General features: G+C 48.9%; 18 protein-coding genes across 18 annotated transcripts in view; 11 read left to right on the forward strand and 7 right to left on the reverse strand.

Moving 5' to 3' along the window:
• Nucleotides 1-797: 797 nt before the first annotated feature.
• Nucleotides 798-4,103, reverse strand: BC939DRAFT_465075 (wings apart-like protein regulation of heterochromatin-domain-containing protein). The gene is made up of 9 exons (XM_051557452.1): nt 3,584-4,103; nt 3,335-3,465; nt 3,133-3,241; nt 2,897-3,064; nt 2,578-2,808; nt 2,300-2,486; nt 1,747-2,223; nt 1,536-1,660; nt 798-1,444 (listed from the first exon to the last, which is right to left on the reverse strand). The coding sequence occupies exons 1-9, from the start codon at nt 3,809-3,811 to the stop codon at nt 1,028-1,030; spliced, it is 2,073 nt and encodes a 690-aa protein (XP_051407774.1). The 5' UTR covers nt 3,812-4,103; the 3' UTR covers nt 798-1,027.
• A 65-nt stretch (nt 4,104-4,168) lies between these two features.
• Nucleotides 4,169-6,513, reverse strand: BC939DRAFT_465077 (uncharacterized protein). The gene is made up of 6 exons (XM_051557453.1): nt 6,023-6,513; nt 5,741-5,900; nt 5,238-5,625; nt 4,821-5,111; nt 4,548-4,745; nt 4,169-4,446 (listed from the first exon to the last, which is right to left on the reverse strand). The coding sequence occupies exons 1-6, from the start codon at nt 6,183-6,185 to the stop codon at nt 4,288-4,290; spliced, it is 1,359 nt and encodes a 452-aa protein (XP_051407775.1). The 5' UTR covers nt 6,186-6,513; the 3' UTR covers nt 4,169-4,287.
• Nucleotides 6,514-13,865: 7,352 nt separating this feature from the next.
• Nucleotides 13,866-16,902, forward strand: BC939DRAFT_465085 (uncharacterized protein). Its single transcript, XM_051557454.1, has 8 exons — nt 13,866-14,293; nt 14,435-14,529; nt 15,423-15,536; nt 15,637-15,728; nt 15,888-15,949; nt 16,049-16,246; nt 16,355-16,440; nt 16,560-16,902. Exons 1-8 carry the CDS (start codon nt 14,092-14,094, stop codon nt 16,821-16,823), a joined length of 1,113 nt encoding a protein of 370 aa, XP_051407776.1. The 5' UTR covers nt 13,866-14,091; the 3' UTR covers nt 16,824-16,902.
• Nucleotides 16,903-17,534: 632 nt separating this feature from the next.
• BC939DRAFT_402301 (uncharacterized protein) lies at nt 17,535-19,241 on the forward strand (the record flags this gene model as incomplete). The annotated part of the gene is made up of 5 exons (XM_051552668.1): nt 17,535-17,663; nt 17,773-17,943; nt 18,059-18,212; nt 18,324-18,764; nt 18,886-19,241. The coding sequence occupies 5 exons, from the start codon at nt 17,535-17,537 to the stop codon at nt 19,239-19,241; spliced, it is 1,251 nt and encodes a 416-aa protein (XP_051407777.1).
• Nucleotides 19,242-20,005: 764 nt separating this feature from the next.
• Nucleotides 20,006-21,217, reverse strand: BC939DRAFT_465091 (uncharacterized protein). Its single transcript, XM_051557455.1, has one exon. The coding sequence runs from the start codon at nt 21,088-21,090 to the stop codon at nt 20,080-20,082; it is 1,011 nt and encodes a 336-aa protein (XP_051407778.1). The 5' UTR covers nt 21,091-21,217; the 3' UTR covers nt 20,006-20,079.
• A 1,901-nt stretch (nt 21,218-23,118) lies between these two features.
• On the forward strand, nt 23,119-23,947 carry BC939DRAFT_465092 (cytochrome oxidase complex assembly protein 1-domain-containing protein). The gene has a single exon (XM_051557456.1). The coding sequence runs from the start codon at nt 23,209-23,211 to the stop codon at nt 23,887-23,889; it is 681 nt and encodes a 226-aa protein (XP_051407779.1). The 5' UTR covers nt 23,119-23,208; the 3' UTR covers nt 23,890-23,947.
• A 278-nt stretch (nt 23,948-24,225) lies between these two features.
• BC939DRAFT_480939 (ATP11 protein-domain-containing protein) lies at nt 24,226-25,580 on the forward strand (the record flags this gene model as incomplete). The annotated part of the gene is made up of 4 exons (XM_051558983.1): nt 24,226-24,422; nt 24,545-24,749; nt 24,930-25,094; nt 25,218-25,580. 4 exons carry the CDS (start codon nt 24,226-24,228, stop codon nt 25,578-25,580), a joined length of 930 nt encoding a protein of 309 aa, XP_051407780.1.
• Nucleotides 25,581-25,638: 58 nt separating this feature from the next.
• Nucleotides 25,639-29,118, reverse strand: BC939DRAFT_465095 (transketolase). The gene is made up of 8 exons (XM_051557457.1): nt 28,993-29,118; nt 28,790-28,869; nt 28,546-28,670; nt 28,047-28,098; nt 27,758-27,930; nt 26,803-27,629; nt 26,604-26,669; nt 25,639-26,479 (listed from the first exon to the last, which is right to left on the reverse strand). The coding sequence occupies exons 1-8, from the start codon at nt 29,081-29,083 to the stop codon at nt 25,848-25,850; spliced, it is 2,046 nt and encodes a 681-aa protein (XP_051407781.1). The 5' UTR covers nt 29,084-29,118; the 3' UTR covers nt 25,639-25,847.
• Nucleotides 29,119-33,286: 4,168 nt separating this feature from the next.
• Nucleotides 33,287-35,800, forward strand: BC939DRAFT_402294 (sulfate transporter family-domain-containing protein; the record flags this gene model as incomplete). The annotated part of the gene is made up of 2 exons (XM_051552667.1): nt 33,287-34,344; nt 34,663-35,800. Coding segments are annotated over 2 exons (2,196 nt in total), but the record flags the coding sequence as incomplete, so codon positions are not given.
• A 248-nt stretch (nt 35,801-36,048) lies between these two features.
• Nucleotides 36,049-37,441, reverse strand: BC939DRAFT_480942 (mitochondrial carrier domain-containing protein; the record flags this gene model as incomplete). The annotated part of the gene is made up of 3 exons (XM_051558984.1): nt 36,049-36,918; nt 37,023-37,210; nt 37,315-37,441. The coding sequence occupies 3 exons, from the start codon at nt 37,439-37,441 to the stop codon at nt 36,049-36,051; spliced, it is 1,185 nt and encodes a 394-aa protein (XP_051407783.1).
• Nucleotides 37,442-39,507: 2,066 nt separating this feature from the next.
• BC939DRAFT_465102 (kinase-like domain-containing protein) lies at nt 39,508-41,339 on the forward strand. Its single transcript, XM_051557458.1, has 5 exons — nt 39,508-39,948; nt 40,045-40,231; nt 40,324-40,449; nt 40,539-40,623; nt 40,727-41,339. Exons 1-5 carry the CDS (start codon nt 39,606-39,608, stop codon nt 41,324-41,326), a joined length of 1,341 nt encoding a protein of 446 aa, XP_051407784.1. The 5' UTR covers nt 39,508-39,605; the 3' UTR covers nt 41,327-41,339.
• Nucleotides 41,340-41,581: 242 nt separating this feature from the next.
• On the forward strand, nt 41,582-46,558 carry BC939DRAFT_465103 (clustered mitochondria-domain-containing protein). Its single transcript, XM_051557459.1, has 8 exons — nt 41,582-41,780; nt 41,976-42,044; nt 42,156-42,235; nt 42,345-42,516; nt 42,626-42,763; nt 42,890-44,565; nt 44,663-46,000; nt 46,113-46,558. The coding sequence occupies exons 2-8, from the start codon at nt 41,978-41,980 to the stop codon at nt 46,476-46,478; spliced, it is 3,837 nt and encodes a 1,278-aa protein (XP_051407785.1). The 5' UTR covers nt 41,582-41,780; nt 41,976-41,977; the 3' UTR covers nt 46,479-46,558.
• A 659-nt stretch (nt 46,559-47,217) lies between these two features.
• On the forward strand, nt 47,218-49,087 carry BC939DRAFT_465106 (iron permease FTR1/Fip1/EfeU). The gene is made up of 3 exons (XM_051557460.1): nt 47,218-47,806; nt 47,966-48,033; nt 48,147-49,087. Exons 1-3 carry the CDS (start codon nt 47,657-47,659, stop codon nt 49,000-49,002), a joined length of 1,074 nt encoding a protein of 357 aa, XP_051407786.1. The 5' UTR covers nt 47,218-47,656; the 3' UTR covers nt 49,003-49,087.
• Nucleotides 49,088-49,585: 498 nt separating this feature from the next.
• Nucleotides 49,586-52,287, reverse strand: BC939DRAFT_496459 (uncharacterized protein). The gene is made up of 3 exons (XM_051559682.1): nt 50,351-52,287; nt 50,179-50,222; nt 49,586-50,075 (listed from the first exon to the last, which is right to left on the reverse strand). The coding sequence occupies exons 1-3, from the start codon at nt 51,874-51,876 to the stop codon at nt 49,960-49,962; spliced, it is 1,686 nt and encodes a 561-aa protein (XP_051407787.1). The 5' UTR covers nt 51,877-52,287; the 3' UTR covers nt 49,586-49,959.
• A 2,218-nt stretch (nt 52,288-54,505) lies between these two features.
• On the reverse strand, nt 54,506-57,528 carry BC939DRAFT_465113 (acyl-CoA dehydrogenase/oxidase). The gene is made up of 6 exons (XM_051557461.1): nt 57,023-57,528; nt 56,777-56,912; nt 56,623-56,641; nt 56,133-56,537; nt 55,942-56,042; nt 54,506-55,848 (listed from the first exon to the last, which is right to left on the reverse strand). Exons 1-6 carry the CDS (start codon nt 57,190-57,192, stop codon nt 54,607-54,609), a joined length of 2,073 nt encoding a protein of 690 aa, XP_051407788.1. The 5' UTR covers nt 57,193-57,528; the 3' UTR covers nt 54,506-54,606.
• Nucleotides 57,529-58,039: 511 nt separating this feature from the next.
• BC939DRAFT_465115 (uncharacterized protein) lies at nt 58,040-59,070 on the forward strand. The gene is made up of 2 exons (XM_051557462.1): nt 58,040-58,315; nt 58,438-59,070. Exons 1-2 carry the CDS (start codon nt 58,146-58,148, stop codon nt 58,976-58,978), a joined length of 711 nt encoding a protein of 236 aa, XP_051407789.1. The 5' UTR covers nt 58,040-58,145; the 3' UTR covers nt 58,979-59,070.
• Nucleotides 59,071-59,561: 491 nt separating this feature from the next.
• BC939DRAFT_402323 (putative endo-1,3(4)-beta-glucanase 2) lies at nt 59,562-62,117 on the forward strand (the record flags this gene model as incomplete). The annotated part of the gene is made up of 4 exons (XM_051552669.1): nt 59,562-60,493; nt 60,602-61,165; nt 61,259-61,731; nt 61,849-62,117. The coding sequence occupies 4 exons, from the start codon at nt 59,562-59,564 to the stop codon at nt 62,115-62,117; spliced, it is 2,238 nt and encodes a 745-aa protein (XP_051407790.1).
• A 760-nt stretch (nt 62,118-62,877) lies between these two features.
• BC939DRAFT_317252 (uncharacterized protein) overlaps nt 62,878-63,852 on the forward strand; it is a 1,430-nt gene continuing 455 nt past the window's right edge. The window contains exon 1 of the mRNA XM_051551502.1: nt 62,878-63,852. This exon is cut by the window's right edge and continues 455 nt beyond it. Coding sequence (XP_051407791.1) covers nt 63,168-63,852 — 685 coding nt within the window. The 5' untranslated portion in view covers nt 62,878-63,167.

Below are 63,852 nucleotides of genomic sequence, written 5' to 3' on the forward strand. Positions count from 1 at the left end.
TCGGAGATTACGTCGCGGTTCACTAACAAAGGATTTTTCGCAAAGGCTTTCGACCAGGACCTCCAGGATGTTGTGGTGGTGGAGGTGGACCCGGTGAAGTAATTTCGGCACCGTTTTGTGCGCTGGACCCCTGGAAACCGAACCAAATTACGACCTTGCCTATCAGACGCTCCGCCCTCAACACTCCCAGCTTGTCATTCAGAGTCGCGCTGGGGACCAAAAAATGCGAACGGGTCAGTGTTACGATCAAAGACGATGTGGGGATCATGGTCCATATCGCAGACGGACAAGGAAGGAGGCCATACATGCGAAACGCCTAGCATATCGGAATTGGAGATCTCGCCACCGTCGTCGTCGTTCGTATGCATGGAAGAACACCGGCACGACCTCTGATAGTTCAGCTATGTTCTACAACCACTTCGTGATTTTTTACGGATCCTGCTCGATGAAAAAAAGCTGTGGGAGCTCAAAAAGGCGAACCGGGCTGAGAAGGATCATGCCGTGCATGGGGCATTGCGAATCGTGGACCGACAAGGCGGGATGCATACTGGGCCAACGAGGCCGGCGATGTTTATATACGGGTCAGGAAAGATCAACACCCATACCATGTTGGCATCGCTACACGAGAGCTTCAAGGGGTATTTTTTCCACAAGGTATGTTGTTATAAACATATTCATTGCAATTTACTTGTTTTCACTCCAGTATCAATATTGATGCCATGTTTCCGCATGCCATTGCACTACATAGGCAAACAGCCTCGGGTACACTGTCGTTTGTACGGATGAATCTCTCGCGTCATCGAAATATCCGAGATGTGTAGGATAAAACAAGGACAAAGCCAGCGAATCGGGCGTCTGTCTGTCTTGAGGATGGGTGCCAGAGATGGCTAGATAGGGACTGCATGGGCTCCCAAAATTTGGCCAATGTTGTATTGGCCTTGAGTGGATCAGTAACTTGTCTCGCCCAAAGCCCCTCCGCCGGCCCCAGCAAGAATAACTGTATTGGCCGTATCAGTTAAAATTTATCCTAGGTGTCTGTCTCTCTTTCCAGATGAGACGATCCAAGGGATAGAGTACGTGTTTCAATTTCCTGCAACACTTGGATGATCTTGAGAAAACTACTGTGGGTCTCTGCAACACTTGCGGATGAAAATGATATTTCTGAAAGGGCCTTCTCATCCCCAGAATGGATCGCATCGAAACCGTCTGTGGATCCATCCGTTAGTTCCTGGCATGATCTTTGGGTCGACATCACTTGATCGCCGTCCTCCTGGGTTGCTTGCACTGTCTGATGAAGGGCCACGAACTCTTTCAGAAGGTCTACTATAGGGACAAGACTGCCGCCATTGATCGACTTGTACAGACGGGCCTCATATTCGCGATTTTCTCCGACGATGCAGCCGATAAGTAACGCCAGGTAGGCTGCCAGGACTTGATTTTCCGTCTGTATGAAAGAAACAAAGGAATCGAAAAAATGATGAGTCTTATTCCCGTTCATAACAGACTGCTGATATGAAATGCCCTAGTTTCCATACCATCTCGCTAATGGTTGCTTCCGTGTTATATATCTCAACCAACCGTTCCAGTGCCTCCATACTCTTTTCACACCTGCACTCCTTATGAAAGCAATCTCCAATCGCCTTGCATTCTAATCCAATAGCTTAGTACCAAACAATATGCAATATAGTTCGCCGTTAACATAAACTCCTCACAAATCCATAATGCAGCCATTGGTTATTATTTTACCTGCGCGTGTTACTTGTTCCCTGCGATCTGGATTGGTTTCCAGCATGTTGACCAGTAGACCGATCGATAGTAGCAGAATATCGTACCATCCATTGGCATCGTTCTCGATTATGGTCTCTCTACGATGCGAAGCATTCAATGTCGCATCGAGCGAAGGCTGAGGAAAATCCAAGTCCAGAGTGCCAGCAGTGACACAGCAGCTTGCAGCATCATCTTGGGGCAGCATCTGGAATGATAGCCCAGAATCCGACCGTGAATCTATCATTGTCCATTGTATTTTGTTCACATCTGCTGATGACAGCGGCTCTGTGTCTTGTCGCTCAGGGTTGTAGTTCCGGCATTGGCTATAAAACTGCACGAAATTTTGGACCAAGATCGCAATTGACCCACTCTGTGCCAGATTGTCGCAGCAAGGCTCGAATCCATTCGTGACATTGATCAGCAGACGCAGGGTGTGTAGCATTAGGCTCAAGGATTCTAAACGAGGTAAAGACGCCGAGATGTTAATTATCCATCATACAGCACTACAGACATTTCAAGCGCTTAAACTCACCAGTGCGTTGAGGATATTGGAAGGCATGCGCGCGACAGAGTGCGATCAATTGTACCAAAAGTGGGAAGAGTCGTATATTGGCCGCAAGCGCCGCGGCCGGCCGTCTGCAGATCAGTGCAAGTCTCTCGAGAATACGGAGACAGTTCTCTATCCGATCAATGTCCAGTACATCGGAGAGAGCGACATCCTAGCATATGCAAAGCCAAGTGTCATATGAATGACAGTGCTCTCCATCATATGCAAAACAATACGCATACAAGAACCCAATAATTACTTACTGGTGTCGATGATGGCTGCTTTATCCATGCAAGATCATCCACTAAGATATTGATAATCGCTTCTATAAAGGCGGAGTCTTGAGTAACAACTGATAGGGTGCCAGCATCCTGCATTGATACGCACCCATTGACGATATACGCTAAAGTCGACAGGATTATGGACATTGTCAAGACTTTTTGTCCTTTTTGAATGATTCCCGCTTGCCGAACTATGTCCTTGAAGTCGTTGTACTATTTGATACAGAGCATCGCTTCCTGTTAATATGTTGAACTGTCCGCATATCCTCCTTGATACTATTCAACGGCTTCCTTCATTTACCATAGATATTTCGTGGCGACCAGTTGGTAATACAGCCATGGGATCTGCGCTCATTTTCAAACCTTCGCATAGAAAATCAACGAGATTGCTGATAGTCATAACATCTCTCCATCCCTTTTCATCCTGCAGAACGATGCCTATCATGAGCACCAGGCAGGAAAATACAATCTGTAGTTCTGTGGTCAGCACTGCCCTGTCATTGCGCCCTCATAGAATTTCAGTCATATAAACCCTACCGGATCCCGGTCAATACATATTGACTCAAAGATTATTGGCATGTAGTGGTGTGCCTTGACTTGCTCAGCAAATTCCTGCCTCAACATGGAGCGCGATAGATCTAAGCAGCTGTATGAGGAAAGTGGAGAGGACTTCATCAAGTCAAATCTTGTTCGTGTTCTTGTATCTTCTGCAGGTTTGGTACCATAACAAGCGACGTACCTGGTCCGGCGAATGTTTAGCTTGTTGTTTGACCTGATACCATGCAAAATATATTCGATCTCATCTTTGAACCGATGGCTTTGCCCTGCCTCCCGTAGTTCATGCGACGCCCTGAGAGCCACATTTGGTTCCTATGCGCATTCATAGATGAATAGCGGACGATAGACGCAGGAAGATGGAGATCAGCTGCGTGAATGCTTGCCTGTGTCTATGTTTCCACCCCACAGTTAAATTGCAGCTACCACCCACATTGTTTCCGCCACTAAGACTTGAAATACCACGCTTTATCGCTGGTAGTGCTCTTAGATTCGAGTTCCCACGTTTCAGCTGTGAGACTGGTCGTGGCTGTGCTGCTTCCTCAAGACCATACTCGCCTTCACGGCGACAAGCGACACCATCCTGACCAAGGAAACTCCGTTGTCGTCCATAGATTCGCCTTGTTTTGGACCCAGTACTCTTGCGCGGTGCAGGAGGCATCTCTTAGCAAGCGTCGATTCGAATGAGGATGCTGAGTTGGATGGGTCGACGGAGGATGCCATGTCAAGGGCCTGTGGTGTCGGCGAAGAAGGCCCTTAAGAGGACAGGACACAGGTTGGGACCCTGCCTTCGCGATGCATTGCAAAGGGGCGTCTCGTATAGCCAAAAACGTCAAGGCGTTGCAGGCTGAGGGTGGTCTTCACCCACCAGAGGACTCCCCCGATTCACCCATAGACACTAGCAAATCAGGCCTCTACAGCTTTTAATAAAATTCATCGTGAATAGCATCCACAATTCATTATCCATTAGGACAATTCAATTCTGTCAATTAAAGCAGTGGTATCTGAACAGTGGAAAGCCCTGGTCCTTATTATTTATTGACTGTCGTTCCCACATTACCGATTACTTGTTCAAGCACTCTGTTTCTTTTTGTCGTGTGCTTTTTTTTTTTTTTTCGTTACATCGCTTTGACTAGATTATTTTTGTGGGAGCACAGGGCGAGTGCCTCTTTTCGGTGCCGGCGGAAGAAATGATGCCTGCGGACGATACGCCAAGCTCTTAGTCATGGTTCGCAGCTGTAGCGATTTGGGCAGGTAGTTGAGTGCTACATTGCGCATGAGTCGCTCGCGGAACGTCTATAAGTCAATATATATTCAACAACATGTCAGACACGTTTGGTTGTAGTTGAATAAACCAAGCATGCAACTCTCTGCAGCGATCGTGAAGCGCATATTACCTGGCCATAGAAGACTTTTGCATTTGTCTTGCTTGCTTCGTATTCATCCTTCACATGAGCATATCGATGGTTCTTGTAATCCCTGAATGCTGTTGTGATATCGTGCTGCTCTAACGATGGCAGGTCGTATATGCAATTTGCCAGTATCACAGCATCTTGCAGTGCATTAACTGCGCCTTGCCCACCACTCGGAAGCAACTGACCCAGAGTGTTAATACTGGCTTTGAACATGAATGTGTCTGCGATTTCTATAATTTATAGTTCATTGATTACCTTATGGCATGCATCGCCAATGAGTACGGTTCTACCGTGGTACCAGGTGTCAAAGACTTTGTCTTCAAGTAGCACACGAGAGATGGCCTCCTTCGGCGTGGCATCAATAAGATCACCGATCGTGCCTCCGATGGGAAGCAGAAAATCCCTGGCCTCTCGGATCATGGCGTCGTTTGAATCAGGCCCCCATTCTGAGTTCCTGAACTTTTCGTCCTCAGCCTGCCTCATCGTCGCAAGTTGAACAATCACGTTCCAGCAAATCTTGTTGTCAGGAACGTTAACTGCGCTCCACTATGTACCGTATCAATGCAGTTTTTGTCAGCTAGCTTTTGTTGCAAATGCATCCACCTATGCCTTCAATCCTTCTTTTTCCGCTTCTTTTTTCTTTCTTTCTTTCTTTTTTTTTGTTTTTCTTACAGAGTACTGAGTGCCAGTTCCAATGACCTGGTACACCTTCGAAACTTTATCATTCAAGACCTCATATTTGTTGGGGTCCAGTTTATCGGCTGTTCCGACTAAACACATGTAGCCTTTGCAGAGTGTTTCGGTGTCGGACGCTGGAAGCTCCTTCGTCTTCTGCATCTGTTTGAACAAGTCCTGGCGAACGCCGGAGTAGGCACCATCGGCGCCCACAAGGATGTCCCCGTGGTAGGTAGTACCGTCGCTGCATCGGATCATCACCCCTTCCTTGCTCTGAGATAAGGACATGACCTTTTTGCCTCGATGGATTCTCCCCGGAGGTATCCGAGAGAGAAAGAGATCGTGAAGGCGAGGTCGAGCGAAGACGCAGAAGTTGTATCCGAACCTATCAACATAAACCACTTGTTAATTGCTACTTGCTGATTTCATGACCATCACGACCATTTCAACAATGCCGCTTGAAGAGCCAAAATAATAAATCCCCTAAAGCGCACACTTACAGCTCTTCTTCATTATCGATGGTTAGGGATGCAATGTTCGTCAGGTCGCTCTTATATATGTTAAAGCCTTTGCTTGGATACGACATCTTCAGAAGCTCCTCATATATCCCAAGCTGTTCAAATACGGGTAGGATGTTCGCATTCAAGCTCATCACAGCGCCTTAGTGGGGTGTCGGATACGTTAGTGTTATAATGGCGGTATGGCGGTACGATGGCTGATACGACTATCTATCTCATATGTCTAGCGCCTCATAGAAGACTAATAAATCACCATCGACTTACCGAGAGGTCGGACTTCGCTACTTCTTTCAAAAATTTCATAGGGAACACCTATATGGTCAAGTAGGATTCCCAAGAACATGCCAGCAAGACCAGCCCCAACAATCATGACATTGGGCTTGCCATCGGTACTGGGAGGAGGAGGTTGCGAGGGATAATGGCTCATCAACGCGCTTCAAGGTCAACAGCGTTTGGGCGAAAAAAGTAGATGGTTGGAATGGGTTGGATGAGAGAATGAGAGAATGAGAAGTCGAATGGACAAGATGGGGATAGCCACCCTCGTCTTTGTTATAGTCCGAGTGCACGACCTCCATGGGAATCTTATCGATCGGGCTCGCTTGCCTGAACCAAGTCTAATTTCGGCTCCAGTAGCACAGCAACAACGTCGTGTAACAATACCACCCCTGATTGTCCTTCATGTTGTCCCTTCCCCAACAGGCAATGTAAGTCCTCAAACTGGGGATAGTGACCCGACCAATAAATCGAGATTTGCGCGCCTATCCGCTTGCTCCTCTTCTCTCTCATGTGGGCAACCATACCATCCACTCAACAAAAGAAGGCGGTGCATTATCGCTCGAACTATCTCTGAGCTTTTACAAGCTTTTACACCAAATGGCATGGAGAGGATCCTGAGTGGACTAAGAACATCCCCTAGAAGAGGGATGACGCGAACGCAAAGCACATGGAGAGCCCCAGTTCAGCTCTGCAAAAAATTAAGCATGGCGCCTTTATGCCAGGATGAGCTGTGCTAATGCGCCAACACGCTAATACATGGCATTCTGAAACTACACAAGGTCCGTTATCTCCATCCTCGTTGCCTAAAGCCATGGCCTTGGCCGAGGAACTTTTTTCTTGAGGAGTATGTTCTTTTGGCTTTTGTAGACCACGTATGGGTATACTGCGGTTCAAGTCAATAGGACCTATTTCCCTGCACCTTCAGGTACTCCATAATCGATCGATCGACCTATTTTGAGTTCGGAAAGCAGAACCGGAGGGAGGTAACACAACATCTGATATTCGTAGTGACCATTTTGTGTCTGTGTCATTATTGACGGGAACGCTGCCCAATGTCCGCGGAGGTATTTACTTTACCAACGCATGGTGCATGGAGCTGACACCCACAGCCGCTTGATTTTTCTGTTTGTTTTTAGGGAAAAGGCTGTAGGAGGGCGCAGCTAAACTTTTTTTTTGCCGCGAGCGTGGACAGGGACCATTATTTGTATGAAGGTCACTGTGATGACCTTTTTTTTTTTTGGTGCAAGTTTGCAATCCGATGCGAGCTCTAATCCAAATTGAGGCCGTCGAGACTAGCATCAGCCGAGGAAAAGGGAGGAAAGAGGAAGCACGACAAAATACTCTGGTAACGGCGAGCGCTTGCTTGCCCTGGATCTGTAGCAGATATACACAGGAGACTCTCAATTGCCAAACGACAGCTGTTGGTCTATCACTCTCTCTCCATATAATTCTCCGGCGCAATGGATGCGCTCGTTCTATTTTCGTGTTCTAACAGCTCTCAAGCTTGAACACAGCGGGCAGGCCTGCACAGCTCTCATTTTGCTTGCACGGCAATAACGTTTTCTGCTTTTAGATCTAGAAGTGCAGCGCTGTCACTATTTTCTTGTTCGACGAGGAGTGTGCGACAAAACTGCTCTCTTACTGTTCTTGGCACTGCGGTTCGAACGGAACTTGAGGAATGTGCGCCCCAGAAAGGTCTGATGATGGTGGGCGAGACATAACTGCAGCCAGAATGATGATTCCTCGTGGTTCATTTCCTCTTTCTGAGATCTAGGCCTGGCTTTGGCCATATCGTTTCACAAGAAAAAAAAATCATTAAAAAGAAAGGAGAATCATACATAAATGTCGTCAGGATCTACTGTCTTTCTGTGCTCGTTCCTGCACCGGCTCGCAAGACCAATGGGTGCCTGAAGAGGTTACAATCGCTGGACAGCAGGGCTTGAAGCAGAGGAGACAAGGAGAATTGATGAGGACGGCGGAAGGTGAAGAGGCCGAGTTCATTCCTCTCGCTGGCTTTGGCAATTTCAACGTTCACCTTTAATGGCCGTTTTGTTGCTTAGAATATCGTCCAAAGCTCAGAACTATTGACCAAGGCATTGCCCTGAACCCAACCGGCATGCTGGCCGTGAGCAATTTGAGTGGGATTACAAAGACGAGCCGAAAGGAGAGAGAAAGTGAGACTCGTGAATGTTCTCCGTAATCATCTGTGCATGCTGAAAAAAGGGTCCTTGATTTGAAGGGGTTGCGATCCTTGGTTCAGGGGATAGGCGTTAGAGATCCAGCAGAGCAGTCAGTATGACAAAGCCAGAGCTTCTGTGCAACTAGTTGATTATATGAAGCAAGGAGCCGCTGCATGGATATATCCTTGCTTGTTGGGCTTCTGAAAGACGGATTTTATGCGCGAATGAATTCCCTTTGCTTTGCACTTTCAATAGTACACATCTGAGCTCCACTTATCTGGTTTCCTGGCAGCAGCAGCGTCGACAACAACTCAGTGTGCACAGTGGGACCATAAGGAAACTTCGGCAATAGTCGACATGGAGAGCTGGGCTGCGGGCACGCAGAAGCGTTCGGACAACAAACACGCCGTTGGGAGCTATGTTGATATCTTTGTCGCTGCGTTTAATTACTATTATTATTATTGTTGTGTTGTTGTTGTTGTCGCGGTTGTTGCGAGTCATCCAAAGGCAAACAATACTATTGGGCTACTGGTAGTTTAATAGAGAGCGTAAGTACTGAGATTGGACAAAAACACATCGAGCAACCCTCAGAGTATATAAAGGTATGCCTAATCTCGAGCCTGCCCTTTCCTCCATCCAACCCATTTCATCACTATTCTCTTTTTAACCGCCCGTTTAGTCATCATCGCCGGCTGCATATCCATTGCACCTCCAGTCCTCCGCTCCTCATCATTGGAACAAAGCAAACAGGACCAGCGTCGCATCACGCAGCTTCTCATCGAACAATCACTATTAGGGCATTCTTCCCAGCAACGTTACACCATCACTCTCCCCTGTAATCCGTGGCGCACAAGAACGAAAACGAAGAAACATGACTCCACAGGTGTCCTCGATCATCAATGTCTGCAAGTCCCAAGAAGAGCTCGATGAGGTTCTTACCCGCAGCAAGAAGGCCGTCGTACTCTACTACAGCTATGCCATGCCGTAAGTTTCCCTATGTTGCTGTGTGCCGCAGTGATCGTTGCACGCTTCCGTTTACTGCGCTCTATTGAGCGTCGAAAGTAGAACAGGAGGGACATTTCATCCGATTCTTCGACCCACCCGTACAATCGCTACCACTAAATATAACTTCACCCTCAATCGGAGCATGGCGGGACAGAAGGATTGTTGTACATGAAAGATGTATGGACGATTGACCCAAGGGTTTGAAGAATGAAAGCAGAGGATTGTGTCACATTCCCTCGCCCGAACCTTAACCACCGAAGAACTGGGGGCGCTTCACATCATGGAATGGACAGCAAAATAGCGAGATGCGCCGTCAACAAATCCTGACCACCCCTTCTTTTCCACAACTCTATCTCACGAATATCGGATGTCCTTTAGTTGGGGAAAAATTGCCGAACACAAGATGCACGTTTGTGCGAGGGCGCTGGAGAGGGGTAACATTACGGACATTCCCTTTGTTCTGGTCAATTATGCGGAATTTTACGAATTTGGTGGCAAAGTCGAAGTTTTACCCTCAACCATGATCAAGTACACAGCCTATGTCAACGGTGTGGAGAAACAGTCGACCGGAAACAGCGCAGAGCTCGACGGACTGGTAACAGGGCTGTTGTGAACAACTGAAGAAACGACACGGTGAGCCAGGATTCGCACCCTTTGACCTCGCAGCGCAACAACGTGGCAACTTTACTTTTTCGCTCAATTGGATTAGAACACTCGAGGCGCCCATCAATTCCTAGACTAGCATGCCAATGTATTTTATTGTCCTCCAACCCAGAGTTGGAATCCAAAAAACTTATCAAACTAAATGCCCCCTACCCTTTGTTTTAGCTGAATTTTTCTTCATTGGACCGGTTAGCAATTGAAGGAGGATGGTTATCTTGAAACGACCCATCCCTATACTTCCCTTCGTTAACCAAGCTCGGTTCAAAAGGCAATATGACGGAGACAAAGATACTTCTAACGGATCACTCAGCAAGCAGAATCCATTTTGGAGATTTGGTTTCTAGTGTCATAAAACCTCAGTGAATTTTGATCATCTCAAAGGACGATTGCTGCACGGCAGAGACGCGAAACACGACTATCCAGAGCTGAAGAATGACGCGAGCAAGCAAGCGCGTCCAGGGATGTACCATCAGTTCCTTCTTCAGTCGTATCCGAGGATATGCTAAGCTAGGCCACTCTTCATTCAATGCGCCTTCTTTTTATCAAAGCGCTGCAAGAACAACCTTCTCGATTGTTCTGCGAATCACTTGTATAGTTCAGGTTTTTGTTTCAGGAATTAGCGATATGGTCAGCAACAAGTCGAGGCACCCTTTCTTCAACAGTTGATTCATTTCACTGGAGCACTGTTTTCCTTTCCCAGAATGTGGACATGGAGCCGTCTACATGGGCGCATCTTTAACACTAAAGAGTAGCTGCCTGATTCATCATAAGTGAGTGTGATTCAGCGAAGGCGACATATGAACTGTATTATTGGCTCTAACAGGCCTCTAGTACAACACAGCAATCGCGGTCAAATGGGCTGTGTCTCCTAAAACAATTTGACACATGCAGCAAAGCAAGGGGGAAAACAAAATAATAGGCTATGCCAAACGCTACGAGTAGACCGTTTTATCTTTGTGAATGCATGATACCTTATGATCAAAAAGAGAGCAAAGAGCGACCCATTTCAAAAGCTTCTTTTTCTTGACACGTCCCAGGGCTCATGTAAGAAGTATGCCTATGTTCTTCATCGCATTGTGCATGCTCGTCGATCAACGCCTTTCCAGATACCGCTACGCCGACGATGCACTGAAAGCGCTTACTTGACAATATACGGACAATGGACGATTGCAGCAATGTGTTCTCATACAGAAGTTGGATGCAAAAGGGCACCGGTCTTTTCGGATACACGTCTTGGGGCGCGCAATCAACCTCGTGGTTGGCTGAGAACGGACAATATCATCAAATAACTAACGTGGCGTTCAACATTGGTTTAACTAAAATACTTACCGTTTTTTAAACTGTCCGCGGACCCACCTACAGGATCCACGCGATAGTACCTCACAGCTATAACTAAAATGCAATGGCCAACTGCGGCTGCCTTATTCACAAAAACTTGCATGGAAACGTAAAAGCCATGAGCATCAGAAGGCATCGACGGGGCAGTTTTCTTCACTGCTGCCTCCCATTCGCCATACCACTTCTTCTGACATCTCCTCATACATTGCATGAGTAGGCTTAAAAGCTGTATCGAACTCCACCATTTTTCTTGCCAACAATGGAAATTCGCCACAGTGAGTTTCAAGACACACCCAAGAACACCATCCTAAGAGCTAAATAATATTTCAGGATGTTCGGTTCCTCAACGTCACTGGAACTAGCTTCATCCTGCGACTCTTCTTCTATAGCGCCCGGCTCTTATTCTCGAAGCTTATTAAATACCACCAGGGCCCTACCAAGTTGCTTGCCTTGTACTGCTCTATCGTTTTCGTTGCATGCGCATTAATATTCTCGGTGAGGATACCAGGATGCTACTATTGGGTTCAGCAATTACCAATCGTCGCTCGAACGGGCATGAGAGTGATATATCTGGAAGCATAAAGCTTGGGAACCTCTATTGACCTACAGAAACAGCATAGCAGTGGTTCACTTTCCTTTCCTACCCATCTTTTAACCCGCACAATTGAGACCGAGTCAACAGTGCGAATCAAATGCCATATTTACATATCTGAGTGGAGACTGTAGATCCATTTTTCACTCGATGCCTACCTGCATAAGTCCGCGTCCGGAGTATTGGGCGTCGGCTGCATTGTTGGCTTCTACTTCGGCGATCTACTGGTGAGTAGTCTGGAGCAGGTAGATCTAATCTCGAGACGGATCTATCATATAGTTTACTCTGCGCTCGCCTATCGGATGGCAGCCTGCAACGAGCACTTGCTCTTTGTGATTTGCGGTGGACCCCCTTGAATTTATGCTAAGAAAAGTCTGCTTTTCCATTCATATCCAAAACACGCAAAAGATCCCTTTTCCGTGGTCTCTCTAATATTCCTTCTTTCTCTCGTGTCAACGTCAATCGTCGAGTAACCCCCTCTCGCCACTAGTTATGTTCTTTCCTCGGTCGCAGTGCGATCTCTGGTCCTCATGGATGTTCATTGTCTCGAGGAAGGATCCTTTACAATCTTTCCTTCTAGCACGAGGTCATCTTCTTTAGCATTCTCTCAGGTGCAGCCACTGTCTATACTCATACTCAGTTCCCGGGTCCAAAAACATTTCAGAGGACGCATGCTACGCGCGCGGAGATATACTTTTAAGGGCAAAAAATGGTGCATAACAGGAATTGACCATGGAAAGGAAGCAGTGGAGTGATGGCAATGCCTTGAGCACCACATCGTCGGGCCATGGAGGTCGATCCAATTACGCGACATTGAGAACATGACGTAAAAAACAGAAGCCCTCGCTATTTCGTTTTGCCGTGCCATACAATGTTGCGCTGGAATAAATATCTATTGTTTCATTCCGTTATCTCATTTCCATCCCTGCGCTCACGACCAGGGACAGTGCTGGTATACATTCTTTCCTCAGGAAAATGTATCCTAATCCAATAACGATGCTGTTATGTCGATTTAGCCGAGACGACGTAAACGATCAACACAACGATTGAAATACGGTCTCCAGCAATGCCTGGTAGGGAATGTTTCATGAGCGTGTGGTTACAAGAAGTTCTTTATTGCATTCCGTTATTCAGGGACAACAACCTAGTATACTAGAGTGTTTCTTTTTTTTTTCTTGGTTCCCATGGTTATTTTCTGCAAGGGTACATGCATACAGCCAATTTCGTGTCCAATCTATGAGGGCAACGTGATTTATTGCAATGGTGCCAGGAATAGAAGATACTCAGGTCTAGTTGAGCGTCAGGAGCCAGGTTCTAATCACGTAATATTATAGACTGATAATACGCACAAGAGCTCAGGATAGAGGACATGACAAAGCCGACTGGTTCCTCTTTATGAAGGAAGGGGGGCGAATAATAAATCTATACCTAAGATTAGACTACCAGCATTTAGATTGCCATGTGCCCAAAAACTCAGCCGAGGTGGATCTGAGCCTGGCTTGGGTACATGGAACCTCAGCCGAGGTGTTCGCAGTATTGGTATGCCCCGGAAGAAATAATGGCTGCGTTGGAGTATATTTGCCCGCAGTGGAGATGGTCAAGTATGTAGACCATGGCATTTTTTGCGTTATGGATGGGTGGATGGGTGGATGGGTGAGTTGCCTATCTTTCCGTGGGGTGACCAGGGCACTAGGGCATGTGTAACCGTCGAGAGGGGAAAGAAGGAATGGTCTCCACTCTCCACAAGAAATAATGTTTACGGGTCTAACAAGTTTATAGGTTTATGTACTGGTTTGCAGTGACGAAAGACTAGATGGCAGATAAACATGTTTGATCGAGCGACGCAGGAACAGGAAAAACAACATGCGTGCATCTCCAGGGACAGACAGGGGCGGCATTGCCAATTGGGGAGTGGGGAGTGGGAAGTGGGCGGACTAGCGTGCATGACGACAACCCTTGCAGCAGAGGGCAGAGGCGGAGGCGAGTTGGGTTGGACAAATTGTTACGGGTGGGTCCTGCATCGTGCAGCATGTCCCCCCTCTTCTCCGCAGGGAAGAAGCTGAGATGCTCAACAGAACACTAAAAGAAGCACCTCCGCCGCGTGCTCGTCTTTACTTCCTTCTCTCCTTTCTTTCCTCCCCCACTCCCAACTCTTCCCAGAACATATCCTGTCTTTGCTGATCAACCCCTCCGACTTCTCATCCCAACTCGCCTCTCATTCCTCTCATTCCTCCACTTTCGTCCATCCCCCCAAGCATATTTTTCACACTAACAATACCATGTCCCCACAACCCACAGTCCTGGTCCTCGGCGGGGTCGGCTTCGTCGGTCGCAACTTTGTCGCCTATCTGGTAGAGAACAACCTCGCTGCCGAGATCAGAGTTATCGACAAGGTCCTCCCCCAGACTGCCTATCTCAACAAGCGGTTCCAGGCTGCCTTTGAGAAGGTCGAATTCATGCAGGGCAATCTCTCCAACACAGGTAAATCCCCTTTGTCAACCTCCCTGCAACGTCTGTCTATTGTTCCCCACCCCCTATTCCCGAATACACTTAATTGCATTCGGCAATTGCTTATCCCTTATGATATTATCTTTTTTTTTTTTTTTTTTTTCATTCGCGCAGCCTCTGTCGAAAAGTGCTTCACCCGCGCCGATGGTTCCTCATTCGATTATGTGGTAAACTTCGCAGCTGAGACCAAATTCTCTCAACCGGAGGAGGTAAGATATTAAGTTGTCGAATTCTAGAACAACTGAATAGAACTCTTCGCCATGCATGCACCCACAAGAACTGGTGGCTGAGAGAGGGAAAAAAAAAAAAAGACAGAGCCTTTTGCGTCGGACTGTGAGAAAATCCGGGTTGCATGTCCCGATGATCTCTTTCTGCTCCTTTCCCTGCTTTTTTCTTTCAAGCTGAGAGCGAAAGAGGAGCCAAACCTTGGGATGCCGTCGGATGTCATAAAAAAATAAGCATACTTGTGGTCTTGATGCCATAAGCCTTGTTACAGAACCTTGAGGATCAAGGGGTAAAAATAGGGAAAGCGAGAGAGAAATAGGTCAAGAGGAGAGGGAAGAGAGGGAGGGAGGGAAGGAGGGGAAATGCGATCCAGATCCTACGGTAGTGCCACGGGCGTCATGGAGATTGTCCAGCCGGAAGTGGGGGGTTTTTTTCCAATGGTAACTGGAAAGGTTTACAACCACGCCATTGGATGGGACGATTCGAGAAGAAAGCGAAACCATAACGGAGCATGTGGCGGACGCAACTTTTTTTCTCTATTCATTACAATTGGGATACAGAATCTCGAGGGCAAACGCCTTTTTCATATCCACAATGCCGATGCTTGTTGGGTGAGCAACGGCCGCCTATTTGTTGGACAGGACATTCCGTGGATGCAAGCGATCTTCCTCTCCTGCCCCTGTTTTTTTGCGCAGGATGCTGGTTCTTTCTTTTTTTCACATTCCCCTGGAAAAAAAGAATCAAAAATTCCGCATAGTCTCATCTCTTGTACCACGCCGAACTCTATTCTCGTCAGTCTGGACTGCCATATCGGCAGTGAACCAGAAAGAAAAAAAGACGGATGCCTGATCAAATCAATCTTTTTTGTTCTCGCTAGATTTATGAGGACCGCATCTACAGGCTGTCGATCAACTGTGCAAAGGAAGCCGTCAAGAGGAATGCCAAGGTCTTTGTCCAGATCTCAACAGGCGATATTTACGAGAGCACCGGGGTAAGTCACTCGGGCACTGTGATTTATTTAGTTTAATCTCCATAATATCTCTGGAGCAGAACCAGATCGCTCATGGATACGTCCTGCATTAACGCTTTAGACCGCAAGCAAGGAAGACTCGAAGACAAAGCCCTGGAACCAGATGGCCCAGTACAAGCTGAAGGTCGATAACGAGCTCCAAAATATGGAAGGGTAGGGGTTGAACCGATCATTAGCCTTTTTATCTCAGTCGATGTACCTGGACCATTGATCGCCACTAGCGGCTGCATGATGTCATGCGGATCATGGACATGGCCAAAAAACAACAACACGCCACGTGCTAACCATTTATTAATTCGCTCCTTGCCGTAGACTGAATTTAATCATCCTTCGCCCTGCAGTCATCTACGGAACCGGCGCCACGGGTGGACTCAGTACGTGGGGCATTGACCGGCCAGAAGATCCCATTATGACTCACCATTCTCGTCTGGATCGCTAATATGCTTTATTTCTCCTGTCAATGTACCAAACAGCTCCCAGACTGATCTGCGGTCGCGTATACCAGCACTTGAAGAAAAAGATGGAGTTCTTGTGGACAAAAGACCTGCGCATCAACACCGTCCATGTCGACGACGTCTCAAGGGCAGTCTGGCACTCTGCCAACTGGTATGTCAGCAACGACAAGCAGGGAACCCCCGTCATCTTCAACCTCGCAGACGATAACGACACTGGTACGTTTAGTTGTGGAACATCGGTCAATCAATGCTGTTCATACCGGAATCAGTTACTGATGAGCGTCTACTGACATGTTTGTGCTTATTTTCTGTTCGTCTACACAGACCAGGAAGCTATCAACACTCACATTCGCGCTATTTTCGGCATTGAGACTGGATTCCAGGGAACAATTGTCTCCCAAATGGTCAAGGTAATCACGGCAATTCTAGCTTCTCCTCCACAATGATGCCGATCTTGAGCATTTTAGCGCAAGAATGTACGAAACAGCCCGGTGCTAACTAACTCTTCCAATGACTACCTACACAACAGCTGGACATGTCGGGAGCAACAGAAGAGATCAACGAGATGCACTTGGCACCATGGTCCGATATCTTGAAAGCATATAACATCAAGACATCGCCTTTGACGCCATACCTGGACCAGGAATTGCTCTACAACAATGCCGTTTCGTTGGACGGCACCAAGATCTGCACAGCCACCGGATTCACATACGAACACCCCAAGTTGACGACGGAGAGTCTTCGTGAGATCATCACAGATTTCCAGGATCTGGGTATCTGGCCACGCGACTAGAGAATGACGACGACGAAAGTGGATTAATTCTAAGTAAATATATAAAACAAATAAAGAACACAAAAGACGAATAGATTGGTCGTATCATGCTAACGATGCATTGGCGACGATTCCGTTTCACGGCTGAAACGACAACGGCGCCTTTTCAGGAAATCAATGCAGTAACCTTATTCGCAAACCGGGCCAATTGCTCCCAGCGCTTTGCAGAAGAATGTGTTTGTTCCCATGGTCCTTTTCCTTGCTCTTCTCCATTCTCTCAACTTCATTCTCTCATTCTCACCCTCATTCTCATTCTGGCTCCTCCACGCAATGTCCTCTGAGAAAACCGGTTCCACCTCTTCGCCTTTATCGCCTCCACAGGCGACCGCTAGCGCTGGATGTCTTGATATCTTCAAGGGTCTCTTTGGCAATAGCACCAACGACTCCGGCAACCAGGAGCAGATCAACAGCGTAAAGTCTTTATTGCTGGGCGTAGAGGCCACCTCTGAGAACCATTGAGTGATTTGTCCCAGCAATGCCGAGCCATTGAAAGAATGGATTGCACAGCCTTTGTTCACTCTTTTTTTTTTTTTTTGCCCATACGCATGTCCAATTCTTGGTGATTAGGAGAAGGACGTCCAGGCGTATGGCGAGATGACCAACAATAACAATGGCAGCAACAGCACCCTGATCTCGTCCTTCCTACCAGCATACGACTCTTTGCAACAGGACATGAGCCAGCTTTTGGTCAGCAACAACGAGACTCAGCTGTCTGTGCTTTGGGAGCAGGATGAACTTGCTAAAACGATCGAGCAAGCTATCGGATCTGTTTCTAAAGAGCTTCGCGAGATCAGTTTGAAGGTGTGTGTGTATGCATATCAAGCGAGGACCCTGATCCTCTTTTAAATTATGAATCGAAAACGGAGCTACCAGGATAATTATTAACGCGTCCACGTTACGTTGTAACCAGCTTCATGAGAACCCAGAACTGAGTTATGAGGAGTACAAGGCCCATGCGCTTCTGACGGACTACCTGGAGAAGAAGGGCTTCCAGGTTGAGCGCAAGGCCTATGGATTGGACACGGCGTTCGTCGCCAGGGCGGGAAGCTCGGACAAGGTCACCATCGGTATCTGCTCTGAAGTGAGTGTTTTTTTTTTTTTTTTTCTTTTCTTTCAAAAATGATCAATTTTTTATTACGGAGTCCTGAATACTGGAAGCTGAATGTTCACCTTGGCACCCTTTTTTCGCGTGATAGTATGATGCCCTGCCCGGGATCGGACATGCCTGTGGTCACAACTTGATTGCTATCTCTGGTGTGGCGACAGCTATCGGCCTTAAGGCCGTCATCGAGAAATTTAACCTCCAAGCTGAGGTAAAGCTGTTTGGCACACCCGCCGAAGAGACCTCAGGTGAGGAAAAACATACCGTGCTTATTGATCACTCTACACATGTAACTTCCTCGTCATAGCCGCACACTATCTTACAACCAAAGAACTTCTTTCACCTTCACCATCGCATAGGCGGAAAGATCGTGATGCTGGAGAAGGGCGCGTTCAAGAACGTGGATGTCTGTATGATGCTTCACGGCTCGAGCTCTGATGTCATCTACCCCGCCTTCCTGGCCCTCGATACCGTCGATGTCGAGTTCTTTGGAAAGGCCTCACACGCTTCAGCTTCGCCCTGGGAGGGTATCAATGCCCTTGACGCTACTGTCTTGACTTACACGAATATTGGTCTGATGCGTCAGCAGATGCGGCCTCAACAGCGCGTCCATGGAATCATTAAGGATGGTGGCAAGGCCGCGAATATCATTCCGGATTACACGCGTTCGACTTATACGGTGCGCGCGCCCAAGTACTCGGAGGTCAAGGTGTTGAAGAAGAGGGTCGAGAAGATTTTTAAGGGCGCAGCTACTGCAACAGGATGCACCGTTAAGCTGACTTGGGGTAATCCTTACAAGGGTATGTACGATGTTGATAAAATTTGCGCCGCCATAGTGAAGAACACCGTTTTTCTTACGTTTCAGAAAACATTTTGATACTCGCGTTTTGACAACAAAACTTTTTTTCTTCTCGACAATAGACATTAGGACGAACGGTCATCTAACCCGCAAGTTCGAACAGTACATGAACGCCCAGGGCGTGCACTATCCTTCGAAGGAGGAACAGCTGTCCAAAGTATCTGGATCGACAGACATGGGCAACGTGACGTACGCCCTTCCCGGGATCCATCCAATGTTTAACATCCTAAACCTGGAAGGCAAGGAAGATCCGTCAATCAATTTGCATACTAAGGACTTTGCTGCAGCTGCCGCTCAGCCGATAGGTCATATTGCGACCATGAGGGCTGCCAAGGGTCTGGCCATAACTGGGCTAGAGTGCATTCTAGACGAGGGCTTCTTGAAGAGCGTTAAGCGTGAGTTCGAGGCGGCTCAATAGACGGGTTATATCTATTCAGAACATTAGGTTGTTCTGAATAGAATAATGAAGGTGTAAATAAAGATGAATAAAGTAGCCGCTATGGCCAGGGATGTGCAGCAATGGAATGGTGTCCATGGTCAGACTTCGTTGTGTGTTCTGAGATTTGGAAGTAAAGAAGCACTGGCGGCGTTGCCCCAAAATATGTCTACATTGCATTTATTTTATCTTTATAGCGACTTATTTTCGTCGCTCAAGAAACGGTTGGTTGAATCCATTTACTGCAGCGGTATCACCCGGACCACTCAGAACCAGAGTCTCGACGGAATGCTTGCGCCGTTGGATGGCTGCAAGATCTTTTTTTTTTTTTTTTTTTTTTTTCGTTTGATGTGCAATACAGTCCAATTGATTTTTTTTCTCCTAATTATTGACGCGTCATTGGTGGTGAGTGAACGTTAGGCTGGAGGTCATGCATGCATGCATGCATTCCCAGATCGTCTAAACCGTTATGAAAATATGCCAAACAAACAAACAAATAAATACACAAGCTAGCCATTATTAAATCTACGCTTGAGCTGGAGAAATCGAATTTTCCGTTCCCTAGGACTATTTCTAAAGGTATTACCGACTCGCTCCACCGAGAAAGATGATTAATGACGGGCCTTATCGATAAAAGACTAGGTGTCCAAAGGTCATGGTGGGACTGCAAGGTTATTAAAAAGAGTAGGACACCAATACGAGAACGACGAAATGTTTTTTTACAATATAACCTTATATTTTTATAACCGCCTCTTATATGATGACTATGCATTCTTTTGTTATCCTGAGCATCCCTGGGAAGATCTGGGGTCCTTCACTCTCAACCAGAACTGCTCCCAAACCCATCCACCGAGTACGTAATATGGTTCAGGCTCAACCTCGTCAGCTTTGGCAGCATGCGAACCTGTTGAAAGAGCTTTTGTTTTGTCATCGATCCGTATCGGATTACTCTATTTCCGTCGATAGGAATCAGTTGTGGTGCTGAACCTAGTCTCCATTGGTATGGCTGGAGCTGCAGTGGTGGCGGCTGAGGATCGTTTGAGGGCGATCCGTGCTCCATCGCCATGCTGACATCTGTCAACTCCAAGGTTTCAAGCTCTACGCACGACCAGGGCTGGTCAAATATCCTCAACGTCTCATTCTTGCCGAGCGAATGTGGATTGAACAAGAGCGATAGGTTTCGGAGACGAATGCAGTGCCTCAAGATTAGACAGATGTTCTCAGCATCGATCATGGGCACACTCCGAAGGCTGATGAAGCTCAATGTGAGCGAGGTTAAGGTTGAGGACTGTGTGATGAGCGCCTTGGTCATGGCGTTGTCTAGACAGGGAATATCGACTTTGAGCGATTCTATCCGGCCGGAGCAGAGCACCAGGTCCGAGTACTCTGTATCTGAGAGCAGGTCATACCCGTTTAGAGCCGAGCTGAATCGTGCCACGTACTCGATGGCCATGAGCTTGGGACAGCTCTCTCGCAGGACCGGGATCAGCGTTCGTGCATCGTCAGCGCTCTCGGAATAGAGTGAGAAGCGTTTCAGATCGGGGCAGGATCGAATTAGATCCACAAAGGCATCCTTCTTAGATACGCTGATGTCCAATTGAAGATCTGTCAACCCTTGGACCGCCTGGAGATGATATTGAGGATCTACGAGTGCAGGATCAGTCCATTCGATCGCCACAAAGACCAGATGGCTCAGTCTCTTGCACGCGCGCAAGAATTTGACGAATTGACGGCCAGACAGGGTCCAATGGGAGAGCTGCAATTCCTCGAGAGTCGAGGTCATTCTCATGAACAAATCGTAGTCAAGGCTGGGCAGGGTCATGGCCCGCATCGGCGATGGTGAGGTCGAGCCCTTGAGGACCAGGTTCTCGAGCGCTCCAGCATTGGCCTCGACCAGTGGCAACAGTTCCCGATTCCACCAGGAGATGTTCAGGGCTCTGAGGTGGATACACTCAAATGGGCCAGAGAAGGATCGATCGTAGAAGAAGACGCGGAAGAACCGACTGTTCTTGATTATGACCTCCTTGGGGATCGACCGCATCACGAACCCGCTGTAGACGTACCAGATTACCGGTAAAAGGGCGTCGCGCCATGTGCTGTTGACGGCCGTGCAGGAGAGCAGTGTCTTGGGAGTGTAGTCGTAAAAACCCAGGCGCTCACTGTACTTCCAGAGCGGGAGACAATGGCCGATCAAGGTGATGATCTCAGGCATGTTAAGAGGGTTCGGTGGGTCCATGGCGGCAGGCGATTAAAGGAGGAACTGGGTAATTGGAGAGGGTAGTCAAAATGAGGAACGCGGTGCCTAGACGTGTAATTCAATGTGTTCCAGGGGGGAGACAAGCATGGCACCACACAACTTAATATAGACAAGCAGCGCCTTTCGCACGGGCGGCTCCAGTTAATGCATTACCAAAGACGAGATTCGAAATCCGTGATTCGAAAAGAGGGTTGAGAGTGCAATGCGTCAGACGATGACTATGAGGTGGGTGGAATGGGGAGTGTTTTGGAAGTGTGCGCAAAGTGGAATTGCCTAATGGCTAATGGTGAATGGTAATGAGGCGGGCAGCGAGAGTCATATATACTTTTTCTCCCCATAATTCATTCAGGTTGAATAACAACGGTAGTGGGTCGAAAGGGATCCAATAACAATAACAATAACAATAACAGTGGCAATAGCAAGAGCAAGCGTTGACAAGGAAGTGAGAAATGGCAATGGCCCTATCGGAAATAAGAGGTTACCAAGGAACTTCAATTACTTATTCTGTACTTGGCATCCCGCAGCACAGAAAAACGCGGCTCGTGTGCAGCAATTGAATTCAATTCAAACATTCCTTATTCGAATTACGCTTAGCCCGTGTTGCCTGAACTGATCTGTCATCCTCCTACCTGGATGAATGCGACTGACCACTGGCCATTAGCCATTTGTGCCAGCAACAACAACCCTACCTACCTATCTATTTTCAGGCGCTCAATGCATTCCTGTTATCTTCAATGGCCGAGTGTATCTGTCAAGTTTGTGATGGCGGTCTGTTGAACAGCGCCTCTCCACTCCATCAATTCACACTGCATACCCACATTCCCAGAGTACTTTGCTCTTGTACAATGTCGAAGGAAAATGTTAGCACGAATACATTGAAGGCCGCCTTTTTTTTTTTTTTTTTTTTTTTTTGCTTTTCGTCGTTGGCTATGGCTGTCCGCGGCAATTGAGCTCTGGGCGGAGTGAAAACACGATCGAAAAAAAGGGGAGAGTCGACTGTGCTGTGCCAAGCAAGTGTTCAGCAGTTTTTTGAATCTACATCACTTTTGGGTTGGTTTGTCAGAATGAGTCCAGATTCAGGATGAGCAACGAGATGCGCAGCAGCAGAATGCGAGGAAGAATAGTGGTAAAAGATGTGGAAACAAAGAAAAATCCAATGATTCTGATGGGCCTGCATTCTCCCCTTCGACCGTTGTCCCTCGTAGCTTACTGCGTCCTACCCTGGCGTAGATGGACATATCCTACTGCGCAGATAAAGGTTACCATCCGCAGCAGCAGCTGTGTTTGCTGTCTCTATTGGTGTTGTTGGCCTAACAAGGAGTGTTTACTGTGCACACAGCCCAGCCCTTGGCGGTGCTCTTAACCATGATGACGGATGTCATTTGTTCTCATTATTATCCGCAGCCGCAGTTGGTGCTCATAGATGGCGGCAATGAATGTCAACAACCGTTGACAGCGAGCGAGCGTTGACACTAAGTGTATAAACCCAGGACGCAAAGAACTGCTTCATCAGGGCATGCGTCCCCATACTCCACCAGATAAAGGTGTTTCAAACGCGTCCAGGCGTGTTTCAGGAACAAGGTTTTTTTTCACGCTTCCCCCGGATGTGACCGCGAAACTCTCTTTCCTTCTCGTCTTTACTTCCTAACACTGATCAGCGATCCAGCTCCACCTTCATCGCTCATACACACCATGGCATCCTGCTCACGACTCAACACCGCCATGACTCTTGGTCTTCAGCGCTCACTTCTGAACAGCTCCCGGACAGCTGCTGCATCCCGCACCCGGTTCTCTTTTGCTAATCACGCCTCCCTCCGATCCTACACATCCACCACGACCAACAGCAACCCCTCGAAACCGACCTCGACTTTTATTCAAAACCCTACCTTCAAAAGCACCTCAGGCCTCAACCAGTCCCAACACAGCCCCCAGTTCAGGGCTCAAACAACTCAACTCCCTAGTGTGGCCTCGCGCACGCCTCTCTACATCCTCCTCGGCGTCCTTGGTGTCTCCTTCTGGGCTGGATCCGTGGCCGTAGCCGCGAATCACCAACGTCAGGGCACGAGCATCGTCCGAGGTACACTCTTCAATGTCAAGTTCGATACCAAGGCACAGGAATTGCTCGGTGATAATATTGATTTCACGAACAAGAGCTGGCCCTGGATCTCGGGTACGGTTGCCCATCTGAAGGGACGGGTCGATATCGAATACCAGGTCCGGGGGGATAAAGCCGAGGGAAGAGTACATTTTGTGGCGGTCCGTCCGGCGAAGCAGTGGGTGACCACGGACTTTACGCTGACGATGCCCGATGGGACGTGTGTGCCCCTGGGAGAGCATATGCTCTTGCCTGAACTTACAAACAACCAGTTCTGAAGGAGACAAGAAAATATCCACATAGTGAAAGAATAAAGATATAATGTTCGATCCATGACTCCATACCGAATCCTTGCAATTAGCTACAGCGAGGATATTATAAAACGGAGCCAGTTTCAATATATGATATTTGCAAAAGGCTTTCCCAAGGCTCAATTGCTTCTTGTCCAACCAGAGAGACCCGTTCCGAAGCCTGGGGGGGGCGGGGGAGGAGCGCAGGTACCAAGAGGTGGCTTGTTACTCATGAAAACAGATCTTCGTTTCAGGGGGAACCAAGGTTCATTTATGTTCATTCGTCCTCTCCATTCTCCCTCCACTCAACTCTTTCTGCAGACCATGGCATCAGCTTTCCGCTCCCTCTTCGCAGCATCCTCCCGTTTTGGGGCTGCCTCACCACGGCTCCGTACCTCTATCTATCCTTCCTCTCAGTCCTCAAAACTCGCGACCATTGCCAACGGTCGTATCTTCTTCCGCTCAAAACATGTTGACTACACACAAAAATACGCCGAAAAGCTGAAGCGCAAGGCACAAGAGTAAGAGAAGTCGAGGTTCCTATGGATGGCTTCCTCAACAACCCCCCATCCACTTGACCCTCCTTTGTGGCCTCTGAGAATTATTGACTAACAGAGGATTTTTACTATGCGAATTTTGATAGGGAGGGTGTTTCGACCATCGAGGAGTTGAAGGCAAAGGTGCTCCCAGTTACTCAGACGGCGTTCAAGAATGTGCTGCCCCAGGAGCCCAAGGTTGAAGAGAGCAGGAGTGTAGAACAGCAGGGTCAGGAGAAGACCAAGGATGCATCAACCCCCACCGCTAACGCTACTGTCGATCCTTCAAAAGCTTCGGAATCTGGAAATCCTGTACGTGTTGATCCTTGCTTATCAGCTTGCAGAACTGAAAAAAAAAAAAAAAAAAAAAAAAAAAATGAACATGAGTGTGAGGATCGATTATCCACTCGACCATGACAAGGAGGAATCGGGGATCTCATATCGCTGACCTGCTCTACTACATTATCTACGTTGTGCGTATATCTACATTAGTCACTGGACAAGATCATGAAGCTGGAGTTGGTTAAGGATTTGAACGTAGAGGATATCGGCAAGATCTGGATTCAAAAGCACATCGATCAGGAGGACACCATCTCGGCCGTCGTGCCTGCGGACACCTACAGAAAGATGCTGGCTCGGTCCAAGGAATACCCACTGGTACAGTTCTTATCCATCTTTCTCAGGTTCTTCAACATCTTCTCCATATTGTTTATTGTTACTAAAAACGAAATACGTCTATCGCTTTTTGTTCTTGAAACAAAAAAAAAAAAAAAAAAATAGTTCCTGCTGCCACTGTCCCACGGCGACGGCGTGGAGTTCTACTTGCTGCAGTTTTCTTTCCATCAGGTGATCTTCACCTCCTTGCTCGAATACAAGACCCACGGAGAGAACGCCCGTCCCTTCTTGACCCTCACTCACTACCCAGAGCTGATCGATTCCAAGAATATCGTCCTCATGAACGGATCCATCTCGACCGACCCCCGTATCCTCACCCCGGACCAGGCCCAGATCTTGACATTCGGTCTGCAGCAGTACTATGTCAGCGATCACAAGGAGAAACTCCAGCTCTTGCACGACTTTCATAAAAGACCCGAACAGTTTTCGCACGAAAAGTTGATCGAGTTAACAGAGATCTCTGGATAAGGATAGATAATAAACCACTTGGACATTCGAAAACCATCTCACATTTGAGAATCAAGACTTGAAAAAAATTACTTTTTTTTATTTACAACGTGCTTTTAACAATGGTTATTCATCTCTATCGAGAATGGTGTAGGATGCGTAGGGATAAACGGAAGGATGAAGGAGAGAAAAAGAGAGAGAAGGAGTGAAGAGAAAGAAATGGAGGAAGGGTGTCATCAAGACGTTCTATGTTACTCCTCTCCCGCTCCCACCGGTACCCTCACACATTTAGTGAAAGTACTTGCGAACAAGCGAGGGGACATAGCCCTCCTTCTTGTAGAAGGCAACAATCTTCTCGACCTTGCCCGCGACCACATCAGGAACGAGTCCAAAGTGCTTGTAGACCTCCTTGAAAGGACCCGAGGCACCAAAGGTATCGATACCGATGCACTCATGTGCGTAGCGGTCCCAGCCAAAGGTGGTCATGGCCTCAACAGCAACAGTGGGGACACCATCAATGAAGACCGAGGCCCTGTACTCGTGCGACTGCTCATCGAACAAGGTGGTCGAGGGCATCGAGACAATACGGGCCTTGATACCCTGCTCAGCCAACAACTTGGCAGCGTCAACGCACAGCGAGACCTCAGATCCAGTTCCGACCAGGGTGACATCGGCGCCCTCAACCTCCTGAAGAACATATCCTCCGTGCAGGGTCTTCTCGATCGAGGAACCCTCGAGCTGGGGCAAGTCCTGGCGGGTCAAGGCCAAAACCGAGGGACGGTGCTTGGCAGTGATGGCGAACAAGTAGGCTCCCGAGGTCTCGTTACCGTCAGCAGGACGCAAGTCAACAAGATTGGGGGTAGCACGGATCATAGCCATGGTCTCAATAGGCTGGTGAGTAGGACCATCCTCTCCCAAACCTAGTACAATCAGAAGGGTCCAGGTCAGTACAGATCCTGCCTTGATTGCTCCTTTACAAATGTACAAGATGAAGTTATGTGCAGAGGAAGTGCTGTAAGTAGGGTGAATCGAATCAACACATACCAATGGAGTCGTGGGTCATGATGTAGATGACACGGTGTCCAGAAAGAGCGGACAGGCGGACAGCGCCTATTCATCACAAAGACGTAGAAAAAAAAATACGTTAGCATAACTGATTTCATACAGAAGGAAAGGGGGAAAAAAAAATAAAGTGCGTTCAAAGCAAGCAACACAAAAGGAGATAGTGCGCGAAGAGACATACCAGAGGCATAGCTGATGAAGTTGAGGAAGGTGGCGCCGGCGGGGATGATTCCACCATAGGCATCCAAACCGTTCATAATAGCCGACATGCCGTGCTCACGGACACCATAGCGAAGGTAGCGTCCGGCATAGTTACCGATGCCAGAGTTATCGGGCTGGAAGTCGACAGCGGTCTTCCAGCGGGTCAAGTTAGATCCAGTCAAATCAGCTGAGCCGATCATCAACTCGGGCAAGAGGTCAGCGACCTTGTTCAAGACAGCCTCGGACAGCTTGCGGGTGGCAACGGGCTTGTCAGCAGGGGTGAAGCGAGGCAGAGCCTTGGCCCAGTCCTCGGGCAAGTCCTTGTTCAAGCGGCGCTTGAGTTCAGCGCTGAGCTCGGGGTATTCAGCAGAGTACTTCTCAACAAGAGCGTCCCACTCCTGGTTGAGGGCAGCACCCTTGGCAGCCCTGGCGTGGTAAAGATCATAGGTCGACTGAGGGACGGCGAAGGTCTCCTCGGGGTTGAAGCCCATGTTCTTCTTCAACTGGACGATATCGTCAGCCTTGAGGGGTGATCCGTGAACCTTCTCAGTACCCTGCATCAAGGAACCGAAACCGATGGTGGTGTAGACCTTGATCAAAGAGGGCTTGTTGGTGACCTTCTTGGCCTCCTCAATGGCGTGAGCAATGCCCTCCAAATCGCTGTTGCCGTCCTTGACGACGATGACGTGCCAGCCATAGGACTCGAAACGCTTGACAACATCCTCAGTGAAGGAGACCTCGGTTTCGCCGTCAATGGTGATGTGGTTGTCGTCGTAGAGAGCAATCAACTTGCCCAACTGCAAGTGACTGTTGGGGGCGCAATTAACAGGCATAAGATAAAGAGAGAAAAAAATGTTGAGCTGCCCTGTTATCTCAATTGATAAATGCTGGCCGATCGATGTGGGGTAGAACGGACGGAGGAGATAAAAACTTACCCAGCAAGGGAGGCAGCCTCGCTGGCAACACCCTCCTGCAAGCATCCGTCACCAGTGATCATGTAGGTGTAGTTGTCGAAGAGCTCGTAGCCGGGCTTGTTGAAGGTAGCAGCCATATGAGCCTCACCGATGGCCAAACCGACGGCGTTAGCGAAACCTTGGCCAAGAGGACCCTATGATTGAGATACGCCGCACAATGAAGAATTGGTCAACCGAATGAGTCTTGGAGTCATACACGGACACCAGCACGATATTTAAGGGGGCTCTAAACATTCCGGCGAGGACTTACGGTGGTGACCTCGATACCGACGGTAATATGTGACTCAGGATGGCCAGGGGTCCTGTAGAGCACAGACGTGGCACAGGCTCAAACGCATTAGTGGACATTCATTAACCAAAGAATGCAGCACACCATGCGAAACGTGAATGTGATAAACGACAATGGTTTGCTGGGTATCCTTTTCGCTTAGCTGCCCCAAGAAAGATAGATGGAAGGAGTGGGATAAAAAAAAACGGGGTTTGGAAAAGTATGGGTACACAACGCATACGACGGGCGGAATCTGATTTCATGGGACTGGCACAGAAAAAAAAAACTGGGTGACACATCGAAGGAGGAAAATAACATGCAAAGATCAGGGAACTTCTTTGGGCGCTCCCATTCCCCCAGCCCCCGCCGTCGACCATTCGTTGCATGTTATCGGGAGTAGGACAGCCATAGACAAGGGGGAAAGGGAAGGGGCTGCCATGCGAAGCAAAAAGACCGCAGGAATGAAAAGAGGTTTCCTTACTTGCTGTTGAGCTGGCGGAAGGCCTTCAAGTCATCCATGCTGGTAGGGTAACCAGCCAAGTGGAGCAAGATGTACTGGAGGGCACAGGCATGTCCGTTCGACAAGACGAAGCGATCGCGCTTGGCCTGGAGTATCCCAATGGACCAAAAGTAATGGTAAACCGAAGCAATTGCTTTCATCAGTTCGCATTCTTCGCCGATCGATCATTCAAAATAAAAAAGAGAAAAGTCCTTTTCTGACTTACCCACTTGGCATTCTTGGGGTTGTAGTTCATGTAATGCGCGAAGAGCAAGTGCGCCATGGGAGCGCAACCCATGGGGGCACCTTTCGATTGCAAAGAAACAGGGCGGGTAGCCATAGGATTAAATTCAATTGCTCGCCTGAGACATGGAAACTGATCGCGAACTGAACGCGTCCCTCATTCGGTGAATGAGTGAATGAGCTTACCAGGGTGACCAGAGTTGCTCTTGAAGACAGTGTCCGCAGCGAGCACACGGATGGTGTTGATGGCATGGGTGTCGTCCTGGGTGAAGCTCATATTGGCGTTGTGGGTTTGAAGAAAAGAAGGGACTGAGGTGAAGAGGAATGATTGTCTCCTCACGTTCAATTTAAACTACAATTTGATTGGTGGCTTATTCCTTCCCCTGGCAGGGGTTTGTGTTTCCATGTGCTGCAGCAATCGAGGTCATGGATTGGTAAGTGTTCGTCATCCGCTGAAACCCATACATCGCTACCATGGGATAGTACGATTAATAATGAACTTTCAGAAAATCAGACACTTTTCAAAGGCGCCATGGCGTTACAAGCCTTGAAAATAACTACCAACGCACCTGCGATAAGCATACAAAACAGTTAGCGATATCAGTAAGCCGTGCTGGACTGAGGAGATGGGAAGAAACCCTGACTAATGGGCTGGGTATCCAGCTGAAAGGGGAGTGATTATGATGGCAATAATAGTCATCAGGCCAGAGCATGAAAGCAGCGTACTTGGGGGATCGACAGCGGCAAGAGATCGGCATTGCAAGAGGGAAGATATATAAAATGTGGAGAAGGAAAGAAAGACGAATAGGAAGGGGTTTGAAGGGTGGCCAATGCTCAACCTGATACTTTGCATACTTGAAAAATATAAACAAAAAAAAGCGCGGAAGCAGGAATAAAAGCACCAGGGTGAGGATCAAAGAAAGGATCAAGGAAAGGGTCAAGGAAAGGACAACAGGAAGGACCAAAGAAAGGGTGACAAAAAGAACCATGAGGATGAAGAAAGAAAGAAGAATGAATAAATGAATCAAAGAATGAAAGAAAGCTAAGGACGACTATCTAGGAGCATCGTTAGAGTGCGTGTAAAGACGTCCATTCGAAGGGAAGGCTCTGCCTGAACGTCAACAAATCAAAACGGCGTAAAAATTATAGTTTAACCCTCAGAGCATGCACGCGTGCAATCTTAGGACTTTTTTTTCGTGAATATGAAATATGTTGTAGTTATATGAAGTATGAAACGCCATAATTAATTGACGCGGGTATCGCTGTTGAAAAGGAAAGGAAAAGAAGACCGCCTCTTGGTCCAGCTGCAACAAAACTTGCGTTGTTCATTGTTGACCTGCCTCCTATACGTTGTATTTATTGTATGTGTCTCGGCAACTGTTGCCTTCATGGATTGCTGCAACTGTCAAGCCCCGTCTATGAACACTCAACCAACTGAACAAAATATACATGTCAATATACCACTGAAATCAAGAACCAAGCGTATATCTCCGGACAAGTGTTGAGCCATAGTCCTCCCTCACAGCCCACTCTATCTTGATTAAGCGTGCCATAGATCTGGAGGGAGACAATACTCATGTTGTTCATTTGATGCGTTTGTTTCTAAAACTATAACCAGTGTCTAGGCTAGAGATGGGTTTGCCGAGAAAGAAGAAAGGGCGCGATATGTGGAGGCGAGATGATCAAAGCGAAAGCCAGTATTGGTCCATGAACTCGACTTTTAAGCAGACAGATGTTCCAGAGTCCACGGAGTATGTACATGCAAAATGAAAATATGAATAGCCTTGCATGAAAGCAAAAGCAATAAGCGCTTTATGTGAAATGCAAATATCAAGCGACTTAAAGATGAAATCTGTATAAAAGAAGAAAGGAGCAAAACAAAATAAAATATAAAAAGGCGCTAGAAATTGGAGATATGGCACCATATCGCTCTCGCTTAGCATGCATGCACTATTATGGCGAAAAAATAAAATCCATCAAGCTTGACCTGCCCAAAAGAACGACAGTTGGACACTAAAAGCACAAACGCGGCCATTTGTTGTTGTTGTTTTCAACCACGCCTTTCGTGTGTGCCCATGTTGTCGTCGTTTACCGCTTTCGGTTGAGTAAGGGTCTAGACACTGGCACTTCTGCTTCCTTTTTTGTGTGCTTTCTCTGACCCGCACAGCGAAAATAACAAAACTCTATATCAATTGTTCAAAAGGACACAAAGATGGCGTTTTGGGATGTTTGTTCACGTTGTTAGCGGATAAACCACTAAGAAACAGCTTTTATGGCATGGTTAAAAGTTTTCAGTCGAATCGTATCATCGTATCTGTTCGAAATAGTCTACTACTATTTCTCCATCCTAGGGAGATGGTGCTCATGATGTATCAGTTGAGTAGATACTGTAGCTCCTAAAAATATCGTCTCTAGTCAAATGCAACCATCGGCTGCGAATCTTCGGTTCTTATGATCCCCCTTCATCTCATCATATCGCGTCATACACGAGCGAAAACCACCATGCAGGAGATAGATTTCTGAAAGACTAGAAGTCGGTCTGCATACTAATTTAATGCGTCCATGTTTACAAAAAACTGTATGGGCTGTTGGAAAGAGGCCATCTTACGGATCGTAGAGAGAAAACGCGTGGCAGCACGCGGGGGTATCCTGAAATATGACAAGAAACGCGATCGTACGACAGATCCTGCAGATGGGACGTACATGTGTGAGTTAGGCATCAATGTTTACCCGCCATTTTTTTTTCTTGCCTCTCCAAACTGTGTTTTGACCGCATGCAAATACTCGATACTTCGGCATCTTTATCTATTCAGTAACCCGTAGAAGCGAGCTTGGAAGTTAAAGTTATTATATGTAGGGTCAAGCCTAGACAGATGCCAGGCTCAATGGATCATTTTTAATATTTATTTCACTTGGAGACGGGGTCCGAAGTTCGGGGATAGCTATCAGATGTAGACTATGCATGGTGGTAATGGTGTAGACTGCGTAGTTTAGAGTATTCAGACTGCGTGTAACATGAAAATAAAAAAGCAGACGTAACCACTGGCGCAGTGGCAGCTTGTTTGGTCCATCTTTTCTAGGAGATAGATCGCGATAGCTTACCGAAATGTCGCCATTTTGCACCCTATTGTGCCACTTCTCGCCCTATAAACCTTAAACTTCTCCAGGGCGCAGTCACATCCACACGCAAAGAGACCGTTGCGATGCGTGCATAGGATAGACAGCGTATGCATGGATGCTACTTGTATCTGGACCATAAAAAGGGGAAGTAAATGCACTATAGAGCAAGCAGAGATGAAGGGAAGCAAGACAGAAAAAAAAGGAAAGGAGAGGATATATTCCTTCTGAAAGACGGGGATCAACTGTGGAATTGATCGCGTCTAAGAATTCTTTTTTCAGAGTGAGAATGTCGGTAGCTGCGTTGGGAATGCTATGGCCGGCTCTTGGAAAGGGTCTGGTCTGTCTGGTTGCATGTGTGCCCGGTGATATCAGGGTTTCCCTTCGGCGGGTAGGATCTGGTCGCGAGAGAAGCGCGGTGTTTTTCGCAGCGGATGATTACAAATGATGCGATCGGCCTCTTGCGATAGACGACATGTCCATTCGAATGAATGGATGTGGTATCACTATTGAATGCACAATATATATTGGCATGAAAGAATGAAAGAGTGAATGGACGAATGAATAGGTGAGTATGCACTCTTCCGGATACAAATCCATGTCTGCCACCATCGTTGTTGTCGTCTGTCCTTCTCGATCGAGCAATCTTGGTCCTTCTCTTCACTCCCTCTCCTCTTTTTTATCCATCCGTCTTGTCTTTACACCACCTCTCCTCCTTTCTCTTTACTTCCTCCATAAAGAATACTCTCTCTGATCGACCCAGCACACCCCGCCTTCTCACTTCTCTCTCTCTCGCGTGCACAAACACACATCCCTCTCACCTACCTCGGACTTTTCTATAAAAGACATCGACCCTGACTCCCCCTCTCCTTCCTCCACTTTCACTTCACTTCATTCTCTCTCTCTCTTTCTCTCTCTCTCCGCTGAAGTCTCCTACGCTCGCGCTGCGCTTGATCAATCTCAGCGACAGCACCTCCCCCCCCTCCCCTGACACACTACTCATCGTAGACTCCATTCCTACTCCTCACATCTTCACACTCCACCCTCCAACATGGCTGACCAAGAGTTGCGAGAGTTCGGACACAGCTTGATCAGCTGGGTCAAAGCCTTCCCCAGAAATACCCCACGCTACATCCAAGAGCGGCTACCCATCATCAAATGGTAAAAACAAGTGCCATCCATCCTACAACCTCCTACCACACCACGCCAAAGCACGCTGAAAATCTCTCACTCCTAAAATTACTTCGCCCACAATCAGACCCTTTCCTTCACCCCTCAGCAATGGCATCCACTTCAGAGCAACTAAACTTCATAGTAACTGACATTTCTTATATCCAATTGACACCCTCACACTCTCAGGCTGCCAAAATACCAACGTGCCTGGGCCATCAGGGATATCATTGCCGGCATCACTGTCGGTCTGATTGTCGTTCCTCAGGGAATGTCCTATGCTAAGGTCGCAGGGTTGCCTGTCCAGCATGGTCTCTACTCTGCTTATATCGGTGCTATCTTCTATTGCTTCATGGGAACCTCCAAAGACTTGACTATCGGACCAACGGCTGTTATCTCGCTCATCACTGGTGAAATCGTTTCTGAATTGACGGGTCGATTGACCCCACCGGAAGTTGCTGCTATCTCCTGCCTGGTTGTCGGACTCTTGACCCTGATCCTCGGTGTGCTGCGCTTGGGTATCATCCTGGACTTCTTCCCCACGACGGTCTTGGTTGGCTACACGACAGGCGCGGCCGTGACGATCATCATCCAGCAGATCCCCAAGTGGTTGGGTGTGCCCAACATCAACAATCGCGCACCCGTTTACAACATCATCATATCTATGTTCCAGGCAATCAGGACACTCTCCTGGCTCGATCTGGTCTTTGGTCTGGTCTCGATGTTCATTTTGGTCGCCATTGGCCTCGCTGTTGATCGATGGGGTCGTGGCAGGTTCTCGATCCAGATGATCAAGATCTCGCGCTTCTTCTTTATCACGGTCCTGGCGACTGCTCTCTCCTATGCTGTCAACAAGGATGCGCCACATGATGCCAAGGGCAATATCATCCCTAAACTTTCGATCCTCAAAACCGTGCCCTCGGGTTTGCCTACGCCAACGGTGCCTCAGCTGACGTCCGATATCATCTCTGATATGGCGCCTAAGCTGGCGGCTATCACATTGGCTGTCATTCTAGAGCACATTGCCATTGGAAAGGCCTTTGCGCGTCGAAACCGGTACCAGATCGATTCCAACCAAGAGCTGCTCACCATTGGTTTGGCCAATGTTACAGCGTCGTTCTTTGGTGCATATGCCGTGACGGGATCGTTCTCGCGCTCGGCCGTAAAGTTCCAGTGCGGCGTCAAGACCCCCTTTGCAGGATTTGTAACAGGAGCATTGGTTCTGTTGGCAATTTTCTTCCTGACCCCTATGTAAGTACAAGTACATTTTATTCGGTTGCTCATTTTGTTCGAACCACCCTTCCATTTCATTTGATCGGGGAGTTTGGATGCATGTGGTCTTGTACATGTAATGCCTTGTGCATCAAGGCCCAATTTACGTTGTGAAGAGAGCCTCGGTTTGCCATGGGCATAGTTGTATCAGCATACTAACCCTAGCCCACGTTTTCTCTCCTTTTCCCCCTTTGCATACATCTGCGCACCTTCCTACGCGTTGCTCTCTCCATGCATAAAATGCATTGGGATACAATCATCCTATTTCATGCAACCTGCAAAAACAAACAAACACAGCTTCTTTTACATCCCTGATGCTGCCCTTTCCGCAGTCATCATGGTCGCGGTCTCGACACTGGTCTCGCCTCCTTCGGTCTTTTACCAGTTCTTCAAGATCAATCTCTGGGATTTCCTCTCTTCCCAGGTCGCGCTCTGGATCACCATCTTTGTCTCTGTCGAGACCGGTATTGCCGCCGGTGTTGGATTCTCCTTGGTCGTCCTCCTCTTCCGTGTAGCCCGTCCCAACTTCCATGTTCTCCGTCAGCTCAAGGATCGGCCGGATGTCTATATTGATTCTTCTGTCGATAGCACTTTGGACACAGTCCCCGGACCCCACGGTGTCCTAGTGTTCAGAATCGAGGAGTCCACGACCTTCCCTAACACCGAGACCTTCAAGACCTGGGTGGTTGAGGAGGCCTACAAGTACACGCGCTTTGGTGGCAAGGTCAAGGATGTCGCGGACAGATTGTGGTCTGATGATCTAGAGGTCCATATCCGTGACCTGCGCAAGGTTGCTCATGGATCGAGCTCGAACATCACGGACGATGATCTGCCCAAGCTACGCGCGGTCATCCTGGACTTTTCGGCTGTCAACAACATTGACTCTACTGGCCTTCAGGGTCTCTTTGATCTGAGAGAATTGCTGAGGGATTATGCTGGTGTGTCAGATTACCCTGATACGTTCTTCGAGGTACACTTTGTCGGTATCCAGGCGAATGTACTCCGCATCCTGGAGCTGTCGGGTATTACTCGACCAGTCGGTTCTATTGCGCTTCAGAAGGTCCAGGTCCTGGATGATGGGCGGGATGTTGAGAAAAACGAGGTGGCTGAGCATGACGGGCGGAGCGATACTGAGGTGGGTCAATCCCATGATGACGAGCTTAAGATCGAGTCCAGGAAGGCCCGTCCTACGCCTGGTGATATTGGATCGGCCGCGTACTCGGTCAACGGTATGGGTTCGAGTCCGTTCTTGAAGGAGGAGGGTCTTGTCCATTTGACGGTCCGCGACGCTGTTGATTCGGTCTTGATCCGCGCTAGTAACTGGGAGCGTGATGTCCACCATAACTCGGGCGAGCACTCGCAGCACCATACCTTGTCCTCGGATGAGGAGGATAACCGATCCGTCAAGGACAAATCCGAGGTTCATTACGTTTAAAAAATACGCGCTTTTAAAGCAATATACCCATGGTACTTAATTCATCCCATCTGTCCTTCACTTAAAAACTTGAATAAAAACAAAAAATAATAAAACCTCCATCGTATCAACCTCAATTGAAGAGTTAGAAGAGAGGGGGTGTACGGTCGAAGTTGAACATTTAGATCGGGTGCAGAAACTTAGTCATATGGATTATGAAGGGAGTTTTTTTTTTTTTTTTTTTTGCACAGATGGATTTTATTGTTCTTCTAGTTGGATACTGCTACTACTGGTTTGGCAGCCGGTTCATAGTCCAATGGCATAAGGTTCTGTTTCATGATCTCGTATGTCGAAAAGAAGATGGAGCATACACAGAACCACCAGAGACTCCTGGGAATGGCGCCTACAAAGAACGCGCTGTATACGCTCTGGCCATGTCGCATGGATCGAACAACAGCGTTCGAATGCGCGCTCGACTTGAAGGCCTGCATCGCCGCCTGGTTGTACATCTCTCTGCTGATGCCCGTCATGGTGATCTCCTGCATGGCGACCTTTGCACCGGCGGCCTTCTTAAAGGTCATGATTCTGGTTCGAATGACGTCCATGGGCGTCGTAAAGTATCCAGCCAAGAACCCAGAAATCCCTCCGAACAAGGTCGATGTCATCGGTGGAATCTTGACCTCGACGGGTGAGCTGGCGATGTAATTGGGGTCGGATGTGATCTGGGTGACAAGATTACGGGTGTGGTAAGCCTTGAAATTCTCGTAGGTCGTAAAGAGGATAACCATGAAGGGGCAATCGCGCGCAGTCGTGCTCCAGAATCCACGGAAGAGTCCTCGTACGCCCTCGTCCCTCAAGACAGCTCTGAAGACATATCCGGCATCGACACCTCCTACTGGTGCATTTGGTACGTTGACGTAGTATCCTGTCTGCAGTCTGGAGGTGATGACCTCACGGGGTACCTTGATGACTGAGGAGGCGAGGTCACCGATGATGGCTGAGATGGCTGTTGCGGGGATGGGCGAGAGGGTTGGGAGCCACCAGGGGTGTTGTGGTGGGTTAAGTCCGGTTTGGAAGCGCGATGTTGGTGGCAAAAGATATGATTTTGTAAGCTCGTAGAACGAGAACCGTGCACCTCCCTACAACGCAAACAAAACAACAAAGGGCGATAGCAGATTAGATATCAGATAGGCGGAAGGGGGGAAACACGCAGATGTCGTCAGTATATTCTTGATTCCCTTACCTGAAGACCAGCACCGATGGAGCTGACGAGGAAGCCCTTTCCAAGCAAGCGGATGGTTTCGCGGGTAAAGACCGCAGACCAGGCGATGCCTGATCCTCCGGGGACCTGCATTCTGGTCTTGAGAGTATCCAATGGGTGCATTACTGCATATGAGAGCGAAAGGGAAACAGCGCCTGCCTGGAAGTGGTCTAGTTGATACAAAGGAGTCCATTGTTAGATCGATTGGGACTGGTGTGGATTCCTGTTGAATCTTTGGATGGTCGAAAGGGAATACTCTGAGAGCGGTACTTACTCTTGAACTTTTGTGTCTGGGTGTAGGCTGGTGTGTGTACTACTGAAGCAGCATGGGCATGCTGTGCAGCAGCTGCAGCCTTTGCAGCCTGGGTATAAGGATAGGTCTGTTGTTGTTGCTGCATCATGGTGAAGCTGTGTCTTGAGTGGGTGTGTGGGCAGGAGGAGGGAAGGAAAGGGAGAGGTATTGGTGTCTGAGGATTAGAATGCAAAGGAGGGATGCTGGAAGAGTGGGGAGTAAGGTGTACAGAGACAAGAAAGGATCGAAGGTGTCTACTGAATTGAAAGGCGATATGATCTGTCTTTTGTGTGTGTGCGTGTATATGTATGAGAGAGAGAGAGAGAGAGAGAGAGAGAGAGAGAGAGAGAGAGAGAGAGAGAGAGAGAGAGAGAGAGAGAGAGAGAGAGGAGGGAGGGGAGGAGTGAGAAAGACAGAGGAGATATAAGCGAGAGTGAGGATTGAAGTGAAGAAGAAGGAAAAGAAAGAGAGAAATAAAATCCTTCGGTGCCCTTGTAGATGAATAAATAAGCGAATAAACATTGCCCGGAGAAAATAAAAGCTAACGGGTATCTGGCATGTGGCAGATGAATGAACAGGGAAGTAAACGAAAGAGCTGATAGGGCAGCAGATAGCACGGAGATCCATCTTTGGTTGCACGCGCTGAAAATGAGGGTGGATTTCCACTCTGTCCAATCAGGTTCGTCATAGGCGTCCCTTATCTCTTGTGCGACACTTAATTGAACAAAAAGGGTCAAAAAGGGTCTGTCAATTGAGCAAACTGACTCATTTTCAGAGGCCGAACCTGGAAAGCGACTCATCCTTGTCAGCCCTACTCTAATGTTACAGTGTCCCCCACGGACAAAATACAAATACGCTCAAATACCGCTCCACAAGGCTTGCTTAGTCTACTCTCCATCCAATCCGTTGTAGCTGTGCTATCCCGCCACTTTGTTTGCAACACACGGACACACATGGACACACATGGACACACATGGACACACATGGACGCACATAAACACAACGCACACACACACCCACGGTGCTATCTCTTGTCGGCCAATCAATCGATCGATCGATCCGACTAGACAAGCGAAGGGAGTTGGTACCACTTGCCTCAGCAGAACAGAGCCTGAGTTGTGTGGTTGTGTGTCAATTGCTCCCCATATATGGCAGTGGACTGTTAAGCGGAGGTTCCCCAATTGGCCCTCAGTCGACTTCCAGTGTGGGATTTACCTGAACAAGGTTCAGTCAGCGAATGTTGGTCGACATATACGGTGCGGCAGGGTACTCTGCACAGGTGCTTGTCGGCGGTGGTGGAAGCATGCAATGCAACATTGCGGCATGCAGATGCACGGTCTTCCTTTGTTGTGGTCAAACACACCTTTTCTTTGTGCATATTGAAGCGACACGCCACCAAAAAAGCGTCTATGCAAGACTCCAGCACCTCAGCGCTCCAGCACGGATTCAAATTCTGCATTCCTCCTCCTTCATAAACCTCACAAACTTCACCTCCTTTACCTCCTCCCTTTCTTCCCCCAAGCTTCACCTCCCTTTCCTCCCTTTCCTTTTCACTCCTTTTTCTCCTCTCACGTCAATAGTGTCTATCCATTCTGTCATCTCTTCGGCAATAACACGTCCTTCCTTTGTACAATGGCACTGCCCGGAAGCACACTCCGCTCAGGTATGTATTCAAATGGAATGAAAAGTGTCCGAATCGCCTGCGCGGCCACCCTCAGCTCTCATAATCAATGCTCACCTCCACCCTACCTCTCAATGCCGCCGGCACCGCCACAGAATACCCGAGCTCAGACTCAGCCCTCGCTCCACCCTCACCATTCATCTCAACTCAGCCTCACCGAGCCTTTCTCACTCCTCTAAAGTCAAGGGAACATCGAGGACTATTATCAGGGATGTTGCCACCACTACAGGACATAGCTGTTGCTGCTCGCGGCCGTTACAGCTCCAGAAAAGAAAGAAGAAAGTCCTTTACCTCACCATATCCCCAACCCAGAAGCCCATTCACAACAACATCAAGGACCTCATTGCAGTTCGGCCAGTTGACACCACCAAAGTCCGCCGAACTCCCCTCTTTCACAGACAGCGAAGTGGACATGCATGGGAAGTACGTTGTGTCACCATGCCACATAGAAAGACGCTCGAGAACGAAAGGCTTTATCTACCTTCCTTGTAAGTGCCCAACCCTGCTTTTTTGTGATCCTAAGACTTGTATCATTGAAATAGCCATCGAGAAGTACTGAGAGCCCTGACCATGTGCACCCATCTTTCATGACATGGTAGACCGCGTCGAAATACCAAAGCCCCCAGATTTCACACAGATCGCCATGTCCAACAGGGAGCGATCCACTCGACATAAATCGAGAATTCCTCGGCCGATTATCAAGCGTACTTCATCGAACCTTTCTTCCCGGAGGATTTCGTCTGGAGCTTCATCACTTTTTGCAACCCCGGTTCGTGAGAGTGACGACAAGGTTAAGAACCCATTCCTCGTTCCCGCTCAATCGCTCACCATCACCACCACCAAGAGCATTTATGCAACATCTCAGTGGCGATCGGAATTTCCTCATCATGTGTCACAGGAGTATCTCGAGGCACTGTTTTCATCTGACCAGTATGGTGAGGATAGCCCCATTCTTGCCTTTGTCAGTCAGTACACTCAGTCAGTACATAGCGTGTTTCAGACGTGGTAATTGACGCCGTGTTATGCAATAGTGCCACTCAGGGCGTCCCTCACAGCTGCGGTTGACAGCGCCAGTTACCTCGATATGAGATATGACGTCAACGGAACTATACTTGGTGCTGGCGAGTTCTCAGAGGTGGTCAAGGTACAAGATCGTGTGACGAAGGAGCTGTTCGCTGTCAAGAAGCTGAAAAAATCTGTCCAGGGAGTTATGGAGAGGTAAGACGTCGTAGGGCATTTTCAGGGCGGCTGCATTAATGCAATGTTTTTTTCTCTTGTATGAACGCGTTCAATTTCTCTGCATTGCATAGGAAACGATTTTTAGCAGAGGCTAGGAATATGTGGAAGATCGGGCACCCAAACGTGGTATCGTTGCTCGGTGTTTGGGAACAAAGAGCAAAAATATACATGCGGATGGAATTGTGCAGATCCGAAAGGTATGTCCCGATCTCATTCCAAACTGCTGTGCTTAGCCATAAGTGCACCGGCAAACAAACTAATGTTTGACTTATCCACAACACTGTAGCCTCAGATCTGCAATGGCCTCGCACATGAAATATGGTGGATTCAATGAAGGATATATCTGGCGATCTCTGCGGGATATCTCGTCAGTAAGTCCCTTCTCTTAGTTTGTTCATAATGAGAGCATTCGCAATCTGTCTTGATACCGTGGGAAAGTAAAGAAACTCAATTTTGTGTCATTCTGTCAAGCAGGGTTTGCAGGCGATCCATGAGAGCAACATTGTTCATCTCGACATCAAGCCTGAGAATATCTTTATCGGCTCAGCAGGAAGTCTCAAGGTTGGTGATTTCGGTCACTCGGTCATGCTTCCGCTTCAGGATGCGGATGGACTTGAAGGCGATCGACGTTACATGGCTCCAGAGCTTCTTTACGGACATTGCAATACGTATTCAGACATTTTCAGTCTCGGAATCATGGTCTACGAAATGATCAGCAATCGATGCAGTGAGCTCCCAGGCGAGGGGCGCGAATGGCACAGTCTGCGAGAAGGAGATATCGATTTCACTGCAGGACAGTATTGTTACGCAAATTTGGAAGCACAAAGCAGCCATGTTGAGCGCGATCTCTCAAGTCCAGCGCCAACCCTGTCATTGTCAGCCACAGTGGATCTCAGGATTAAAACATGTCGCAAAAACTTTTGCAAGGAGTTGTTTGATCTTGTGAAAGAGATGATGCAGCCAATTTGTGAGAAACGACTGCAAGCAGCAGCGATTTGTGCCCTGGCGGAGCAGGCGGGCACCAGGTTCAGTATATCTTCAGAACTGCAGGCATACTATTCTCTGCCCACATAGTTCTTCAGGACGGAATAAAAGAATAAAAAAAATAAGAAAAAGAAAAAAAGCGCAATCCTGCCTCGCTCAAAGGGGAAAGAGCTCTCGTACAGTCCACCGAGGGGTCTTGTGGTAACCCTTCCATGGTGATCTTGCATCTAGTTGTCTTCCCAGAAGCTTTGTTTATGTCACATGATAGTCCAAATGCGGACAGCTCTTTCTGGGTGGCCAGCGAGAGGCAAGTTTCCGATCACAAAAACGAAGCAACAGGGGCAAGACGGCTCATTCATTCTTACTTCCCCACACTTTCCTGGCCCCTCCGACCTTCCGCCAATCCTCCTCCCCTTCGCTCCTGAATCACTGTCTGAACAGCCTTCCCGGGATCCTCTTGTCTTTCTCCCCTGTGCCCTGAACAGCTAGTGATCCATTTGTTGGCCTGATCCACTCTTTACGAAATTCTATATACACACTGCAGGTACCGACCGAGATCTCATGACAGATCAGTTTTGGCTCTTTGGCAGTGTGCCTCTTTCACGCAACTGAACCTATGCCAAAGTAACCAGGAGCACTATTAACCAGTGTCTTTTCATTCTTTTGTTTTTTACGTGATCACTATCTGTCCGTGCTGTCTATCCTGCTCTGTACCTGAATTTGATCGGGCAACACATAGTCATGACAGAACCAACCCTTGAGCAGACCGTTCCTGAGACTGCCGTTGCTGCCGAGCAAGAGATTCAAGGTGCGCGCGCAAACGTCGAGCTTGATTATCTCTTCTTGAACGTTGAATTTGCTTATGGTGGTTCTCTTCCATTACTAACATATCGACTTCACTTGGTGCTCATGTTTGTAGAGATCGAAGACGCTGGTGCCGAGGAGTTCTACCAGATCACGATCAACCTTCCCAACAAGGGTGGCAAAGTCCAGGTCATTGTATGTGCAGTTCCTATTTCCTCTCTTCTTGAAGCGGTGTCATTCGATACCTGTTGACTCATCCAAATCACTGACTGCTGTATATCGTTTTTGCTTCTTCGATTTGAAGGCAAGCCCTCATGAAGCGATCCAGGATGTTCGTCAGTCGATCGTCGAGTCCACAGAGACCTGCATCCATTCCTGCTTCTCTCTCGCATTTAATGGCACAAAATTGAATGACTTTATGGAGCTGGGAGATGTTGAGGGAATCACACCTGACAGCGAACTAGAGCTTGTCCTCAGTAAGTTGGGCTACCCATACATCCTGCAGACAATCGGACAAGAGAGGAAAAGCAGCAGATGCACATGAAGATTAATATTCCGTCTGTATTTTATTGACACTGCCGCTAGACAACTACACGGAACGCGAGGCAAGGATCCACGTCAACCGCCTGCGCGATCTGCTTGCTGGACCTGCGAAGCTGAATATCAACGCTGTCGGCATCGATCCCGCCATGTCCTTCTTGTCGACCGTATCTGGCCATGTCGGTAAGGTGTTTGTTACTCTCAGCTGTGCTGATGAATCGACCTAACCCAGTATCTTTGAAAGCTGCGTTACTGACCGTAAGAATGCTTCTTGGGTTGAATTTAATACAATGTAATGCAATCCAATAGAGGAGACGCCCATCGACAATTCGACTTATGAGACCACACCCGCGACTGTATTCTCCAAGTTCGATCTCAATGCGTCTACAGCTCTTTCGGATTTTGTGCCCAGGGGTCTGGAGAGAACGCCTGTTCAGTGTGTCAAGAGCATTGCCCTATCTGGATGGAACCCTCCTCCACACCATCTCAGACTTCGTGGAGATCTCATGTACCTGATCGTCACCACCCTGGAGGGCGAAACTGTTCAGATTACATCTACTGCCACTGGATTCCATGTCAACAAGTCAACCTCCAACCACTTTGATCCAACGCCTCGCCAGGATGCAAAGGCTGCCAGCGACCACTCTTTGATCGTTCTGCTGGAGAAGGTCTCGCCCATGTTTGCCACGAACTTCAAGAAGCTACAGGAGTTCATCACCCGCCACCACATGCTCGAGGTTCTCCCCGTCACGACAGCTCAGCCTGCTTATCCTTGGGCCATTCAGCCTGCCCCCCACACCTTTGACCCCACTCGTCCCTCTGAGGCGTATCTCAACTACGGAACGGACTCTGTTGACAGCTTGCGCGACTGGAACGACGAGATCCAATCCCACCGTGAGCTCCCCCGCGCCAACCTTCAGGAGCGCGTCATGCGGGATCGTTTTTTGAACAAGATCAACGCCGATTTTGCTGACGCTGCAGTTCGTGGTGCTATGGATGTTGTCAACGGCAATGTTGTTCCATTGAACCCCCTGGAGGGGGAGGAATCCCACATGTACGTCTACAACAACATCTTTTTCAGCAAGGGCTTTGATGGACGCAACACATTCGAGAAGCTGGGTGGCGATGATGCAGCCCACGTTGCCACTGGCAAGGATTTGGAGGGTGTTCGTGCCTTGAATGGAGTCGATGTCGAAGGTCTTTACACTCTGGGAACCGTTGTGGTCGATTACAAGGGTGTTCGTGTTGTTGCCCAGTCGATCGTTCCTGGTATTTTCAGGCAGCAAGAGGAGTCTTCGATCGTCTATGGCTCGGTGGATAATGGTCCCCAAGTTAAGTCGGACGAGAAGTTCCACGAGATCTTGGGCCAGGCCGCTAAGGCTCTGCACCTGGCTGAGCACGCTGTCGAAAATGGCGAGGACAAGTCCACCAACCTCTGGACGTCTTTTGACACCAAGGGCCTTATGGGTGCTGATGGCCGTCGTTACCTCCTCGACCTCTACCGTCTCAACCCTGTCGATATCGAGTTCTTGGAGAACGATGTTGCTGCCAAGGACGGCATGCCTGAATACCCGCACAAGATGACTTTGATGAGACCTGAGTTGATGCTGTTGTTCTGGGAGCACAAGCTGCGTGCGTGGGTCCAGGAGCGTGCATTGCAGATCCAGAAGCGCGCTGAGGAGAAGAAGGCCCAGGAAGGCAAGTCCGAGGCCAAGGATGGAAAGACTGAGGAGAAGACTGAGAAGACCGATGTTAAGAAAGAGGACGAGCCTACTGAGGCCAAGAAGGAGGACTCCAAGGAGGAGGCAGCAGCTCCTACCAATCCTGAGGATGATGTCAACATTCTTGACTTTGACCTCTCTTTCAATGTCGATGCCTTTACTTCTGTCAAGACCCCTGCCGAGAGTGCCAGCGCCAAGGCAGAGCAGGAGAACGCTGTCCGTGAAGCATCAAAGTTTTTGCGCGAGAACGTCATTGGCGTCCTGGTATGCTCCTTGCTCCCTCCCCTGGGTGTTCAATATTTGTTTCCGGTCTACAATACATTGCCAAGTGTTCTAACCTGCTTTCACGCTATCTTAATAGCTCCAAGACTTTACGGCATACATTGTGTCGCCCATTGACGGTGGCTCGCTGACCAAGGCCATGCATCGCCGGGGTATCAACATGAGATACCTTGGACGTATTGCCACCTTAGCCAAGGAGAGCAAGGAGTTGGCTTTGGTCCATATCCACTACTTGGCCATGCAGGAGATGGTGGTCCGATCTGTTAAGCGCATCATCCGCAAGGCCCTTCGCGGTCTGCCCACGACTCACATTCCCGACTGCATCTCTCATATCCTGAACTGCTTGCTGGGTCATGAGGTCAATGCCAGCCCTGTTGCCACACTGGCCCAGGACGGACATTCATATGCCGCGTTCACCCCTGAAAGCCTGCGCGAGAGCATTCAGAACGAGGTTTTGTTGCGTTACCGCTTCCGATTGCCTGAGGACTTTGTCAAGAACATCGCCAAGGATAAGAAGATTGCCCTATTGAGAGACATCTGTCTCCGTGCCGGTATCCAGGTCGAGGCTCGTGATTATATCTTTGCCCCTGCTACAGATTCTGAGGCCACTCCCGCTACCGCTGATGCTTCGCCTGCTGTTACTGCTACTTCTCTTCCCAAGAAGGGCAATAAGCAGAACAAGTCTGAGAAGAACCAGGAGAAGCAGGCCCGCATTGTCGCCAAGTCCAAGAAGCGCGCCACGACCTTTGAACCCAGCGATATCCTCACTCTCCTGCCACTCGTCAAGCAGGCCTCGACTCGTTCAAGCTATGCAGATGAGGCCTTTGAGGCCGGCAAGACCAGCCTGGCCCAGGGTCATCGTCAGCTGGGATTGGAATTGTTGTTGGAGTCCTTGGCGCTACATGAGCAGACGTATGGTTTCTTGCATCCGGAGACTGCGCGCTGCTACCAGGCATTGGCGATGATCTACTACCACTCGGATGAGAGGGACGTTGCTCTGGAGTTCCAGCGCAAGGCGGTCATCGTGTCTGAGAGGACATTAGGAGTGGATTCACCCGAGGCGTTGCACAACTACTTGAATTTGGGTCTGTTTGAGCACGCGTCAGGTCGCACGCTGACGGCGCTCAAGTATCTGAAGCACGCTATCCAGTACTGGGATCTGATCTATGGCAAGAACCACCCGGATTCGTCGACGGCCGATAACAACATTGCGGTGATGCTGCAGTCGCTCCGGGACTTTGATAACTCGTGCCTGTTCTTCGAGCGGGCCAAGGAGACGCAGGAGTTGGCACATGGCAAGGAACATGTTATTGTGGCGAACTGCCACCATGTCCTTGCCAAGGCCTATGCTCTCAAGGGCGACTTTGAGACGGCGGTCAAAGAGGAGCAGCTTGCCTATGACATGTTTTTGAAGCTTGTAAGTTTTTCATGAACGCGATTTTATTGGCTGGTTATACAGTGTCTAGGAATATCTGAAGCGACGCGATTTATGCTTCCTTTCTTTGCCTACATTTTCGTATTTATTTTAGGCCGGCGCTGATGATGTAAGGACAAAGGAGGCGGAGCTGTGGTTGCAGGAGCTGAAGAACACGGCCGAGTTCACAGTGAACCAGGCGTTGTACGAGAAGGCAGCGTTGGAGCAGCAGCAGCAACAGCAGCAGGCGATTAACCGGGCGACGTCGCTGTCGGCGACTGCGGCAGCGGCAGCGACCAAGGCAGCACTTGCAGAGGCGGCCATCCGGGCAGCGAATGCAGATGCGCAGGTGGGATCGAAGGGTCACTTGTCGTTGAATGAGTTGCTGGACTATATCAACAGCCAGCCCCAGGGATCTTCGAGTGGAAAGAACAAGAAGAGCAAGGCGAACGCGGCCAAGCGTGCTATCAGCAAGAAGTAAAAGAAGAGGCAGGCACGCGTGTATAGACCAACCAAGGGAGGGATCGATTGATCCCACTTGTGTGCGTGTTCTTTTCTCCCATTTTTTTTTTTTTTTTTTTTTTTTTTTGGTTTATGGTTTTTTTTTGGTTTTTGTTTCTCATTCAGGTTATATTGTCAAGTTCATTATTATCATGTTCACATCGTTATTGGTCATTTTATTTCTTCTTTATTCTTTTGTTGCGGTTTTGTTTGAATGCTTGCAGGAGGAAAGTATATAATGGTAATAAAAGGCACTAAAGAAACGTAGCGGATAAACTTGTGTTGCAGTACTTTTTGCATGTGGAATGGGGGCCAGTGCAGTTCGATCTGATAACCATAAGGGACAATCCCGGTCATGATTAAGAAGGTATAGTCTACGTGCTGTATGTACGTGCTTTGTTGTGCGTGTGTCGAGGAAGAGAAAAATAAAAATTATGACCATAAAAGTCCTTGTTCCCGCAGTTTCGACCCACGCCTCCTTCCCTCATGGTTTGGTTAGACTAGCTGCTTACCTGCTGTTGTCTCTCGAGAGACAGCGAGACAAAGAAGATCGCCAGGCCCATTAGTAATTCAAACTCCTCCGCCGCATTTTTTAGTTGACCCAACATGTATACCAGGCACAAAACAAAAAAAAGCAAAAAAAAAAAGTGCCTGCAAGTGTAGTACAAGCAAAAGGATGACCCGTGTCGTTCTCTTTTCGCTGACCTTTTGTGGAAAGAAAAAAAAAAAAGACGAAAAGAAGGGTGAGAAGGAAAAAAGAAAAAAAAACGAGAGAAAACGAGGAGGGCGCTGCGGCATAGAGGGCACCATATTTTTTTATTTCTCTAGTGCAGAGCGTAGCACAGGTTCTTCCATCTGATAAGCAAGTCGTCCAATAGGCAGTGTTATCAGATCCTTTTTAAACAACCCCCCCTTCCCCCCCTCTCCCTTCCTCCCTTCCCCTGGTTTCCCACTCTCTTTACCTCTCTCTTTACCTCTCTCCCGTTTTTTCGACTTTCACGCACTTGTCCACCACGGCTACTTTCCCACACTTGTCCATTTCCTCATTCACTTCTTGCTGCTCATTCATTCCTCTGCTCACATACACCTCCCACTCGATTCGCACCCCTCTTCGAAGCGGATACAACGACTTTACCATCCACACAGATTAATTCAAAAATGGGTCTAGAAGATTACTTTTCGATCCCGATTTTCTTCATCATCTTTCGAGAGACGACCGAGGCCGCGATCATCGTCTCGGTGTTGCTCTCGTTCCTGAACCAGGTCCTCACAGATGATCCGGCCATGCGCCGGCGGCTCTCTCGTCAGGTACCGTTCCTTTTCCCTTTGATGTTTCCCATGCCCAGTTTTCTGTGGAAAATAGTATGGTCGGGCGGCGTAAAAAGGGAGGAAATAAGAAAGTGAGACACTAATTCGTTTATGGTATTTTTTGTTCTTCTTCTTGTTGTTCTTCTTGTATGAACTTAGGTATGGGCGGGCACTGGTCTGGGGCTACTGGTATCGTTGGCCATTGGCGCGGGGTTCATCGTTGTCTGGTAGGTCTCCAAACTCTTTTTTTTTTTTTTTTTAATCTAATCCTCGCTTTATCCACATCAACGCCGTATTCCATCTAACCCCCTCTCATCTCTTGTCGCGCTTCTAAAATCAGGAACCTGTACGCAACGAATCTTTGGGCGGCCAGTGAGGGGATCTGGGTTGGCTGCTTCTCGTTCGTGGCGGTCTTGATGATCACGGTCATGGGCGTGGCCATGCTCCGTACGAACCAAATGCAAGAGAAATGGAAACTCAAACTCTCCAAAGCCCTCTCGGACGAATCCTCTCACGGTCTGGGCTCCCAATCCCGGAAATACGCCCTCTTCATCCTCCCACTCATCACCCTCCTTCGCGAGGGGCTCGAGGCCGTCGTCTTCATCGGCGGCGTCACCTTCACGGAAGAACCTCGCGCCGTCCCCCTCGCGGTCCTTACGGGCGTCGCTCTCGGTTGGTTGGTCGGGTTCGCGATCTATCGGGGTGGAAACCGGATGCAGCTTCATCCCTTCTTTGTCGGCTCGACCTGTTTGTTGATGTTGATCGCCGCCGGCTTGGTCGCCAAGGGAATCGCCGCCTTTGAGGCCGACGCCTGGATCCGCGCCACGGGCGCACAATCCGATGACGAGGGCTCTTACGATCCCCGAGTCAATGTCTGGGCCCTCAAGTGCTGTGATCCCAAGCAGCCCGATGCAGGTTGGTGGGGTGTTGCGAATTCCTTGGTCGGTTGGAGTAACGTGGCCTCGTACTGGACCGTTGGCGGCTATATTCTTTACTGGGCACTCGTCTCTGTTTGGTTGATCAGACTGAAGACCAAGAGAGGGAAGAAGGTCCTCGCGGCGGAACAGCGACCATTGCTCGCTGCTGCTCCTGCTGGGCCTGCTAGAGCTGTTGGAGACGGTCATGGCAGGAGTACGGGTGCGACCGCGAATTCGGGAGCTCAGGGTTCGAATCGTGATATCATCTCGATCGCCTGAGGCGCTTTTTATTAACAGCAACAGCAACAGCAACAGCAACAGCAACAGCAACAGCAACAGCAACAGCAACAGCAACAGCAACAGCAACAGCGGCAGCGGCAGCAACAGCGACTGCAACTGCTGCCACAATAACAAGTATAACAACAACAACAACAATAGTTGGTCATATCTCTAATACCAGTTCATATCACACTATTTCACATCATTCCACATCATTCCACATCATTCCACTTAATCAGATTCACGCAAGGATCTGCTTGCATCGCACAGGACAGCGTGTCTTGTTGTAGTCTGTAGCAATTCAGCAATAAAAAAAAAAAAGAAAGAAGAAAAATGACACTGGGCATCATTTTTGCATATAACAAATGATGGATCGTGCGCGTAAGGAGATTTTATTTTATTTTATTTTTTCAGGCACCGCTGTAATATAGTGACTGCAACGCAGATCTTCCCCTCTCGGCCCGATTGGGAGAGAGAGAGAGAAAACACAGACGCGTCGAGCGAGTCGTATTGTTTACAAAGAGATTGGTGGCGTAAAACAACTGTTGCCACGCGAGTGGTCTTTTCAATCTTTTTTTTTTTACTGCGGAATTGATTTTATTGAATAAAATGGGCGAAGCTATGCTCTCGTTGCTATATGTGAGAGCCGCTATACCACGAACTGAAGACTGAAAGTATCCTTGAGAGAAAAGTAAGAAGAAGCGAGAATGAAAAGCGGAAAGAGAACAGTGAAAAAGGTGAAAAGTGAAAAGTGAAAAAGGTGAAAGGTGAAAGGTGGACGGTGGACGGTGGACGGTACAAGATGAAAGGCAAAGATGACAGAGAAACGTATGGAGTTGAACGCTGGCCTGGAGGTTGGTCCAGTAAGAATCTAAAAACATTGCTTTCAAGAACTCTTCAAGACGACACAGGCAGGCTCCTTGATCTCATCCCATAATCCCACATGCAGTGACACATCTAACGCTCACGCTCGTGGTCTTCCAAGGAGGACTCTGGGTTGCTGCCCGCCTCCAGCTGATACAGGTCCACGTACTTGCGGAGCTCATCCTCCAGTGACAGGATGTAATCAACGGCTGGTAGAGAAATCAAAACAAAACAAGAGAAACACATGTTTAGTTAGTTTATTTTCCTCCAACTCGATCACGGTCCCGAGGCTATTGTTTTGTTGTTTTGTACCTTTCCGCAGGATGGTAGCCTTTGAATCCGTGTTCTGGGCACACCTAAGTAACAGAGAAACAAGGAAAAAACAACAGGGAGATTAGAACGATATAGGATTCCAAACGCAGGGATGCTTATCACCCATTATTTTTCGTATCTTCCCGGACCATGGGCCATGGGGGGCACATACTCTGGGATAACGCTCTTCAGCTCATCGAATCCGCCGTTGATCTTTTCACGTCGCTTCTGCTCTGAAATAATATGTGCAACGCGGCGTGTCGGATCCACGGGCTCCTTGGGCGTTGGAAGCGTGCTCGCTAGCTTACGCGTCTGACGACCATGATACTTGCGAGGGGCCGATGTCTGTGGGGGACGCGGTGGGAGGACACGTGCTGGAGGGACGATGCGAGGGGCGGGGATCGTAAGACTCTTGCTCCTGGATCGCTGCTGCTGATCCTGCTGATCCTGCTGATCCTCCTCCTGCTGCTGCTGCTGCTGCTGATGATGATGATGATGATAATGGTGATACTGATTCTGCTGCTGCTGCTGGGCATGCTGGTTCTGCTGCTGCTGGAGCGAGTTGAAGCTCGAATGGGCAGGAAGCGAGGACGACATGGCAGCAGAAGTCATCTGCTGTTGCTGACGCTGGATATGCTGGGTCAGTGCGGACGAAAAGGCGCTGAAGGAGGGAGCCTGGCCGGCGACGGAAGTTGGCATGAATCCGCCGCCGTCGCCACCATGGTGAGTGATCAGCCCCGAAGACTGGTTATGGTAGATCATAGGCAGACTCTGGGGCTGGAAGGAGGAGGTTGTGGGTGTAGAAGCCATCTGGCTTGAGTAATGTGAGGGGGAGAGTGCCGTGCGACCACGGGATCCGGGAGGCATCGACATGGGCATAGTAGAAGAAGAGGATGAGGGGGAAGAGGTCGGCATCACCGAAAGCGACGCCAGGGACGCCAGAGAGGATTCGATCCCGTGGATGCTGTTGCCGGTGTTGCCGCCGTGGTTATGGGAGTGGTGGTTGTGGTGAGGGTAGCCAGAACCAGAGGATAGGAGGCCGGGGGAGAGCATGGACGCGGTCATGGAGCTGGGCTCGGAGGTGATGGATCCAGGCGAAGACGGCGACAGGGGCGAGGAGGGAGTGAGGCCCGTGAACCCGGAGGGGATGGCAAAGCCCTGGGTGAGCTGTGGATGAGACAGACTGCGGTGAGGATTGAGCCCCTGCATGTCGCTCTGGCTGTTGCGGCCATCGGACCTGTTGCCGTCGTCCTCGTCCAGGTCGATGTCCTCGTCAATGTCCTCGTCGCTATCCATGTCGTCCGAGTTCTTGATGTTGATATGCTGGTGGCCACCGCCGCTTCCGAAGGACTGTTGCTGGAAGGCGCCGGTACGGTCGCGGTTGTTGCTGGTACTGGAGCTGTTGTTGCTGCTGTTGTTGTTGTTGCTATTGTTGTTGTTGTTGCCACCGGTGCTGTGAGTTGGAGAGGAACCATTCTGGGAGTTCTTCTTTTTGCCACCAATTCCGTAGCCGTGCGACTGCTGCTGCTGTAGCCGCTGGTGGTGCTGGATCTGCTCCTGGAGATGGCGGAGCTGCTGCGACTGCGGGAGATGACTCAGCGGGTTATCGAGCCCCAGGGCGGAGGCGGGCTTGGACCATGCGGGGGGCGGATTCATGTCCAGATCGGGGACAAAGGACGTGTGTGAAGTAGGGTGCATGGAGTGGTTTCTTGAGCTACTCTCGATTGTTCAAAGGCACGACTGCTTGATGGGGTGTTGCGCTGTTTAGAGTGTTTACAGGCAGTTTAGAGGGAGAAAGAGGAGAAGAAGAAGAAGGAGAAGGAGAAGGAGAAGGAGAAGGAGAAGAGTGGATGTTGTAGAATGAGGAGGAGAAGGAGGAGAAGAGGAGGAAGGGAAGGGCGGGGAGTGGGAAGAGAGGATGAAAGGGTTTAGGGAGAAAGGATCCAGCCTGGATCAGTCAAGTGAGGGGTGGAGGGAAGTGGGGGGGAAAGGGAGGGAGGTGGAGGAGACAGTGTGGAGGAGGAGGAGGAGAGGGGGAGGAGGAGGATGTCGCTGAAGAAGAGGGATATGGATGAGAAGCAGGAAGGGCGGAGGACTATAAGAAGAGGGAGCACAAAGCAGAGGAGAGGAAAGGAGGGAAAGGACGGGGGAAGAGGCGGACGTTATATATCCGATCACCGACTGCTCGGATGGAGTGTCGATGGATGGTGGAAGCGAACACTGGACTGCCGGGCGACTGCAGTACAAACACTAGCCTGCGATAATGAATGAAAGATAAACGATGGTTTCACTCACTCTCTATCAGCCCTGCTGGATTTATATATATCGCTCAATAGAATCTCTCTATTCATCCCTGCTTTCATTCAATCAACAAGAACCCTGGCTTCCCCCCATGGTCAACCGGTCCCCTTCTCGCGAGAACTGGACCCTTTTACGGTCAATCGTGGACAGGAACCAGCTGGCCAGCATGTCCACATTCTACGGCACGTATAATCCAGCTGCGGAGGAATCTTTTTTTTATATACTTTTGATAACCAACTTGCTGTCAAAAGATACCTTGTTCGCCTTCAAAGAGAGTTACAGTGCATTGTAATGTAATGTAATGTACTACATGCGCCATTTACGATTACAAGCATAGGTCAATCCTCAGTAACAGACGACATAAAGAGAGGACGTAGGGGTGATCTCGGGGAGAGGTCAAAAGATTGATAGAAAAAGAGAAAGAGCGAGTCCTGAACCATGGACAATGACATAGATTAAAAAGATATAGCTACATAGCAATTGTACTCTGTCCCACTTATCTATTGTTCAGCATTCGTTGTTTCCATTCCGCTTGTAGGTAACGGTTGACTGTACCATGGAAAGAGTATACCTAGAGAGTCAACAAGGAAACAGAGAACCTGCGCGTGTGTGTTATGTTCTTTATGGATGCAGTCGCGCACAATCCACGTCCACGTTTGACCCAGGGTCGTTTGACACATTCTTTTCTTTTTTTTCTTCCTATGCTATGCTATGCTATGCCATGCCACGCCATTCTATGTCATTGCCACGAAAACAACAGAAGAACGACTCTCTCATACTCTCTTCCTCACTCGCTTTCCTTCTCGCCCTTCCCTTCTCGATCTACCGATCCACTTCTCCTCCCTCGATCCGCAAGAGCCTGTTACAGGTGACACTGATACGCTCTAACAATAACAGTGTCAGTTTGCTGTTGGTCCTCACAGGAATAGCATGGAACATGGTGCACTGGAGCGTCGAGGATGAGAAAGAGAGAAGGGGTGCAGGAGAAAAGGAAAACTCTAAGGAGCGAACGATGTTATCAGCAATCTCCATCCCCTTCTTCCCATCGCTCCCTCTTTTTTTCTCACTTTGAGACGCATTGGTTTTTTGTCACGGATATCCGGGGGGTTTCTAATCTCTTTTGGATAGGAACATGTGGTTAGCAACAAGCGAGTCGACCCTTTCTTCCCCTCATTCTCCCCCCTTTTTAGCATTAACGTTCCCTTTGTCCCTTTGTGTTGGGCGACGAAGCTCTTTTTGATCCCAATTGTGTCAATTTTCATATGACAGCGGCGGAAGTGGCACGTTTTTTCTTGTTTTTGTTTTTTTATTGTTTGTGTTCTTATATATTTCGGTATTCCTACTATTCCCACGTTCTCGATGGGTCCAAATCGCGATATATGTCCGAAAAAAGAGTCTTGGACTGAACACCTCTCGCTTTATCATTCATTCTTTATCTAGAATCCACCCTACTCATCTCTTCGCTCGCCTAGAACGTTGTAGTCTACCCCACCACTGCTTCTTGCAGGGGAAGGGGGGGGGGGGTGCAAGCAAAGCGCCTAGCCCATCCATCCATCCTTCCACCCCCACCAGCCAATAATTACAGGCCTTGTCTATGACAAGAAATCAGCTACTGTGCGTATGGGCGATAAAATATAAAAAATTCCGTGGATTCTTTAAAGAGATAGAGGAATCGATCCTGATTGGGCAAACAGGATGCGGGGTCTGTAGTCACTGGTCTCCTGCAGCCAACTTTAAAAAAAAGAAACCACTCTTCCCCGTACACCCTTTACCGCCCGGCGTCCATCCGCCCATGGTCTTCCGCCAGATCCTTCTTGGGGCACAGTTACAGTAAGCAAAAGAAAACAGCTCGATTGCTCTCGCATCATGCGTCTTCAAGCACTTCCCAGGGACTATCTCTCAGTGGCGGCCGGGATCCAAAATTTGAAATCCAACCAACAGCCTATACGGGCACAAGCCTCCCCCTAGCGCGCCCTGATAGATTGTATCCTGCTTCGGGACACACTGCCCCCAATCTGTTGGCGCAGCCCTTCATTATTTCCAGACTAAAACGCATTTATACAACAATACATTCTACATACACGACAACACGACACGACACGACACGACACAATCTATGCCGCCGATCTACAGCTTGAGCTCGCCATGTTTCTTGAGCAGCGGGCGGATATACTCCTCATACCCCTCGCATACCTCCTGCCTATTCAACGGCTCCGTCTGCGCCTTATCCCACAATCTCCTGTACGCGTCTCCGTCATTGGCACCCAAGGCAGAATTCAACAAGAAATCCGGATGATCAAACGCATCCACAAGTCCCACTGCATCATCCGCCAGGCTCGCCACCAAGATCTTCACCTGGGCCCTCAGTAACTGACACTGCACCGGTGACAGATACGCGTCCTCGGCGAAATCCGCCAAGTTCGTCTGGATCGTATGCAGTGCATGTAAATTCGAGAGCGTCTTCAAAACCGCGACCGACTCTGGCTTCGCACCTCGGTCCTCGTCCTCGGTCGGATGCTCGGCCTCTTGGATCGACTGCATGAACCAAAGGGCCATTACATACTGCGCGTGCGCATGCGAGATCCTGTAGCACTCAATATTGTGATCAGACCAGGCCTTGCCGATCGATGAATCTAATCCACCGCCCGCCTCTACAGCGTCACTCAACTCCATGGCAAGACGCGCACAGCGGTGCTCAAACGCCGCAAGCTGGATCTCGGGGCGCAACCAGTCCTCCAATTTGGTCACCGAGCAGGTCGATCTTGCAAAATGGTCTCGATTGAGAGCCGGAAGCAGGTACTTGGAATATGGTGTAACCTTCTCAGGATCCGCCCGTGCGATCTTGATTTCCTTGAGCAGATATCTCGCCATCTGCTGCGTGAGCACATAGTTATCGCCCTCATACGTGTTCGACGGCACGATCGCCGCGAAAAGGTGTGCCAGCCCCGAGAAATACGAGTAGCCGTGCCCACCCATCAGTTTACGGCACTCTTCCGTCCCTCCAGCGCCGATCGTGGTGCAGTAGGACTTGAGTGCCGAGGACATGGCGTGGACCTCAGCCAGGGCGTCAATGTTGCCCTTGGTGAGTCCTGTCATCAGGTTGATATACATGTTCATCATGACCGTACCGGCGGCAAAGAGCGCATAGGCCTGGGCAATCATGGGGAAGAGACGGTTCTGGACCATGGGGTAGTTGATCACCTGGGTCTCCAGCCCTGGGTTCAGATCGGCATCATTGCGCTGGGTCGGGTTGTTGAACTGGCGACGAATAGTCAGATAGCGTGTAGCGACGGTCGTGGCACGCGAGAGGTATTGGCCCATTTGTCGGATTAGGACCGATCTCAGCAGGACCATTGATCCATAAGATAGCTATCGATCGTGCGGAGGTACATGATTAGGGTTAGTCTATGCAGGTCAAATCTTACGTGACTGAAGCACCGTATGTACTGAGGCATATATTACCTTGGCATGGGGTGGTTTCGTGTAGACACCATCTCTCGAGACCTTTGAGAATCGCATCAGCATGTTCTCGCGAGGGATACGGTACTTTTTGAACCGGGCAACTAAAAGTCCAGATTGAAAAGCAATAAGTGGGCCAAGGTCAGCTCTTGTTTTTGCTTCTCCACCAAAGCATAATGTACTTGTGCACTTACAGCCGTTCTCCATTTTGTTGAACCCTCCGTATGCCTTGGGTCCAATGTCTCCGACTTCGATACCAGGAAAGGGCTTGTGGTCCTCCAGTGATCGAATAGGGACCACAAAGACATGAGCGCCGTAGTCTTTGCCATCAATAATCAGCTTGGCCTGAACGACCGCATGGGTACAAATGGCGCCCAGTCCTCCAATCCACCACTTGGCAGCCGTAAAGGTTGTGCTGTCGATCTCCCACTCGTCCGTCTCTCTGACGAAGGTCGCAGTGGTTTCGAGCCCAGAGAGGTTTGAACCGTGACCGAGCTCTGTTTGGGCATAGCAGCCGATGATCTGGTATTGTTCGGCGGGAGGAATCCATTTCTCGATCTGTTCGTCAGTTCCTTGAGAATTGATCACCGGGATGAATGCTACGACGACGATGTTTTCAGTGAGTAACTCTATCGTATGTCGCATTTTCTTTTTTCTTTTTTTAATAATATTGGAGCCCTTTACCTCCGTTGTGTAGCAAGAGCTGTCGATGACAAGAGCAAATGTGTGGAGTATGTGTGGAGTATGTGTGGGGTATGAAAATAAAAGACAGGCACAAGTGTTAGACTTAATTTCGCACGTACTTCACAAAATCCGTTCTAGGAAATGCCGTCCTTACAGGAATAGGATCATCGACAGCCTCGATCATGGTGGCAAAGTCCAAGTCGTTCAGTTCGTACTCCATCTTGATCTCCGCCAGTCGGGCAGACATGGCAATACCGCGCTTGACTGCGTCTGTGTGGTTCAGCCAGCCCCTGACAAGACAGTGAATGACAGGGACCAAAAAATAAAACTCTGTCAGTGAATAAAACCCACTTGACCAGTGGAATGACCCTCTGTATCCAGTACATATAGCGAAACATACCAGTCGTCCTTGTTAAAGACCGGCTCCTTGGCCAGTAGGCCGACAATGTATCGACGGTGCTCCACATTGGCGCGGCCGCCGTAGAGATAATCGGTCATGTCATTGACATCGAAGCTGGTCTTTGTCCTAGCATGGGCCAGGTCCTTCTTGTTTTGCGAATCCTCAGTCATGCTCCAATGATAAGAAGTCAGGACAAGTGGTCAAGTTAAAAAGTACACACGAAAGTGGGAAGTGGAATGAGATGAGAGAGTGAAAGACAAATGAAGTTTTTGCTGGGTCAAGATGTGAATCTCTGACCGGGATCTCTATTTGAGTCCTTTCTGCCCACAAACGAACCGATTGTCTTTGTGTTCTTGTGTTTCAACCCTCGGCTGGCCCCTCCTTCCAGGCACGGTACGCATGTGCATCTCTAGGCGAAATTGCGCTTTGCGCATCTATCACGGCTAGGAAGCTTGAGCAGCATTGGGCAGGTTTTTGTTTTGCGGCCACCGGTGGCAGGTCTGTAATTATGTCTGTCGGATCCGGTTGGCTTTATGGATTTCTTTGTCTTTTCGGTCCACCCTCCTACGTCCAACAAGAAAACAACAAAAGCAAAAACAAAAACAAAAAAAAAGCGAGCCGTTCTTGCGCCGCGTGTCAACCGTATGTTATGTCTAGCTACGAGATGTTGTTGGGCTAGCCTGCAGATCGATTTCTGGGAGGGCGAAGAACGACCAGTATCAAGCAAGGTCCGCAGAAACATTCAGCATTGCGGTGGGCGCACCGCCAATAAACGAAGCGCGTCTCAAAGCGCGTACTGGCGTCGACTGGAAATCCTATATTTCAGTACCATGGAAGACCATTGATGCAAAGCGCGTCGATGCATCTCGATACCTAGGAGTATCAAAGGGGTACCTGGTGGTGAGCTTTCAAGGCCTCTCTACCTGACATTTCAGAGCATGGTGACTGCCTAGAGGGCACCGTGGCTTGCTATAAGATCACTGCTACAAGCATCCTGTCTGCATCATTGCCTGCTTCTTCATCAACTGTGCCGACCGACTGCCAGCCCTCGCACTCGCCAGAAAGAGAAAAGAGAACCAACAACTCAGGACAGGCCTGTAACATTGCCCTCCGGAATAGAGCTATGGCTGACATCGACATTGACCGTTTGCTGGAAGTGGAGGCATCTGCCATTCAAAAGGATGCAGAGGTCGAGCGTATCATGGCCTGCTTCAAGCTGGACCCGTACGATATCCTGGAACTGGACGTCGGATGCGTAGAGAAGGACATTAAGATGGCATACCGCAAAAAGTCGTAAGTCCATGTCGTTCCAGGATCTATTTGCAGACTTATGACCATACTGAATTGGTGGATATCTTTGCCTTTCAGAGCATCACACCAGGCTGACAGGCATTGTATGCAACTGTCCTCTCTAGGCTGATGATCCATCCAGATAAGGTCAACCACCTCAAGGCCCGCGACGCATTCGATCTCCTAAAGAAAGCAGAGACAGATCTCATGGATCCTGCCAGGCGTTCCTTCCTGAACAGCATCATCGAAGAAGCCAAATTCGAGGTCAAGAAGGCCCAGCCTTTGAATATGGCCCCGACGGACCCCTTCTTCACCTCACCCGTCTACAAATCATTGGTCAAGCAAAAGACAAAGGATTTGCTGATCGAGGTCGAGCTGCGGAAGCGGAAGCTGATGAAGAAGGAGATGGAAGCTGAGGGTGAGCAGGCAAGGAAGCAGGACGAGGTCCTTTCTGAACGGAAACGGAAACAGGAGGCACAGAAGGTCTGGGAGGACTCGAGGGATGACCGTGTTCAGGGCTGGAGAAACTTCCAGGCGGGCAAGACTTCAGGCGGGAAGATCAAAAAGAAGAAGCCTTCGACGTTCCGGCCACCCAAGGCTGTCGCAGAGGATGCAACGCCCTACAGCAAGCGGCCGACGACGTCTTCTGCCACTGAAGGCTTTTAGACTGAACATGTATATACAATAATGTAAAAAAAATAAAAAAAATGAACGCGTAGTGATTACACAGTCTCTACATTCCTTGGTCTGCATGCAGCCACTCCTCTCTCTCTCACCTCCCCAAAACGCTGACACTTTCGGCTGTGTGTCTTGACCCCTTCTTCCGTCATCCACTACCACACTGACATTGCATCGGCTCCTGCCTACTCTGAACCCATCCCCCTTTTTCACTACAGAAGGAAAGCAAAGGTATGCGAATAAAAAAAGGAACCATACAGAGGAAGGCCCTTTCTCTATCAGAATCCCCTCCTCCTCTTCTTTTGGTTCTTCCTCCACCTTTGCCTTCTATACCCTCCCATGCACACATTGAGCCCATGGGATATATGAATCGTTTTTGAACTATACCCATATCATTGTCACCTTTATACCACATCTTCATTATTTTACAATGAAAGGCACTCTAACACTTGTAATGGCGATGGTTCTTGTGTCCAACTTTCGGACCACTATTGCCACCTGTCATCAGCGAGAACAAGGCGCTATGGAAACAGGAACCAAAGCCTCATCGATTCCCGGTATTCATAGTCCAATGGATGCCGGCCCTAGGAACAATTACCTCGCCAAGGTAGCCGTGCCAACCAGCGACCAAGACGCTGTTTTCGGATATGATGAACATGGGACAGACGGGTCGATCTTGCAACCCATCAGCACGGATCCACCAATTTCCATATTCGCAAACCGTGCGCACGTCGTAAGTCCAGCGCGAGTCCGTGCAAAGGACAGATCAAGGCCAATTCCGACCAACAAGTTTTATGGAAACCTGGTTCTTGGCGACTCACATGCTCCCATTTGGACACATCCCTACGGCCTGCGATGGGACAGCAATGGTGCTGACCAGCAAGGTCTCGCCATCTCCCACATCGATGACAACTTGAAGGCGTTCGGATCTGCAGAACCACCTTCTGAAGCCTCCAGGTATTATATCAATCCGTTTCTGGTCAGCATAGGCCTCTCTGCGATGGAGTTTGATGCGCAGCATGATATGACCGTGGGTGACTTTGGAGAGTTTGGATGTACGATGGTTCTCTCGCCTGCGAGTGGGAGGTCTAGCGGCGATGATCCGAAAGCATTTATTCGCGTGCCGATCGTCAGGGGCATGGCGTTTATTACGGGAGTGTACCAGGATTTGACACCGCGGATCTTTTCCAATATTCTAGTTCGGACATTAACCAAGGATCCTAGCTCGAGAAGCGATGGATGGGTCAAGTACAGGGTCTTGATCGAGGATGGAATCACCTGGTTACTGTATGCAAAGCCGGACAGAGCTGGGGATCCACCACTCCAGTTGGCGGTGCGAAGTCAAGGGCGGATCGAGGCGACGTCTGGCAAGTTTACAGGGCTGATTCAGATCGCTAAATTGCCTGTCGGGAACGAGGTGGACGCTGAGAATCTATATGAGCGCTCAGTTGGAGTGTACGCGACCAAAGGCGACCTTGTTGTCCAGAAGAAATATGTCAGCGGGTAAGTGAAAGAACAATGGTCTTCTTGGCTTCCGTGTCGGGTCGCTGAACACGGCTCAATCCACTGATCTGTCTTTTTTTGCCATGCGAATTTGGTGGCGCGTAATAGCACTTCTGGAGGATACAAGATCAACTGGGACCTGACCGGCAACACCAACCAGGAGTTCATCCACTTCACTCTTCCACACCAACGGCAAGTCCTTACAGACTCCATAAAGGCTACCTCGCTCATACTTCCTTCGACCACCAAGGGGAAGATGATTGCATACACCGGCTCAACCTGGCGTCTGCATGAGCCCAAGCGTCTTTCAGTCGGGTTCTTGCCTGAAGATTGGTCCAAATCTGTCACTGATGCTCAACTGGACAAGATTCGAAAACAAGCTGCGCAGGATGTCGATATGAACTTTGACCAGCAAACGAATCTGGACTCCATGTACTTTTCAGGCAAGGGGCTGGCCAAGTTTGCATTGCTTTGTCTAGTCGTCACAGACGTGCTTAAGGATAATGGACAATTGCAGCAGCAATGCTTGGACAAGTTGAAGCAATCGTTTGCGAGGTTCATGAATAACAAACAAATGTTTCCGCTGGTATATGACACGACCTGGAAGGGTCTTGTCAGCGTCCAGGGCCTTGAACATGGTGCCCTCTCCGACTTTGGCAACACCTGGTACAAGTAAGTGTGATGGTTTCCCCCGCTATAGGGTTTATAGGTGCGCTGCATGATATTTACCGTCGGTGCTGTGCTATCTTTCTCTTCCAATACTAGCGATCACCACTACCATTACGGTTACTTTATCCACGCCGCGGCCATTATCCGGCACTTGGATCCACAATGGAAAGCCAATGATCTCACCACGTTCGTCAACAGCCTGCTTCGAGATGTTGCCAATCCATCGACGCAGGACCCCTTCTTCCCAGTCTTCCGGTCCTTTGACTGGTTCATGGGGCACTCGTGGTCTCAGGGAATCTTTGCGTCTGCCGATGGCAAGGACGAGGAGTCGACATCCGAGGACATCAATCTCTACTATGCCATCGCACTCTGGGGCAAGGTCGCCAACCAGCCTGAGCTGGAGCAAATGGGCCAATTGATGCTCACGGTCGCGCGTAGGAGTATTCAGTCGTACTTTTTGCTGGAGGATGATAACGTGAACCATCCAAAGGTCTTTATCGGTAACAAGGTGACAGGTATCTTGTTTGAGAACAAGGTCGATCATGCAACCTACTTTTCTTCGCGCATCGGTAAGGAGCTTTTTTTTTTTTCCGTGTTCATATTCAACATTGGGATGGGCTTGCATATCTTTCTCTCTACAAAGACGTTGACAGTTGACGCTCGCTACGTTTCTCTTGTGTGTTTAGAATGCATCCAAGGCATCCAAATGATCCCTGCGACGCCCGCTTTGCCTTTAGTCCGTCGACGAGAGTTTGTGAGGCAGGAGTGGGACCAATTGCTCGCTGCACGGGTTGGACAGATCGAAGACGGGTGGAAGTCGATTTTGATGATGAATTATGCGATGCTAGATAAGAACGGGGCATGGAGCTACTTTGCTGGAGAGGGACCTGTACCACTGGACGATGGCATGACCAGGACATGGGCCTTGTTCTACGTCGCTTCTCAGCACCAGTAGGACGACTGCAGGAGTTTTTTTTATACTGCTTTCTTTGTTATGAAAATCAATTGGATGTTTTTCTATACTCCAAATTTTTCAATTTTTTTTTTTTTTTTTGGATCGATCAAATAAACAAACAACTACATATTGTTCAATTGCACTGGAAGACATTGGTTTTCATAATATTGTTCTCTTTATTTCAATTGCAACTGTAATGACACGCATGGCAAGCTACCGACAAAGGCCCGAAAAAAAATACCTATTGCAGCAGCGACAAGAAAAGACTGGTATGGTTAGATTCAAGTTGATTCAAATGATCAGAGTGAGACCTGAATGAGGAAGGGGTGTGAAGATCTTTTTTCCTCTTTCTTTGCTCATTCCATAACCAAGTGAGCGGCAGTCTTTGTGGGGTTGTTTGGTAGTTTTTGTCAGAAGTATAGGCAATAAGTGTTTGTCCGCATAGTATGCTCGGAACAGGTCTGTAAAATTTGCTTCATCATATGAAGACATGCCAATTGGAGAGATGGAAGAAAGAGAGAGAGAGAGGAAGGATACACGAAAGATCCATGGAATCCATGGGAAGGGGAAGAAGGGAGGAGGTGGGTAGGTTACCTTGAAGAGTGGGGAGGAGTGAGAGATCTGTTTTGTTTGTCGGTCGAGGGGTCCTTTTATATGAAGAATTTTTTTTTTTCATTGTCACAGGTCAGGTGATGGCCTTGCTGAGCGAGAGGGAGGCAGGCAAAAGAAGGAAAGGAAGGAAATGAATGAAGGAAAGCATCCATCCCTTTTTCCTTCACACACCATCGCTTCGTTATAAAAGAATAAAAAAAATAAAAAAATAAAAACATTCAACCACCACTTCGGCCGATGGAATTCTCTTCTCCTTTCTCTCTTCTTCACACCTCAAAAACAAATCTCATCTCCAAGATAGAACCCGCCGCCCCTCACGCCTTCCCCATTTGAGTCCTACACTCTTCTTCAAACCTCGCCCTTATATCGTGCCCTTCCGCTCCACCAACGCTTCCCCCCACCTACCCACCCTCACTTACCTCTCCGACACCGCAAGTGATGAGCACAGCAAAGCCTGGCTTGACAGTTCCCTTCAATCCCCCAGACTCTGCCCCAAAAACCCGCTCCCGAAAGCACCGTTCCAACAACAGCAGCAATTATAACCACAACTCCCATCATCCAAAGAAGCTGGAAAAGAGCCCCTCCTTCAACAGCAACTTGCAAAATGGATTAATCAACCCCTCCCAACCTGGCGCCAGCACCAGTGCCAGCGCCAGCAATGCCGATAACAGTGCCGTCAGCACCAGCGTTACCAACACCAGCGATGGAACCGGCATCCAGATGTCCCGCAGCGGATCTAGTAGTGGTCGACGTGATAGCTCCGCAGCCTCAGAGAATGACTCAGAAGCGACTACGGCAATGGTTTCCACACCGAAGACGACGGTCGAACGCTCGCGGGGTTCCCTCTCCAACCGAACCTCAGCCCATCGTCTCGCCGATCAAGGTTCATCCTCGAATCGAAGGGAGAACAGCAGCGCCGGCCCTGGCCGACCCTCGGGATCGTCAGGTCGTCTCTTTGACCCCAAGAGGGACCCCGTTCCTGTCGTCTCTTCCACCTCTACGCAGCAGCAGATGTACGCTCGCTCCGGTGGTCCGGCTGAAACCAGGAACCCTAATTTGAATTTCCGCAAGCAGCAGCAGAACCAACGGCTCTACAACCCTAACCAGCCGCAGCCGCAGTCAG

Source organism: Gamsiella multidivaricata, assembly GCF_025024155.1.
Source record: "Gamsiella multidivaricata strain RSA 2152 chromosome Unknown BC939scaffold_87, whole genome shotgun sequence".
Classification (NCBI taxonomy): Eukaryota; Fungi; Mortierellomycota; class Mortierellomycetes; order Mortierellales; family Mortierellaceae; genus Gamsiella; species Gamsiella multidivaricata.

Bases quoted from the DNA above. Each gene is read 5' to 3' on its own strand.
- BC939DRAFT_465075 (XM_051557452.1), bottom strand. From the start codon at position 3,811: ATGCCTCCTGCACCGCGCAAGAGTACTGGGTCCAAAACAAGGCGAATC. The intron at 3,065-3,132 runs GTAGGGTTTATA...ACAGAACTACAG, and splicing joins TATGTATTGACCGGGATCCG to ATTGTATTTTCCTGCCTGGT. The intron at 2,224-2,299 runs GTGAGTTTAAGC...TACCTCGTTTAG, and splicing joins CCAATATCCTCAACGCACTG to AATCCTTGAGCCTAATGCTA.
- BC939DRAFT_465077 (XM_051557453.1), bottom strand. From the start codon at position 6,185: ATGAGCCATTATCCCTCGCAACCTCCTCCTCCCAGTACCGATGGCAAG. The intron at 5,626-5,740 runs GTAAGTGTGCGC...TTATGTTGATAG, and splicing joins ATCGATAATGAAGAAGAGCT to GTTCGGATACAACTTCTGCG. The intron at 4,447-4,547 runs GTAATATGCGCT...ATTGACTTATAG, and splicing joins CAAAAGTCTTCTATGGCCAG to ACGTTCCGCGAGCGACTCAT.
- BC939DRAFT_465085 (XM_051557454.1), top strand. From the start codon at position 14,092: ATGTCCCCACAACCCACAGTCCTGGTCCTCGGCGGGGTCGGCTTCGTC. The intron at 14,530-15,422 runs GTAAGATATTAA...TGTTCTCGCTAG, and splicing joins AATTCTCTCAACCGGAGGAG to ATTTATGAGGACCGCATCTA. The intron at 15,537-15,636 runs GTAAGTCACTCG...TTAACGCTTTAG, and splicing joins ATATTTACGAGAGCACCGGG to ACCGCAAGCAAGGAAGACTC.
- BC939DRAFT_465091 (XM_051557455.1), bottom strand. From the start codon at position 21,090: ATGCGGGCCATGACCCTGCCCAGCCTTGACTACGATTTGTTCATGAGA.
- BC939DRAFT_465092 (XM_051557456.1), top strand. From the start codon at position 23,209: ATGGCATCCTGCTCACGACTCAACACCGCCATGACTCTTGGTCTTCAG.
- BC939DRAFT_465095 (XM_051557457.1), bottom strand. From the start codon at position 29,083: ATGAGCTTCACCCAGGACGACACCCATGCCATCAACACCATCCGTGTG. The intron at 28,099-28,545 runs GTAAGGAAACCT...TGTGCTCTACAG, and splicing joins TTCCGCCAGCTCAACAGCAA to GACCCCTGGCCATCCTGAGT. The intron at 26,670-26,802 runs GTATGTCTCTTC...TGTGATGAATAG, and splicing joins CTTCATCAGCTATGCCTCTG to GCGCTGTCCGCCTGTCCGCT.
- BC939DRAFT_465102 (XM_051557458.1), top strand. From the start codon at position 39,606: ATGGTAGACCGCGTCGAAATACCAAAGCCCCCAGATTTCACACAGATC. The intron at 39,949-40,044 runs GTGAGGATAGCC...GTTATGCAATAG, and splicing joins GTTTTCATCTGACCAGTATG to TGCCACTCAGGGCGTCCCTC. The intron at 40,232-40,323 runs GTAAGACGTCGT...TGCATTGCATAG, and splicing joins GTCCAGGGAGTTATGGAGAG to GAAACGATTTTTAGCAGAGG.
- BC939DRAFT_465103 (XM_051557459.1), top strand. From the start codon at position 41,978: ATGACAGAACCAACCCTTGAGCAGACCGTTCCTGAGACTGCCGTTGCT. The intron at 42,517-42,625 runs GTAAGTTGGGCT...CACTGCCGCTAG, and splicing joins CGAACTAGAGCTTGTCCTCA to ACAACTACACGGAACGCGAG. The intron at 44,566-44,662 runs GTATGCTCCTTG...CTATCTTAATAG, and splicing joins AGAACGTCATTGGCGTCCTG to CTCCAAGACTTTACGGCATA.
- BC939DRAFT_465106 (XM_051557460.1), top strand. From the start codon at position 47,657: ATGGGTCTAGAAGATTACTTTTCGATCCCGATTTTCTTCATCATCTTT. The intron at 47,807-47,965 runs GTACCGTTCCTT...GTATGAACTTAG, and splicing joins GCCGGCGGCTCTCTCGTCAG to GTATGGGCGGGCACTGGTCT. The intron at 48,034-48,146 runs GTAGGTCTCCAA...TTCTAAAATCAG, and splicing joins GCGGGGTTCATCGTTGTCTG to GAACCTGTACGCAACGAATC.
- BC939DRAFT_496459 (XM_051559682.1), bottom strand. From the start codon at position 51,876: ATGCACCCTACTTCACACACGTCCTTTGTCCCCGATCTGGACATGAAT. The intron at 50,223-50,350 runs GTATGTGCCCCC...TCTGTTACTTAG, and splicing joins CTGAAGAGCGTTATCCCAGA to GTGTGCCCAGAACACGGATT. The intron at 50,076-50,178 runs GTACAAAACAAC...TTTCTCTACCAG, and splicing joins GGCTACCATCCTGCGGAAAG to CCGTTGATTACATCCTGTCA.
- BC939DRAFT_465113 (XM_051557461.1), bottom strand. From the start codon at position 57,192: ATGACTGAGGATTCGCAAAACAAGAAGGACCTGGCCCATGCTAGGACA. The intron at 56,913-57,022 runs GTATGTTTCGCT...CTGTCTTGTCAG, and splicing joins GTCTTTAACAAGGACGACTG to GGGCTGGCTGAACCACACAG. The intron at 56,043-56,132 runs GTAAGTGCACAA...CTGGACTTTTAG, and splicing joins CAACAAAATGGAGAACGGCT to TTGCCCGGTTCAAAAAGTAC.
- BC939DRAFT_465115 (XM_051557462.1), top strand. From the start codon at position 58,146: ATGGCTGACATCGACATTGACCGTTTGCTGGAAGTGGAGGCATCTGCC. The intron at 58,316-58,437 runs GTAAGTCCATGT...TGTCCTCTCTAG, and splicing joins ATGGCATACCGCAAAAAGTC to GCTGATGATCCATCCAGATA.